Here is a 51,645-nt window from a genome sequence, read left to right as displayed (position 1 = left end):
TTGTGATCTCCGATGAGGATATAATTTTTCTAGCCATCAATGGTCAATGGATGACGTACTGAATGTTGAGAATATATACATTCTGTTTGGACCCAAAATGAGCATTTTGGTCTGACAAGGCACGTCTTGGAGAAATTGAGCCAATGTCAGTGGCTCAAGCTATATATTGTCGACAAGTTCGAAATATATATTTAGAGGCTAAATAAAGCCTACTATGGAAGCATGGAAGCATGGAAACATGAAAAGTCAACTTTAGCACATTTTCCTACTTCAGCTAGGAGAAACCGAGCTAAACAAGGAAAGAGGGGCGGCAGACTAACCAAATGAAATCGAAATGAGCTAAAACTGTCCAGATCAAATCTAGACATCCCAAGGATCATTTCTTATGAAGAGTGCCAGAGATATTTTTGAGTGGAAGGCCTTCAAACAATCAGTCCAATCTTTTGCAGAAGCAAAACTGGACCTGTAAGAGGTCCAGCAGCGTTTTCGGCCCAACCACTATATGAAAAGCTCTGAAATTTGACCAGGATGATCTACACTCATAATGGAACATTTCTTATGAAGAGGTCACGGTCAAAATCGGAATGCTTGATGGAGATAAAATTGAAGGAATAAAGGAGCCGAAAGTGCTTCCTTAGCTCCAAAATTCATCATTCCTTATCTCCAATTATGCCTCCTTATCTCCGAAATTCATCATTCTTTATCTCCAATTATGCTTCCTTATCTCCAAAATTCATCATTTCTGATCTCCAATTAATGCTCCACTATCATTTGTTTAATGCTAAACACTTTGGCATGGTAGCCTATAAATAGAGGTTACAATGAAATACAAGGAAAACAACATCATTCACAACAACAATCTCTAAGATTATCAAAGTCTCTCTAGAGCAAACCTCTCTAAGAGCAGCTCCTCTCCTTCTCTTTCTCTTACCGGTGATCACACTCCTAGTCCTAGTCTTCTCAGAAGCCGACTTTCAGTGCCACCAAACCCTCTGTCAACGTACTTCGGTCCTAGTCTCCTCGGGAGCCGATTGTAGTACCACGACCACAACGGTTACGGAACCAGCCAAGCAAGGGTAACGCCCTCGCAAACCAGCCAAGCTAAAGTCACGCTTTAGCAAGTACTTCTCTCTACTTCCCGGTGATTTCGCTCTGCTTAACCTACAACGTTAAGTATCGACTTGGTGACACAAGACAAAGTCCTCCAGCACGAGGCACAAAGAATCCTGCGACGAGGTTGGTGCTCTCCTCGTCTACAGTCGCTCAAAAGAAGTCAGGTCAAGGGACACCCCCAACGACCGCACCCGAACGGTGCTGGCACGCCCGCGCAGAAAAGAGACTGTTGACCAGCTGCAACAAAATTGGAGCCAAACACATTCCACATGGGAAAAATGGGACCTTGCCTATGAGTTTATAAGGGTTTGAGCCACTCCATCCATTGTAATTGGTTTTGGATGTGAACCCCAGATTACTTTATCACTGAACACAGCAATATTAAGAATTTAAGACATACAATCGTTTGTGTTAAATTAGAAGAAGCTAAGGGCTCACCTATTTCTCTACAAAAACTTTGACTACTATATGAAGAGTTTAGTATTGATCAAAGCTACAAACAAATCACAAATTTCTCATATCTCTGGCTCTCTGCTGTGGTCAGAAATGATCATTCTAAGCTCCATGCTGGCAACTCTAGTTGCAGACACTACAAAGGATATGACTCTTATAATGGTTGAGAAAAAATTATCCTAATAGAGGTCAATCTATAATGTAGGTAGTACTGGATATATTGCACCTAATTGCATTCAAAGGAATCAACGAAGTCCTCGGACATCCTCAAGTGAAGTTGAATGACAGATTTGCACCAACAAAACTTAAGACCGTCTCTGCTTGGGAACAGTTGTCACCGTAGAAGAGAAACTTCACTCTGCTCTTTCTGTTGTTCACTCAGTTAATACCTCATTTCAACATCTTTCTCAACCTAAGTCAGAGGCAGCTTCCACTTCCCTGAGAACTTTTCCTCCAAAATCAGTTCAATCTTAAATACATTGCTCTGAGTTAGAATGACAACAAGTTATGCTGAAGGAATTCATCGCATCACTAGCAAAAGACACGTTGAAGCTAGTTTATATTCCTTCGGCTGTCAAATTGTTGGATACTTGGATTCTGTCAAATTGTTGGATTGTGAGAAGGTGTCTCATCTGTCACCCTAGAAACCTAACGAGCTATGGTGATTGAAGCCGTTGGTATGCTCTGGATAAAACGACTATTGGTATTCAGTATTCACCTGTTCGTGGATCTCAAACATTATTTTGTCAGAATCAAACTAGGAAAGTAGGAAACCCTAGTTGAGTAGTTGAGTTTGAGGGGGATCTTAAGTCAATGGTCGTCACTAGATAGTTAACTATCTATAATGTTGTTAGAAGATGAACAGGTGACACATCTGAATATCTGATGGTGTTGTTGAGTGTTTCTGTATAAATAGGGCCTTGCTTACATTAGAGAGCTATTTAAAAAAAAATTACGGTGTTCTCCTTAATTGTCTTCTCTCCAAGTTGCTTTGATGTTAATTCTTGTGAGAGATTTTGCTGCAACTGAAATCAAAGATACAGCAGCGATCTGAGGGAGAGGCGATCCGGTCTGGAAGTTCAACGTCAGGGTCTGCTTGCCGTGGACTGTGGGCGGCGGTGGTGTCGGATGCGGCCGGGACGGACGCTGGTGAAGGAGCCAAAGTGGTGCCCAGATCATTTTGTAGGCCCAAAGCTTGTTGGGTGCCAAAATCAGTTTGGGTGTCCAAACTAGTTTTAGGGCACAATTTTGTTGGACCGCCTAGGCTGTTTTGGATGCCCAAGTATGGAATTGGATTTTGATCCAAGGGTGGACCAGGCTGATGGGGTCAAGCTCTCTTAAAGTTTCGTATTTGAGATCCAGGAGGATTGATCCAGCCATTCACACTTATATTCTTTATGTAGTGAATCTATGTCATATGTTTATGTTTCATAGGTTACTAGGTTTACTAGATTAAGTGAGCGATTAGTTCGAATATAGATGGTCTATCTCTATGTATCAGAGCAGTTCTCTTACCCCAATTTCTTGATCTGTCTAGTTTGAAAGCAGCAAAAATATATATTTGTAATGGCTGTCTTTGCATGCGTATTATGAAATATTTCAATATGATTGTTGAAAAATCTTCTATACACCGGCAATATAAGTGAGGTAGCACCTATTAGTTGATCTCAGTCATTGATATTGGTTATCAACATTTTTTTAATAACAAATAAATACTCTTGATATTATCTGACCGTTCATTTCTATTAGAATATTAGTACAAATGCACGTTGGTGCTATGAATTTCTTCATGGTCGGCCAAAAAAACCAAAAGACAATAACTTACCAAATGAAGTTCGTCACCATGGAAGACTGCCGGACACGTGGAACTCCAGCAACAGGTGTCCCAATCTTACCTTAACGAGTAAGGTTCGCGTCGGTGTCCCGACTCCCGCGTTTCAAAACTCGTCTCCCTTTATTCCGTTTAACCCTTTAACCGCTCCTTGCTGCTTTCCAGGAATCAAATCTCCTTTCCCAGAAGAATTAATTCATATCTATCTTGCTTTTCTGAGAAAGGAGAAGAAACAACACCAATATGGGGCTGCTCTCCAACAGGTATCATCATCAATCCTTCTTTTTTCCTTTTCAATCAAAGATTGGTTATATTTTGATTCTGGGTTTGATTGAATGAGGGTGATATTGTTGTGATCGGTAAAGTAAATTGATAAAAATGGAAATGGGTGTTGCAGGGTGGCTAAGGGAAGCCTCAAACCAGGGGATCACATCTACTCTTGGAGGACTGCTTATATCTATGCCCATCATGGTTTGCTCTCTTTCCTTACCTTCCCATTTTTCAATTTGGGGAAATGATTATATGGTTTTGGTGTTTTAGCTTTTAATGCAATCTTTGTATGTGTGCTGGATGATCTAAGGCTTCTCTGTAATTGAATTTAGATCTGATAGGGATAGGATGTAGGTAATGATTATATGCTGGAATTGAAGCACTGGATTAAGTTAGAGCATGGGAAAAGTTGGAACTTTGAGCTCTATAATATTTGCCAAGATTTCGTGGAAAATACAATGATGTTGAATTGTTGATTGATAATGTGATGTTTAAACCGCATCGTTATTGTTAATTTTGCCCAAGCAATCTCCTGCTTCTATGATTTTGAGCCATGCTACATCTTTGTTTTAGCGGTTTTTTAGCTAAAGAGTTTGGGGATGGTTAGCATAACAAAATGGGCATAAAGGATCACCCTAAACATCTCAGGCTATATCTTTGTTTTAGTGGTTTATTTGGTTAGCAATTGCTCTACAACGAGAGATTAGTCACTCAGAAGTTAAGTCATGCCCAATGGTGTAGAAGATGGGTGGAGATTGAGGGTTGGGGTTCTTTTGAGGGTGAGGTGACCCAGTTCTTGTGTTGTTTCCCCCGGGGAAAACACATCTTCTCTAAAGTTTAGAGCTGACCTGATTGCTAGTAATATTACCTACAATGTATCGTAAACTTTGAAAAACAATTATGAATAGAAGATCTTGCTAGAGGTTAGTGCTGCAGCACCTTACAGATGTCCTAGTAAGCTACCACCCTCAGATTCATTACTAGTCATGTTATCTCCACGTCTTATACAAGGACTGCTCTTTGTTTATTTTGTCTATATAGTATATAGATAATATGAGCATTAAAAGAAATAATAAAATGAAGAGGAGATGACTAGGACTTTCACCTGATCTAACAAGAATGATACTGCAACTGTGTTGCAGTCTGAGTGGTGCTTATACTACTCATACACTCCTCAATCACACAAGTGTGGCATTTGCCATGTCTGAATGCCATCCTCACTGGAGTTTTAGGAAGTACTCCTTAGGTGCATAAAGAGATGAACACTGATCCCCACTGGTGACTCAATAAGTTTCCTGTAAGTGTGTGCTTTGACCGGTGCTTTAGTAGTTTGTATGCATGATGGTTATGCATATGGACCTCTTAGTATATATTAGAAGAAGCTTTTGTAGAATTAGTGTGGTTGATAGAAATCATTGTTTCAAAGGATCGTTGTTGATGATTTGTTTATCATTCAGATATGGGGTTAAATAAGAACAAGAAGAAATGGTGTATATGGGAAAGCAGTCTTCCTCTCGGGTTAGAAAATTAGAAGGAATTCATCTACTTTAGACAGGTAGAACCTAAACGCCAGACATTGATAGTAGAGTAGCCATTCCCAAGCATGCTTTGACTACCATAAATGGGGCTTCTAAGGTTGAAGTTGTACAGCAAAGTTTCGGGTACAAGAGTCCTTTGTATAAACAAAAACCCATGAAATTTATTAATCCCACGTTGTATATTTATATATCAGAGTTATGGTCGAAGCACACACTTGAGTAATTGAGTTACTTGCAACGACAAGTGTTGATCCCATTAATCGTCATTTATTTTATGTTTCAATTTACCGTTATTTAGTAAAAAATAAAAATGATTAAATGGTTTGGATGTCATAACTTCTCAAGCATTTTCTGTGGTTTTGTGATTAAGATGATCTTAGGCACTTGTATAACTAATGGTATTGATATATCCGAGGAAGTACATGAGCTATAGGTTAAATCCTGGAATGGAGGATGGGGTGTCAATATAGTATTTTCAGTTTTGACCAACCCGGAGTAGTCACCTTCTTCTTTAGATTGAAGGTCCCTAAGAGCTCTGTCATATCTTGTATGTATTTGATTGCTCAACAGCCAGATAATGGGGCAATTCAGCAATGCCTCATTAAGTAGTTTAGTTATTGAGAATTATTTGCAAGGGAGCTTTGGATTTGTTAGTGTCCAAGTTGAAGGTGAGTCGGGTACTATCAAAGCCAATATGTGGTGTGGCCCTAATGGCACCTCTCTACACTTAACAAGAAGGGCGCAGTGTGACTTCCAGATCTTTTCCTGACGAACGACTGAATGCATTTGAAATTATATATTCATTACATATGTATGTCTGTATTTGCAAATATTTAATTGACCATCTGTCATCCTTGTGTTATTACCAATCGTAAAACTGCTCACCTGATCCACTTGTTTGTCCAAAAGAAGTTCCACCCATTTTATTCCACCCACCCATCAATAGATGTTGTCGGTAGCATTGCCATGTCATTGCCCCAATTAAAGGCAGCACCTAAGCTCCTGTGGAGATGACAGCTGGTTACAACACTATCAGGGATGCAGCAATTTGTGTGGTGACTAACCCCAATTTCTCCTGGTCGGACTGTATATGACATCAGTGATTCCTTATAACATTGACTTGGTGGGACTGAAAGTCAGCACTTCATCATGAAAACTGTCATTGATTGATTTGTACGCTGACGGGTACTCACCCATGTTTTCTGTTCTCAACAATGATATACTTGTTGCTCGTCTTCTTTGTGCTTGCTATAGAGATAGTAAAGTCTTATAGATGGATCTATTCTTTTTTTATGGTAGCCAAAACTCTCTCTTGGAGCTAGATGGCTCTAGTTTATTATCACCTCTATCTCAGCTGCATTTTGCACTTAGAATTGGGTTAAAAAATTTCTTAATTACTTGGTTCTTCATATCTATTTGTTGATTAATATACTTCCTGTGCTACAGGCATCTATATTGGGGATGACAAAGTCATTCATTTCACCAGACGTGGCCAAGAAGTAGGAACTGGGACAGTGTTGGATGTTCTCTTGGTTAGCTCAGGACCAGTCCGACCTCAACAGCCCTGCGAAGTGTGCACTCCACGGGAAGAGGACAGTGGGGTTCTCTGCTCATGCTTGAGCTGCTTTCTTGCAGGGGGTGTCTTGTACCGTTTTGAATATTCTGTCAACCCTGCCCTATTTCTGGCAAAAGCCCGGGGAGGAACGTGCACCCTTGCAGTGTCGGACTCAGATGATATTGTGGTCCATCGAGCAAAATACCTGCTTGAAAATGGCTTTGGTTGCTATTGCATATTTAAGAGCAATTGTGAGGACTTCGCTATTTATTGCAAAACCGGGCTGCTTGTTATTGATCAAAGAACATTAGGGCAAAGTGGTCAAGCAGCATCTATAATAGGGGGACCTCTTGCAGCCGTTTTAGCAACACCGCTGCGTCTTGTCACCACCAACCTTTATGGGATGGTAGCTGTAGGCATTGGAGTATACTGCGCTAGTAGGTACAGTACTGACATTGGCAAGAGGATGGATGTCGTGAAGGTGTCTGTGGAGGATATGACAAGGAGACTTGCAGCTGGCTCGCTCCAGGTGGTGGAGGCCCAAATCTCGGCTCCCTTGCTCCAAGCACCCGAGTCCCAAATCTCAGCTCCCTTGCTCCAGGCTCCCGAGTCCCAAATCCCAGCTCCCTTGCTCCAGGCGCCCGAGTCCCAAATCTCTGCGCCCCCTACAAGAGGTTCTTCCAACCTTTTCTTCTGGTCAAGAAGCCCTTCCAACCTTGTCACTCGGTAGTTGGTTTATTCAAGTGTTTATTTATGGTGTTGGATTGAGTACTTTCTTTGCAATGTCATCTACTTAATGGACTTGTTTGTTGTGTGTTAATTGTAATATGGACTGATTTACTAATTTGCTATCTATGTGTGTGAGACAGTGAGAGACTCTGAAAGCTAAAAGAATTTGTTGATTTATCTTATGAGCATTCTCATTCATCTGTATATGTATGTTTAAGTAGTAATTGTCTCAAGGAGTTAAGGGCCTTAGCTGGGTGCAGGGCAAACTCAGAATTTTTTCTTTCCGAGTAATCAAATCAATCATCTGACGAACAGATAAACTCACTTATCGTAGCTTGTAGAATGCCAGGATGATATAATTTTTAAAGCTTTGACATTTCACAGCGACTCGGGAACTATCCTCTGCTGAAGGTTGCGTAGCGGGTACGCAGTAGCAATATTTGTTTCCAATAAATAATGGTGCCAGCAGTAGACAATTGTGATAGTAGCTAGTATTGTGCTGTGGTGGTCCTAGAAAAATGGTGGTACTGGATATTTGCGGTGGTGTTGGTGACGCCTAGTGATGGTTGCCAATAAGCTAGGATGGCTATGCATGTAGTTGTCTGACTTGCTGTTCACCACATTTAGTTGTTCATGGATTTCAACCAAGATGATGGTATCAATATTAACGTATATTGAATGCTCTTGAAACTGATTGATAATAACAATACGGATCACTCGATTATACGTTAATCGATTTAGGAGTCGAATTCTTAGTCTGGTCCCGGGTTGATCTTCTTTAACCGAGACTTCTCGGAGAGTTAGAGGGAAAGATAAGTATGATATACCACCTCTACATATTCGTATGAGAAACTTGCTGTACTAACTTGAGATATGTCTCATATCTATACGGCTATACGTTGCTCCAGAATATTTGGTATTGGGCATCTAGAATAGTCTCCAAGATTAGAGGATAGGATATATGTGATCTTAGAGCTAGAGACAGATGACTAGAGATTATCCAGAGCTTATGTTCAGGCATGTGACTGAGAGACCCATTCTTAGAGTCAAATTATCAATTCAAGTGGATATAGTATATTACAATTTGAAGGTTCCCATGTTCAAACCCTGGGAAAGTGCCAAAAATTAAATTATATGAAAATGTTCCTTGACAGCAATACAGGCAATCTTTGATGACCATATATCGGGGTGTATCTTCTTCACAACGATGTTATCTCTTATCTGGATGAGACTAATCACTTAAATTATAACCCAGTATGGTGGTCTCTATCGGTTCTCCCAAGAATCAGCTTGGCATGAACTGAGGAAAAAAGTAAAAGAATCTAGCTGTAGTGAGGAGATCATTTTAGTTTTGGCTGTATAAACTACTTGCTGCACAGTGATAAGATGGTATGGGAATTATTCTCTAGGTCTGTTCTAATTCCACACTTTCCAAAATTCCAAAACCTCTGGTTTATCCGATCCATTGGGAACCTAAAGGTTCAAGTGGGATTTGGGAATGGAAATATGGTCCAGTCCAACTTGTTGGAGCTTCCTATCTTTTCTCCTACAACATAAATTAATTATGTTGGATACAATATCTCAGAACATAGGACAATAACCACTCTCTTCTTCATTAGTAATTTACATATAGACATGTACAGGGGTGTTATGTAAAACAAAATGTGTCAATTTCACCCTTCTTAATTTTCACCAATGATTTTCAACTTCGCCTTACATTTGGGGCGATAAGACATGTGGACACAATATTTGCAATCTCATATGCAAGGTTGAAGAAAATCTTGTTTCTAAATAGTATGGTAGACAGTTATTAAAGTTTAAACAATTTTAGATTTAGTTTACGTTAGTGAAACAACAAAATTTAGTTAATAAAAATGGGAAATGATCATTTACCCAATTTCAGCTTAAAATTTGCCCACTTGCTCCACTAACAGTTTTTTAACCCCATTTACCCAAAACACTCTAAGAGATTATTTCCCCTTTACCCAATTAATTCTTTTTTTATTATTTTTATTTATTTTTGGGACTTTTTTGCCCTCTCCTTCTTTCTCACTTAGAGAGAAAAGTCATCCTCCACCTTACTGTGCTCCGGTGACCAGTGGCCGGCCGCGGACTCCGGCGACCGGTGACCGGAATCCGGCAACCGATGACCGGAATCAGGAATCCGGCCACCGGACTGTTGACCGGATTCCGGCGTCTGAATTTATTGCCCCTAATAATACCCAGTAACCATATTATTACCCCCCAGTAATCATATTATTGCCCCCCAATAATCATATTATTGCTCTCCAGTGAATTGCATAAACTCCCAAAACCAAAATGAATACACTACAAGCACAATTGATAAATTTATATGCATATTATTGCCCCCCAATAACCATATTATTGCCCCCCAAAAATCATATTATTGCCCCCCAATAAACATATTATTGCCTCCTAAAAATCATATTATTGCCCCAATAAACATTTTATTGTCCCCCAATAATCTTTTTATTGCTCCCATGAAAAACAATAAAGACGGATTTGCTTTGAATTATATGAAAAGGAACTATAGGTCTCCAAGTACTGATAATACAATTACATGTATGCCCACTGTTGAATTATATGAAAAGGAACTGTAGGTCTCCAAGTACTGATAATACATGGTTTTCTTTGTCCTAAATGTAATGATGGGATGTATTTGTTTCAGGACAAATAATTTTGCCTCACTACACTAAGGTTCTTTCTGGGAAACCTCGAACCTTGGTAGCTACAGCAGCATATGTAGTTCTCACTGGCAGAAGGTGAGATGAGATGTGTATGTACTCCAGGTGCTCCAGTCCCACGTCGGATAACCCCTCGGAGTGGATATCCACGACTTGACCCGCCACCAATCCCTCCTACCCGATTGACCGGGCAAGCTCTTCCACGGCTCGGACCATTCTAGAAGGCTCGACGCCGACGGTGGACAAGGCTAGGTGCTCGAACGTGAAGGAGAGAAGCGCGTCGCCGGCCAAAACGGCAACGTCTTCGCCGAAAACCTTGTGGTTGGTGGGCTTCCCACAGCGGAGGTCGTCGTTATCCATGCACGGCAAGTCGTCGTGGATCAACGACATGGTGTGGATCATCTCGACGGCGCAGGCCGCCGGCATGGCGACGGACTCAGACCCTCTGATAAGCTCGCACGCCGCGACACACAGAACGGGTCGGACCCTCTAGCCTCCGGCGAGCAAAGAGTACCGCATCACTTTGTGGATCGTAATCGGGTCTTTCAGCGAAACGGCGGCGTCTAAGGCCCGGTTGACGGCCTCGGCCTTCTCCACCATGTCGGTCTTGAAATTGAAACTGGGCTTCCCGGATTCCTCTTCCTTCTGCTCCTTCACAGTCTCCAGCTTGGTCAGGATTGCCGTGACGGAACTGGGTCGGCGTCCTTTCAGAGAAGCGAAGGAAACGAGTCGGGTCTTTGAACTGAGAGAGAGAGATATGAGTTTAGGGAGAGAGTCTGAGAGCAGTGTAGTTTGTTAATTAAAATGAGGGTATAACTGTCATTGACGTTTAAATTGGGTAAATGGAGTTAAAAAACTCTTAGTGGAGCAAGTAGGCAATTTTTAAGCTGAAATTGGGTAAGTGGTCACGGCCCCTAATAAAAATTAATTACAAGAGTGTAAATGCAGTATGATGCATGACCAACATAAAAAATAATATAAAGAAAACAGATAAGGTGACATATATGATTATACGGAGCAGTTAAAACCATACAAAATCATCCACACACGAGAGAAGTAATGCTTCCACCTAAAAAAATTTCCTTGACTAAAGTTGAGATACAAGTGCTATAAACCCCCGTTCATGATCCAAATGAGAGACCAAGTGACCAACAAAACTCTTGCATCTAGGCTGGAAAAAAAATGTGGGCATATAGTCCGGATTTGAAAATTGATTCGTTCCGAATCTGGATTCTGGAAGCAACTTGGTTTCCAAAATTCGGAGTTATGGGATGAAATCAGCTGTCCCCAATTACACTATCCTCATGCATTCATTGGTCCACAAAGAATAAAAAATGGAACAAAAGATTAAGAAAATATTTTCTTAATTTTTGTGGACCACTAGGGATAGTGGGGTGGTAGAAGGTTCCAGTCTGGAACCCCCAGGTCTGGCTTTCGAATCCCCATGAGGCCTTGGTGGCCAGCTAATGGGTGCTTAATGCCCCGTAGCGTTCGGAATGAATTAGTCCGGCTTTGCTGGGATACCCCGAAGGGTGTGTGTGCTGCTAGCTATCTAACGCTAACCTCCCCCAATTAAAAAAAAACCATGAGGCCTTGGTGGCCAGCTAATGGGTGCTTAATGCCCCGTAGCGTTCGGAAGGAATTAGTCCGGCTCTGCTAGGATACCCTGAAGGGTGTGTGTGCTGCTAATTATCTAACGCTAACCTCCCCCAATTAAAAAATAATAATAATACATGAGGACAGAATAGGAATAGTGTATTGGAGACAGCTGATTTCATTCCCGGAGTTATACTCATCCTAAATTCCAAAATTAGAACATACTCATTTTTCGACCAAAAAAAAAAAAGAACATACTCGTTTCAAAAAAAAAAATCTGAACATACTTGGGTCTAACTAAACTCTAGTCTTAGCGAAAAATCAACACCCTATCAGCAGAGAAATTAGTCTTCCCACAAGACTTTACTAGTGTCTTTAGAAACACAATCGCAATCCCACGACCTAAACGATACCAACCGAAAGCAACACCTCTGGGCTCTAGAGTCTAGACCAAGAGAAACCCGACCAAAAGTCACCCTAGCACGCCCCCCCCCCCCCCCCCCCCCCCCAATAATCAAAAAATCATATCTTGAATAAGCGTCCAGACCACTGGGCATTGGAACCAAATTAACCGCTCTAACTCACAAAACTAACAAGGTCATCTCTGAAAAAAGAATTGATATAATCGAAAATATTGTTGACTTCTCGCAAGACCCTAACCATGCACGGCACATGCCTCCACCGTAGGCCGAAGTGCCCGACGTTGAAAGTAGTGTTGAAACCCGAAGGTTAACATTCGCGTCAGTGATCGAAAGAGAATCCTCTCATAATTACTTACAAGATTGGATTTGGATTAGGGCAAAATTCTAGCAGACCAACTCACTCATGACAATTTTGTTCCGGTTTTGATACATACATACATACATATATATATATGTGTGTGTGTATATATATGTGTGTGTGTATATACATATATATAATCCAAAGCGAAGGTTCGCTTTGAAATTAAAATGCGCATTTAGAGTTTATGGTCATTTTTCGGTCGCATATCCACATCTCGACCGTTCAGTTTTTAGGTACTAATGTATAGATCATCTCTGCAAATTTTCAGCAAAATTGATGATTGTTAAGGCATTGATAACTACCTTAAAGCTAGTACGGTTCAGGTTGGACAAATTCAGTTCGTTCATTGGTTTAAGGGAGTTAGATACTTTAACAATCATCAATTTGGCTGAAAATTTGCAGAGATGATCTATACATTAGTACCTAAAAACTGAACGGTTGAGATGTGGATATTCTACCGAAAATGCGCACTTTAATGTCAAAGCGAAACTTCGTTCTTGATCAAATATATATATATATATATATATGGATTATGCTTCAGTTCTTGAGGCAAAATCACAAGCGTGAAAATGGGGTTAATTTTTTTTTTTTTTTGAAACGAGAAAATGGGGTTAATTAATTTGGATAAAATGTTAGCATCTAATTTCTTTGCAGGTTGAGGGTGACTCTAGAGTTTTAATCAACATTTTAAAGAAGTGTCAAGTTCCTTGGAGAATCTCGACTTTAATTCCAGTTATTAATCAGCTGTCCTCCTATATCAATAGTATTTCTTTTCATCATGCCTTTAGCAAATAGAATATGTGAGCCAATAAATTTGCAAGCCTAGGGTTTCAATATGTTCCATCTTGCATTTGGTTTTGTAACTTTTCAAGTGCTGTTTCAGATCTCACTAGGATCTACTATTTAATGCCTTTTGAGTTAAAAAAAAAAAAAAAAGTGTGTGTGTGTGTGTGTAGGATTATATATGATGATTATTTGCATAATCCATTTGGGCTCTATTAGAACATGGGTGAGCCAACCAAATTACCATCAGAGATCTAAGAGCAAACATATCTTATGATGATGCTAATTAATCAATAAACTTTGAAGAACGCGGATAATGAAAGTGACGGCCTTTATCTTTTTGACTCTTTGGACAAAAAGTCCCTCCTCTCACTGTATCTTGGTCTGTGGTCTGTACACAATCAAAAAGTTATCTTTGCACCGTCGAGCCTCACCAATTTACAGAATCACTCCTGGCCACACATGTAAATTTACAGAATCATTGAGCAAGAGTATTTCAACACAAAAAATATTTAAAACTGCATTAGAAAATTCGAAAAACGAAAAGGGTGGCTCGATCGAATAGAGACGAGGGGGGTGATAGGTCGTACCTTTTGTGACCGAAGGTTTGTTGGTATGTTTATGGAAGGATAATCATTAGTCCATTAAGGTTAGATGCATAGTATTTTATACACAAGGCTTCCAATATGTGTCTGCTAAAGTTGTTGGATCAACCACCATTATACAACATGATCTAAAGATAATGATTCCTCGTTACAAATGAAAAAAAATGGAAAAGGAACAAAATATATATAAGAACCGTCATGGAATGAGTTGTATTTATAATAACGTAATTTCGACTAATATCTTGATAACGTAAGATGTCAAGATATCGATTAGAAGAGTATCACATAACTCGGGAATGATCTCTCTTATTCTCTTATTGTGGTTTTTACTGTAGTCAATTCTTCAGCTATCCTAGCCTTACATGCATTTCCTTGTTACACGGTTGTATAATAAGTTCGATGTCAAAAGGTGGTGAATTTTATTTCAATGCTGACATTCACATTGATTTGTCTTTGACTACGTACTATATTTCAATCTCCATTAGTCAAATCCGAATTGTAAATTGAAAGCAACTAATTTGATCAACCGACGCAAAACACTTAAATTATTGGGAAGTTTATCGCTCTCAAAATTGTTTGGTGCAATTGGTCCCTTCTCTAATTAAGTACCCCTTCTCTAATTAAGTACCATTTGAAACTAAGCACATTCATCGATCTTTCAGTGCAAAACATTTCTGGATTCTACACTTCAACATCATACAACTGGAATGCAATTTCTTTTAAGAAATATCAATCTCGTATATATATTTGGCATATATATATAGGAATTCTTTGTCAGTGGATGGGTATCTTCAGTGCAGACTCTTATGATGTGACTCGATATGTTAAATATGGTTAGGCTTGAATGCACGATGTGACTCTCTACGTTGATTACGATTAGGCTTGGCTTGTGTTTTGTGTTGCTGGAACCCATTTGTCAAGCATTGCCCAGAAATTTAACACCGACGTTTTGCCTTTCTTAATGATATTGACAACTTTTTCCGTTCCCACTTTTGGATTAAGCAACAAGTTTAATATAGGCCAAGTGACAAACTGGTCCTTGTAATTTGCTAGGGTTTCAACTTGGTCATCAATATAGTTTTAATTTTAGCTATAGTACGTACCTTGTAATTTACTGATGTTATCTGCTTTAAAGAACAATTTTGTTAAATATTTCCTTTTGCAAGTGTATAATGAGTTAATCACACTATATCAAACTAACAATTACTTAAATCACCCAAAATGACATCACCCAAAATGACATGTCGATCAAGAAACCTATAAAAAGTTGTTCATAAAATAACGAAATAGTAATCCAACCTAAAATTATTCTCCAAGTTTTTTTTTGACTTTGTCAAGGGGAACCCAAAGGCTTCCTAGGCCCAAGATAAACCTCTTCGGCGCATGTGAAATTAGAAAACTATTATTGATGACCTAAATTAGAATTAAATGTAGTAAATTAAGTTGAGAGAGAGAGAGAGAGAGGGAGAGAGAGAGAGCTGCCTGTATTAGGGTTTGGTAAAACGAAAGGCAGGCGAGAAAAGAATACGTGTATGCACATGCATGCATTATTGCAGAAGCTAAACCAAATCAGGCAAAACCGTTTCCTGTCTGAACAAATGCTTTGGCTTTTTTATACGTAGAGTCGCTCTCGGTTCTCAAAATTAATTCAGTCTCAGTTACTTGGGTATTACAGTAACCATTGCTTCTTTTGCCTTGTAGAAGCTTCACCTGATTCAAGAAAAGGAATCAGAAGCTTTGAGATCATCAGCTCGATCACGGTTACGCACGGCAAAGTCAAAGTGAAAAGTCAAAGATTGAGGTTGTAAGGTAAAGTAGAGCGGTGGGCGAAAGGTTGAACAACATGGTTTCGCCGGCGGCAACCAAAGAGGGGACAAAACGTGCATAACAGTAAGGAATGATGGCAACGTGCCACCCAAGCCCGAATCGACGATCGAGATCTCTCCGTAATTGTCGCTACCACGTGGCCCCATCTCTCTTATTAGTCGGCATTTTGCCGCCACAATTATTGGCTTTTTAAAAAAAATTTCTTTTCTTTTCTTAATACTTGTTTATATCTTCCTTGTTTTCCAATTCTCCTCCTCTGCTGTTCTTCGTTTCTGGTACGGACGCGTGGTTAGTGACTCGATAGTCTGTGGGTCAACATTTTCCTTGGAATAACAAGCTTTGCCCAAACTTCTAGCTAGGTTTGGCTTTTTCTCGTTTCATGGAGACATGAATCTAGTTTTGATGGTGGTGGCTCTAGGTCTTGTTTTGTGTGATTTACAGAAATAGTAAAAGCAACTGTATGGGTATACCGTATACAGACCAAGAATCAAAGGGGTTTTGTTGCCTTTACTTGAGCACCTCTAATTTTTTGCCTTTACTTGTGTGGTTTTTACAAATATTTTATTTTTAATTGGGTAAATTCCTCCTATGGTATCTGAGGTATTGCTACTTGGACAGTTTGATACCCGACGTATTAAAGCGGACAGTTTGGTACCTGAAGTTAGACTCTGTTTGACACTTTGGTACTTCTGTTAATTTTTCTGTTAAATATAAGGATAAAATTGACATTTAGAATATATGTATAAAAACATAATAAAAAAACATGAGTTTGTGGGTTGATTGCCGTTCTTCATAATTTTATAGGTATGAATTAATGTTTATGAGTTATGTTGAAGGTGAAATATTCGAATTTTATGTTAAAGAAATATAATAATCAGATATTTTTTTTGTACTATTCTCTATGAATCCACTGATTTTTCCTCCAAAACTTGGATTTTTCCTCCTCTTCATAAACACAATGCGATGATATTATTTGGTATTATTTTAGGTCTTCATCATTTTTTGGGTCATTTAGGAGAAAATGAAAATGAATTAATGCTTTTGGGTTATGTTAAAGTTGACATAATTGAATTTTATGTTTAAAAAAATTTAGTTGTACGAGACTAGTTTCAATGGAGTACTCTCATGGGTGTTCACTATATATATATATATATTTTTTTTTTTGATCCAAAGAAATTTCATTCATAGAATGGGGTTTATCCCAATTGTTTACAATCATGCTTCAGTAGCTCCATAATTAGAGCTGGAGGTTGGGTCTGCCAAACACAGGCATTTCCCACGTCATAGACCGAGTTTGCTAGACAGTGAGCAACTCTATTACAAACTCTGGAGGTATGCTGCACTACAATGTCGCTCCTCAGATGAAGCTCTTGCCTGATGTCATCCAGCAGACCTTCCTCATGCATATACGTGGACTGCATGTCTGCAATGCTGGATACCGCGTCCAAACAATCAGTTTCGATGACAACGTTGCCAATTTGTACAGTTGCCACCAAGTTGAGACCCTCTTTGATAGCCCTAAGTTCCACCTGTTTTGCAGAGGCCACATTAGAGAGAGGTTTCGCAAAAGCAGCCCTAAAGTTACCTCTGTCATCTCGTAAAACACCTCCCACACCACCCAGAGTGGTATTTGGAATGAAGCTACCATCAACATTAAGTTTCCAAGTTCCCACTTCCGCCAGCCTCCAGGTCTTTTTCAGTTTTGAATGAGCCAAATGTGCAACTCGTTTCGCTTTGGTAAACTCATCCAACCATGCAAGCGAACTGAGGACTAGTGCATCCGCTGACTGCTTTGTATTATTCCACAACATGTTGTTTCTATTTTTCCAGATTGCCCACATAACCATCAAGAGTTGATCAAACACCTCATTCTTCAAGTGCAACGCCTGTTCAAGCATCCATTCCTTGAGGTCCATACGAGGCAGTATAGTGCTTTTAAACTGGAAGGGTGTTCACTATATGATTACTATATTTCTTAAACATAAAATTCGAATATTTCACCTTCAACATAACCCATAAGCATTAATCCATACCTATAAAATTATGAAGAAAATCAAGTTAATCAACCCACAAACTCATGTTTTTTTATTATATTTTTATACATATATTCTAAATGTCAATTTTATCTTTACATTTAACAGAAAAATTAACAGAAGTACCAAAGTGTCAAACAGAGTCTAACTTCAACTACCAAACTGTCCCCTTTAATACATCAGGTATCAAACTGTCCAAGTAGCAATACCTCAGGTACCATAGGAGGAATTTACCCTTTTTAATTTCACACGAGATAATCTAAAAATTGTACATATTTCTTTTTTTGATAGAGTTGTGTATGATTTTTTTTTTTGAGATCATGTGAGGCTTTATCGAACACTTACTACAAAAATGACAAAGATACAGTATTGTACACGATTAGTACATCTTTTTAAATACAAACAGCATTACACTTGTCAATTTAGAGAAAACTGTAGCCATAATAATGATTATCCAGGATGGATTAAAGCTAGACTTGCGAAAGAAACGAAGATTACGGCTAAGATGGCTACTCAATAAGACATAACAGTAACTCACTTGCACACCTCGTATAGTTCAACTCACACATATTTGAATTTTAAGAAATGAAGATTACGGCTAAGATGGTTACTCAATCACTAAAATTTTCTTGCAACATTTGCAGACAATACGCAGGTCAGTTCTTATCCATTTACCGTTTTCATGCTCCTTACTTCTAAACTTGACCGTCACACTACAATGACAATAACAATAACAGCATCCACAAAAATGAAATTATAATAATATGGAAATTATATGAAAGAAAACCAAAATTGAAAAACAAAAAGGTAGCTTCTATCGGACAGAAATTTAAAGAGTACGTAGCTTTTGATCGATTTCAAGCATCCTATCAGACAAAAATCCAGGTCACAGAATTCAGAAGCAACCAAGGATCCGTCCAGTCCAATATTTATGAGTATTTAGTTTGATAGGTTAGATTATTAATTCATATACTAAAGTGTCATGATGCTCCGCCGGTCTCAACCATCCCCTTCCCCTAGTGTTGGTTACTATTTATTAGTCATCATATCCACCGGCACCAAAATCTTAGAATTATAAGAATAAAAAACAATTAATTGCGACTTTTTCCCTATTTATGGTAGAAAAATATATATTGTTATTAAGTTCTCAATTCGAGATTAATTGATTGAGTTTCTAATTTCAACAATATATTCATGTTTGTGTTGTATCGTGTCAAACTAGGAGTTGTTATGCTAAGATGAGCATCTAGACGTTGCCATCATACACTCTCCAATTAGATCGATTAGAAGCAAATCTCGTACAAAAAACATTTCTAATTAGAGGATTTGGAAAAGAATTGATGTGTTAATTTGGTTGTTCCACATTTCTGGTTTCGTTATAATAGGTTTACAAAATATTGTTTCTTTTCTTGTCACACAATTGCGCATACTATTTCTCCTTAATGTTTTCATTAGTATGATTTCTTGTGTCATTTACGTTGTGTTCAAATAAGTGAGCTTTAGTTTTCTGATGGTTGTATTACAAGCTATTTTAGATGCAATTATTTTACCTATCACAACAAAGTTAAGTTTTTTCGCGTGATAGAGTTGTCGATTGGTCTATGTAATTAATGCTTCTTTTCTGGATGAAATTTGTCAGTTTCTTAGAAGAAAAGAGTACTATATTATTATTTTGTATATTTTTTAATTAATGCTTCTTTTCTGGATGAAATTTGTCAGTTTCTTAGAAGAAAAGAGTACTATATTATTATTTTGTATATTTTTTTTCCCGAAATTATTCTTATAAGAATCTTTGTCATACTATTTGCGAAAGAAGAAGTATAGAATGGAGATGAGTTGGCCATTTTTTGGTGTGTCTCAAGCCCTCTAAGTTTCAAAATAACTTTAGACATTTGTCCTTTTATTAGTGGTTTGTACGTCAGTGAAGAGCTGAAAACTAGTTGATAAGTTGCACTAAATAGACGTAAATTAATATATCATTTGTTTGTTGGGATCGTCTACAGTACATTAATGTACCGATACATCAAGTAGACTAGTTCAATACAGAGGTAGACTAGCTCAGTACATGGGTAGACATATTGCATGGAGTTAGTCTACCCTTGTACCGAGCTAGTCTACCTCTGTATTGAACCTAGTCTACTTGATGTATCGGTATATTAATGTACTGAAGTATTTTCCTTGTTTTTTTTTTATAGGAAGATTCAAATTCCATTAATACTTAGAAAAGTTACATATAATGATCTAACTTTAGGGCACGACAACAAAGCCGTTACTTTAGTAATTTCTTCCATTTCTTGCTCATTAAGTTTCTTCAGAAAAAATCACCTACAAAATACAAACTCAAACTAAAACATCAGAAAACTCAAAGCTCGGATATTAGTATGCAAAAAACTGACACAGAGAAAGTGGTCATAGGCTCAAGGCTTTGTCATTACGACCACTTGCTTCTTATGGGTTACGAGCGTAATGCCACAACCCTATGAGGTTTATTTTGAAAAGAAAAACATTTTATTTGCGAGTATACCAGAATAGATTGTTATTAAATGAAATAAGTTATATGCTTGTTTTGTCAAATTAACAAAACATCATATTCGAATAAAAAATTACTTTGAATATGAATTCAGAACCAATCCATTCACATATCAACAGCTCTTTGAACATTAAGAAAACGAAAGTGGTCATAGGCTCAATGCTTTGTCATTACGACCACTTGCTTCTTCTGGGTTACAAGAACATCAGATTCGAATCTTTAATTACTTTGAATTTAAATTAAGAATCAATCCATTCACATATCAACAACTCTTTGAACATTAAGAAAACGAAAGTGGTCATAGGTTCAATGCTTTGTCATTACGACCACTTGCTTATTCTGGGTTACAAGAACATCAGATTCGAATCATTAATTACTTTGAATTTAAATTAAGAATCAATCCATTCACATATCAACAGCTCTTTGAACATTAAGAAAACGAAAGTGGTCATAGGCTCAATGCTTTATCATTACGACCACTTGTTTCTTCTGGATTACCAGAACATCAGATTCAAGTCATTTAATTACTTTGAATTTAAATTAAGAATCAATCCATTCACATATCATCAGCTCTTTGAACGAAAACGAAAACGTCCCATGTCAAACGAGTTTTCAAGCAAACACTATTTTCCAATTAGGGTTTCACACTAATTTGGTCGAAGACGATGTGCATTCCACATTTTCGTTTCTATATTTTTTTTGCTGCGTGTTGAAAAATTCTCATAATAAAGATGCCTAGCTTGCAGGCCAGCCTGGCTTGAAACTTGGTCTTAAAGCTAGTTTTGTTTTCGTTCGAGATCACAAAAGAAAAGAAAAAGAAAAAAAAAGCTGAAAAATTTTCAATGCCTTTTATCACTACTCAATCCTCATAACTACTCATCACACTGCACTGCAACACACTCTGCCCTTCACTTCTCTCCAACATTTTCAAAAAGGGTACTCCAAGAAACCGCCATTGATGGCCGCATGAAGCTTCTCTGCCACCGTTTTTGGCTTTTCAATGCTTCACAGATCCGCCATGGAACACCCTAACCTTGTTATACCCTTCCTTCTTCTCCTTTCCCTCCTTTCAGCGGCTTTCAGCGCCACAGACCCTAATGACCTGGCCATTCTCAACCAGTTCAAGAAGAACATGGAGAATTCCGAGCTCCTGAACTGGCCTGAAAATGGCGACGACCCTTGTGGCCCTCCAAAGTGGGACCATGTGTTCTGTTCTGCTGATAGGGTTTCCCAGATTCAGGTTCAGGAGCTGGGCTTGAAGGGTCCTCTGCCCCAGAACCTGAACCAGCTCTCTGAGCTCTCCAACATAGGCCTCCAGAGGAACCAGTTCAGTGGGCCTTTGCCTACTCTCAAAGGCTTGTCCAAATTGAAGTATGCTTTTCTTGATTACAACGATTTCAGTTCTATTCCCGGTGATTTTTTCGAAGGCCTTGATTCTCTGGAGGTTCTGGCATTGGATGGCTTGGATTTGAATGCCACTACAGGGTGGACATTCCCTCCACAGTTACTGAATTCGGCGCAGCTGCAGAATCTGACCTGTGGGAGTTGCAATCTGGCTGGTCCGTTGCCGGATTTTCTCGGCAACCTTTCGTCGCTAACTGTGTTAGAGCTTTCAGGGAATGGTTTGACTGGCGAAATTCCCAAGAGTTTTACTGGCCTTAACTTGCAGAGTCTCCAGTTGAACAATCCGAAAGGCCGGGGAATGAGTGGTCCTATTGATGTGATCACAACAATGGCGCAGCTCAACTTGGCTTGGCTTCATGGGAATCAGTTCACAGGTACTATCCCCGACAGCATTGGTAATTTGGTTTCTTTGAAGGATCTTAATCTGAATCAAAACCAACTTGGTGGTCTGATTCCTGATAGTTTGGCTAATCTGGAACTTGATGCATTGAATTTGAACAATAACCATTTCATGGGTCCAGTACCAGAGTTTAAGGCAAAGAATGTGAGTTATGATTCAAATGCATTCTGTTTACCAACTCCGGGGCTTCCTTGTGCGCCGGAGGTTATGGCGCTTATAGGGTTTCTTCAGGGGTTGGATTTCCCTACAACACTTGCTTCTAAGTGGTCTGGTAATGATCCTTGCAAAGAGTCATGGTTGGGAGTGAGTTGCGGCAACAATGGGAAGGTGTCTGTTATAAATCTGCCCAATTATAATCTCAATGGTACGTTGAGTCCTTCAGTTGCTAAGTTAGCTTCTCTTGTTCAGATTAAGCTTCAGAATAACCATTTGACGGGTCCAATTCCTGCCAAGTGGACTAGCTTGAAAGCCCTGACAATGCTGGATCTAACTGGGAATGATATTAGCCCTCCATTGCCAAAATTTGTCAACACTGTTAAAGTGGTCATTGATGGGAATCCTTTGTTTCATGGTAATCCATCTGAGCAAGGCCCAGCACCAAAGAATAATTCTTCATCAACGACCAACCCATCTTCCCCAACAGACACAAGTTCGAATGGGAATGGTACTTCTCAATCAAAAGGATCAAAAGGGACCAACATAGTTTCAATTGTTGCTCCTGTTACAAGTGTTGCTGTTGTTGCTTTGCTTGTAATTCCTTTATCCATCTACTATTGTAAGAAGAGAAGAACTCGCTTCCAGGCTCCAAGTTCCCTTGTAGTTCATCCAAGAGATCCATCTGATTCAGATAACAGGGTTAAGATTGTCGTTGCCGCTAATACCACTGGAAGCACTTCTACCCTTACGGGGAGCGGTTCTGCAAGCAGAAACAGCAGTGGGATAGGTGAGTCTCATGTCATTGAAGCTGGAAATCTCGTCATATCAGTTCAAGTTCTTCGGAATGTGACAAAGAATTTTGCCGCTGAAAATGAGCTTGGTCGTGGTGGTTTTGGGGTTGTTTATAAGGGAGAATTGGATGATGGGACAAAAATAGCAGTGAAAAGAATGGAGGCAGGTGTGATTAGCAACAAAGCCTTGGATGAATTCCAGTCCGAAATTGCAGTTCTTTCAAAGGTCCGACACCGTCATTTGGTATCACTGTTGGGTTATTCTGTTGCAGGAAATGAGAGAATGCTTGTGTATGAATATATGCCTCAAGGGGCTCTGAGCAGGCATCTTTTTCATTGGAAAACCTTTAAACTAGAACCTCTCTCTTGGATGAGGAGGCTAAATATTGCCTTGGACGTCGCTAGGGGGCTGGAGTATCTTCATAATCTTGCACACCAAAGCTTCATACACAGAGACCTCAAGTCATCAAACATCTTACTTGGTGATGATTTTAAAGCAAAAATATCAGATTTTGGATTGGTGAAACTGGCTCCTGATGGTGAAAAATCTGTTGTGACCAGGCTTGCTGGAACGTTTGGTTACTTAGCACCAGAGTATGCTGGTAAGCCTTCTAAGACATTTCGTTTTAGCAATGTAGTACTGATTATTAAAATTGCATGCACATAGTATATGTCCATCTTTCAGAATGAAAATATAAGGTCACACAGCATCCAGTTAACCTGCATTTTTTAAGGAAAAAAAGAAGAAGAAATACTCTGTAGTAGCTAATGGGGTTTAAAGTTGAACTACCAACTTGCATAAGGATAGCGTGAACTACCAATCAAGTTGTGATTAATTTTTGTTTAGCAGCATACATAAGTATGCAACAGGAATTAATGTGACCTACTAGTGGATTAATATTGGTCCATTTTATCAAGTGCAAAACAATTTGATAAATTGATAATTTCAGGGAGGGTTTTGAAAGGTCTTTAGTTTTGTTTTAACCCCAAGATAAGAAGTTGCCTACTTGATCAGAAAGATGGCAATATGAATATAGTTTTCTATATACACATCTTTGATTTATGTTATGTTCCTTTGGAGGTTGTGTATAGTCCCACTAACTCTCAAGTTTCTCACCTGTGATTCAGTGACAGGAAAAATTACAACCAAAGTAGATGTATTCAGTTTTGGGGTTGTGCTAATGGAGCTATTAACTGGAATGATGGCGCTGGATGATGATAGGCCTGAAGAAAGCCAGTACTTGGCTGCATGGTTCTGGCACATCAAATCAAATAAGGAGAAACTGTTGGCAGCCATTGACCCAACCCTTGATATAAAAGACATGAAAGAAGAAACATTTGAGAGCATTGCCACAATTGCGGAACTAGCTGGGCACTGCACTGCAAGGGAACCCAGCCAAAGACCAGATATGGGTCATGCTGTGAATGTATTGTCCCCACTGGTTGAAAAATGGAAACCATTTAATGATGAGGATGATGAATATTCTGGCATAGACTACAGCCTCCCGCTTAACCAGATGGTGAAAGGTTGGCAGGAAGCAGAAGGAAAGGATTCCAGTTACATGGACCTAGAAGACAGCAAGAGCAGTATACCAGCACGGCCAACTGGGTTTGCAGACTCTTTTACTTCGGCTGATGGTCGGTAAATGAGGTACTTTGTTGCTTTCCTTCCCAGAGGTTGATTTCCTACTTTTGGTAGGTGTAGATAGTATGTGTTTTCTTTCTGTCTGGGAATTAAATGTCAATATTTTTTCTGGTGTTGGTGTGTTGTGGTTGAGTTGCAGATTTCAGTAGAGATCTCAAGTGTAAGCCATGAAATTTATGCTTTAAGATGTTCTAGTAGTGATGTAGATATAGAGGAATTATGATGAGAATTCCTACTTATTTCTTACTTTGTGCTTTCAAGTCCCATATCTGAATTTCGTCAGATTTTTTTCTTTATTCTGGTCATGATAAAGTAAATCATGGGTCGACTAGTATTCATCCGTGTTTCTGTTTCTACCTAACATGCCCAGAATTAGCAAAATCATCAAGGTCTAGAGAAACACTCTTAGGCTTGAGGAATTTATTCATTGACTATACCAGAAGCTTCAACCATACACCTACTTGAGGCTACTCATACCGAACGTAACATTTTATTTGGACCTGTGCTGGCACTTGGCTGAGGATGACACATGTGATTTCAAGTGATATATGATGGCACATGTTGATCCCAGATTATGAGTTTGAATCAAGATGTAAGGTAGTACCTGGGGAAGCGCACATATAAACCAGGCAATCTAGGACAATATCAACAAGGCACTATAGTCTGATTAGTCTCCTCAAGTCTAGTTTAGGACATGAAATAAATAATACCAAGAGAAACCCAACTGCTATCTCGTTAAGTTTTAAAACAAAATTGATTACACTTGAACCATTTATGGTTGATGAAAAAGGGTATTCTTGGACCAATTAACTCACCTAAATCTACTTGGTTCAGGAGGTATTCTTATGATATAAGTTCAGTCATACAAAAGCAACTTTGGAATATTCAGATTTCAGTAGGTAAGGTTAGGTAGAAGCAATGAGGACACCCAGTTGGCTAATTAAGTTTAGAAGGTAAAACCAAGTAATTAAGGTCCACCTAGCTGAGTTGGGTTTCAAGAATCAATTCAATTGAATTGAGGGTCTGTAGTCAGATAATCCGTACATATAGGGGTACCCTAGCTTAAACAAAATTAATCTTTTGAGTTTGGTTTGTGGAATCTGCTTTGTAATAGAGTAATGGACACTCAACAGCTACTTATTTGATTAATGATAATAACACAAACAAATTGAACACCGCACCAACCTAGATGACAAGTGATATCGTAGTCTTCGATTTTGTTTATATCTGAACCTATCCTCTACTGTTGAACCCCGTTTATCTACCACATTATTTGGCAAGTAAATATTTTCTTTTTCTTCTTTTGTGCGAGTTGAGGATTGTTAACGTTTACTTGAACTATTGAGAAGATGATAAATCTAGATCCTACAGTCTCAGCTTTGGAGATATGTGGTGGTTTCTTGAAATATGGGGATGCAGTCTTGGCCACTCCACTCTCTGTTCTGTTGTGAACGTGAGTCTGACTTTCTATGTCACTCATTTACCGTGTGATCAAATAGCTTCTTCCCAGGAACAGCCTCATCTATCTTAGTTTTAACTCTTTCTACCTTGCATAGACAGAACAGAAGGACCCCCTTAAGCTGTTCTTCATGTTTGTGGGCTCCTGTGTGTGCTAATTATAGATTGCTCATATCAGGTGTATTATGAGGCCACATTCAATACATTTGCATATGCAATTATGCTGCACTCTGTTTTTGTTGGATCAATCAGTTTTAAAAGCTTAGGGGTTAATCAGTCCCTAACATTTGAGGAAGATGACATGTTTGAGGGTCCCTCGACTTTAACGTGCAGGCCACTGAGCCAAAGGGTGGTGAGCATTATTAGTGCATATGAGTGATATGACAATCAAATGTCAATGCAGGTGTGTGGAGGACTGGAGGTATTATGTGATATGATTTTTGCTGCGCTCACGGATGGGCAAGTGTGTCTTATTTTGTTTTGGTCTTATTCTGAAACTTGAGACTGCCTTTATGTGCAATCAGATCATTGCCGGTTGATGCTAAATAATTTGAGAAGATGTTAAACAGAACACACTAACAAGAGAAGTACAAGATATCTATCTGTAATTAGTTCTTCTTTTAGTTGCCTGTTTGATTGGTGAAATGGATAGGAATGAAAATGATACTTGGAATGGGACTGAATGGAATTGAGGATATGCTTTTGTTTGGTTGAAATTGAGTGTGGGGAATGAAATTGTTGGAATCTCTATCTCATTCCAGAACCAAATCTCAATTTCAAGAACGGATGATTGATTTATAATTTGGTAATATTACAAAGGCACAGACTTGTCACCTCAATAAAAATAATAGAAAATTACATAGTAGCACATGACTAAAGATATAAACACAAAAAACCTACCTTCAAATAGATTTATACAAATAAGGACAGGAGCCCAGACCCAAAAGCCAAATTATGTAAGACTCAAAAGCCAAATTATGCAAGCCTGACTCCCAAATTTAATGCAAAATTACCAAAATGCTCAAGTTTCATTAGAATTTACAGACATTGCCACTGACTCCTATTTACGGGCTTTTTCTTCTTCCTCTGCAACTCAGAATCAGCCATATCCCAAGAAGAAGACTTTGACCTAGACCCAGAAGCACCCTTCTCCTTCTTCAAATCCCTGTTGTTGTAAAATCATAATTTCCCTCCTTGGCGTTTTTGGACCACTCACATTAGGTTCCTCCAGGAGCTTCGTGCTCATCGAATTCAGAGGCCAACATCGACGTGCGTCGTGGTCTTTGAAGAAGAGCTTCTTCAGTGGCTGCCTTAGAGACGAAGAAGAAAAGGCCTATTTTTGGCTGGAAGAATCACCGTCATAGGCGTTGGGTGAAGAGGAGTCTCGGTTGAAAATCGGATATACCGGTAGGATCTGGCCAGATCTGGCTGTCGTGGAACAAGTCGTCAACGGAAATCTGCTATCCGTCGGGGAGGGAGGGAGGGAGTGGTCTGGCTCTACTCCTCCACCGCCTTATCTTGATTTCATTTTATTTTATTCTGGATTTATTTGCTTGTTAGGTTTTGATTGATTTTCTAGTTTTGTTAGCATTGCTAAATTTGTAGAGGTCTTGATGGTTGTTGGGTTCTCTGATGTTGATGATTAGGTAGGTGATTTTAGCAGTTTTTTTTTTTTGGGTCTAATATTTTGTGATTTTAGCAGTTAGTGATTTGGCTTTGTGCTTGTTTGAGATTTTCAATTCGTGATTTCGTAGCAGTAATTTGTCCTAGTATTAGTAACTATGGTGGATTTATTTCCGTTGCGAAAATCGTAGCTGGATATTACATAAGATCAATGACGAGCTATTGTTTGGTGAACCGAGTTTTATATGTTTTTATGTATCATTGTGCGTGTCTGCTCCCATTGCTACTTCATTTGGCAAACTAAAAACTATTATTAAGCTCTTGGATACCACATGCAAAATTGTTATTAAGAAAAAGAAAATGTAGCAGAACATGAGTACAAGTGCAGTAGCAGAACTAGATGAGTAGGAGTGCAGTAGCAGGTGTAGACACAAGAAATTTAATGAAAATAAAATTCATTAAATAAATCGGTCAATTTTTGAAATTTTGACTAAACAAGCTTAGTTGGCACATGGGTCCTACAAAAGACACACGTGGCTCATATGTCACCAAAATTATGTGAGTTTCGAGGATGACACATGTCAAAACACAAGTGATCCATTGATTGAATGACGTGGAAGCATCAATTGTGGAAGCTTCAAATTATCGCTGATTGATTGTTGCTCGAGTAAAGCATTTAAAGCGGATTAATCGTATTAAACTGATTGATCTTGACGAAAATCAAGTATTAAATACAAATATCGATCAGATTAAATTATTTAATTCTGATTGAAATCAAGTATTAAATTCAAATATCAATCAGATTAGATTATTTAAATTCTGATTGAAATCGGGCATTAAATCAAATCGAAATTGATTGACATATTCCTTAAATAAAAGATAATTAAATCAATCAATTAAAACTGATTGATTTAATTACACAATTACGGAATGTGATTAATGCTATGTCATCGAGACGCCGATACTATAAATACCCCCTCTCAAATCAAGAGAAGGACTTCGGCCAGAAAAGAGAAGGAAATACTCTCAAAATTCCTGAAGCCTCCCAAGCTCGTGTGAAGAACCCTCAAGCTGCCAAATAGCCGGTTCATCACCAACCTCAAGCCAAAGCACTCGTCACGTGTCGACTCTCGTGACCATCTTCCAACTCAAGATCAAGTGTCAAGCCCTTGAGTGAAATTCATCGTCGGAGATCGAATCAGAGGATTACCAAAGATTGTAACCCGCACTTAAATTAATAAAATTATTATTTGTTGTACACGTGTCTGCATCTTGTTTGCTTTCAGATTTTCGTGTTTATAGCAGGATTAGGCGATGACAAGTGCAGTAGCAGGATTAGGCGATGACGAGTGCAGTAGCAACACGAGTACAAATGCATTAGCAGAACTGGACGAGTATAACTGTAGCGAGTGCAGTAGCAGGATTGGATGAGTGCAGTTGCAGGATTAGGCGATGACGAGTGCAGTAGCAGAACTGGACGAGTATGAGTGCAGCGAGTGCAGTAGTAGGATTGGACAAGTGCAGTAGCAGAACACGAGTAGCAAAACTGGACGAGTATGAGTGCAGTAGCAGGATTGGATGAGTGTAGTAGCAGGATTAGGCGATCACGAGTGCAGTAGCAGAACTGGACGAGTATGAGTGCAGTGAGTGCAATAGCAGGATTAGGCGATCACGAGTGCAGTAGCAGAACACGAGTCCAAGTGCAGTAGCAGAACTAGACGAGTATGAGTGCAGTGAGTGCAGTAGCAGGATTAGGCGATCACGAGTGCAGTAGCAGAACACGAGTACAAGTGCAGTAGCAGAACTTGACGAGTATGAGTGCAGTAGCAGGATTGGACGAGTGCAGTAGCAGGATTAGACGATGAGATGAGAGTAGTAGGAGAGTGAGGTTTTGTGAAGTAACATAAAGGGATTATTCTCAAGAAAAAAAGAGTAACATAAACCGATTGTTCTCAGAAAAAAAAAAAAAAAAAAAAGGATAAAAAAGAGATTAGAAGTCAAAAGAAGTAGTTAAGGATAAAAAAGTAAATGAACTCATGACATGTGGCAAGTGAAGAGCACATTGTCCTTATTTGTAAGATTTAGTCCTTATATGTTTAATAACAAATTACATATAAGTTATTGACAAATTACACGGAGGTAGGCATGGCGTCAACGCCAAAGAGAGTGACACTCTGGCGTTACAGGCCATGGCCCCAGCTAGGATGTGTGGGAGGCCTGTTAGTTCGAAGGATACTTTGGCACATTTCAATCCTTTGATCATCAAGACTCAAAATCCGTCTTATGAGAATCTTCCGGGTTATGGTTATCGTTGGGGGACGCCTCAACGTCAGAACCTATTCCTGAGAATATAGAGCTCTATGAAAATTACACTAGTGTACATGAGACGTGGGATAGAAACTCCATCATAATTGATGATGTAGTTGCGTATTTCGTTGCGCATGAGTTTGTTGAGTCAGATGATATCGAACCACGCTCCGTTGATGAATGAATGTCAACGTAGAGAGATTTGGCCTAACTGGAAAGATGTGATCCAGGTTAAGATGGATTCTCTAACGAAGAGGAAGGTTTTCGAGCTAGTGATGCCAACACCTCCTAACATAAAACCTATTGAATAATGGGTCTTCGTTAGAAAGCGTGATGAGAAAAAGCGATGGCAATCTCGCCTTATGGCGCAAGGCTTCTCACAAAACGCCCTGGAATCGACTACGGTGAGACATATTCTTGTAATGGATGTCATTGCACTCCACTACCGTGTCAGTTTGGTAGTTTTCTGAACAACTGAACATGCAGCTTACAAATGTGGTCACTACGTATCTCTATGGGGATCTAGATACGGAATATACATGAAGGTTCATGGTGAACTTCATTTACCCAAGTCAAGTGGCTCTAGACCACGGAGCACGTTTACAATAAGATTGAAACGCTCACTAAAGTGACTACTTGATTGGGAAGGATTATGCCCACGCGTTTCTATGACAAGTTTCGGATTCTATCGCGGTTCATGTTGGACATGATCTTCATTAGAAGCTCTTAAAGAGTTAAGGGAAACCGCTGAACACTTGAAATCCGAGTTTGAGATGAAGGATTTTGGGAGAACACGATTATGTCTCGGTTTGGAACTTGAGCATCGTGTTGATAGATGCTTAGACATTTGACAAGGTCAAACCTTCAAGCACCCCCTTGATCGTTCGTAGTCTTGATCTTGAAAAAATCCTCTTCATTCGAAGGGTGATAATGAAGATGTGTTAGAGGCAGGAGTGTCTTACTTGAGTACAATAGGCGCATTATTGTACTTAGCTAAATGCACAAGACCGGACATCTCGTTTACAATGAACTTGTTAGCTAGATATAGCTCTGCGCCAACGCGACGCCATTGGATTGGTGTAAAAGATATCTTTCAGTACTTGAGATGTACGATTGATATGGGCTTGTTCTATCCCTACAGAGAGATGATGGATTCGGATCCATCACACACCAGAAACGCCGCCAACGCTGGCCTGCGCTCTCTATCCCCATCCCAAAACGATATAAGTGTTTTGGAAGGTTTTGCTGATGCTGGGTACCTCTCTAACCCACACAAAGGTCGCTCCCAAACTGGTTAAGTGTTCACCATGGGAAAAGACCATGATATCTTGGAGGTCTATAGAACAGACCGTCGTTATATCTTCGAACCATGCAGAGATTATTGCTCTTCACAAAGTGGTTCGTGAATGTTTATGGATTGGATCCATAATCACGCATGTTCGAACAATTGTGGTTTGAAGTCTACCACAAGATGAGCCTATGAGCATTTAGGATAATGCTGTTCGTTTTGAACAAATGAAGCTAGGCTACATCAAAAGCGACAACACCAAGTATAATCAGCAACAACAAACTTTCCTCAAGATCAAAGTGAATTAGGTTCAATCTGAGGAAAATATGGCAGACTTGTTTACTAAGTCATTGCCCAAATCCACGTTCGAGAAACATGTGGCAAGAATTGGCTTGCGGAAATTATCTGAACTCCATGATCGTAGTCATCAGGGGGAGGCACAGACATCAGGGGGAGATGTCTACATGTTCGTCTCGAATCGTGAAGGGTGTGTTGTGCTCTTTTTCCCCTTCGACCGAGGTTATTTTTGTCCCATTGGGTTTTTGTTACTCGGCAAGGTTTTTAACGAGGCAACGAGAGAAGCACCGCGTTTGGACAACACAAGGGGGAGTGTTTAAGGATATCTCTATTTGTGTTTGGCCCAAACTCTAGGTTACTTGACCTAGTGGTAATAGGGTTTAATTAGAAGAATCTAGAGATTATCTTTCCTTGTATGATTCTAACTCTATGCATTGTAATCCTCTATATAAAGAGGCCCCTATTATCAATGAGAACAGTCATGATCACCTGGTCACCTACTGACCAAATATTATTTGGTCAGTCACCGTTCGATTGACATCGGACGGTTGACAGCTAAGTGATGAAATCTGAGATGAGAGCTGTCAACCGTCTGATCTCAATCGAACGGTGACTGACCAAATGATATTTGGTCAGTAGGTGACCATGTGAACGGGGCCGTCAATGAGAATACACAGCGATTATCTCTCAATTTCTGATTCCCTAAAACAACTTCAACATTTTGGGTTTCAAAAAGAATTTTTGAGTGAAAATCATGTGTTATATTTTGAGTGAAAATTGTGAAGTCAGAGTTATTTTATCTAGAAAAAATTCTAAAGTTGGTACCCACAAGTTTAATGAATTCCTCAATTTCCTTCTGTAATGGTCTTAATTTCCTAGAAGCATTCAAGGAAAACTCCACACTACCCAATTCCTTCCTAGACAGGAATATAGGCCGAATAAAAATTTCCGCCATCTTCAAACTCCAATATTCCAACCAAAACTCTCCTTATAATCACATGTACAAAATTCAAAACCCACTTGAAAGAGCAATAACGCCTTTTCAATTGAGCCAAATCTTGCCAGTAGGAACAAAGCCCATCTAGCTCGGTTGGCAGAGCTCAAAGGCTCTTAATCTTGTGATCGTGGGTCCAGTCCCATGGCAGGGGTCTTAATTTTAATTTTTTTGTTGTTTTTCTTTTTTCATTTTTAAAAAGCCAGACCAAGAAGGCATTGATTTTTTTATTTTCTTCTTTTTCCTCTGAAAAAAGATAAGAAGAAGAATAAGAATAAAAATATTTTCTACATCGCAGGTGTGAATAAAGATTGGTATAAACAATGTATTGTTACTACTTGGTTGATTAGAAAAAACTAGTCTGTAATCACATGTTCTGTATGTGTAAGAAAAATTTAATTGTAAAAAAAAAAAAAGTTATCTCTAGAAGAAATAGATTCAGTGGGTGGTTATTGCAGAGAGAAAATAGTGGGAGAGAAAAGTGGGGATTGTGGAATCATTTCTTTTTAATTTTCTGAATAAAAATATATTTTATAATTGTCCTATTTACCCTTGTGATTTAATTTATTCTCAAAGTTTTTTAATATTTCAGGATTAAATCTGTCAAAAATTTCAGTTTTGGCTAACAAAGCCTCCTCTTAATAATAGATCTTTTTTTTTGTAATTTCTTCAATTCAATTTGCTATAATATTTACTATTTTAGCCTTCATGTGTTAAATTATAAATTTTTAGACTATTATCAAAGAAGGGTAAATTGTGGGTTTTTGAAAATTTAACCATAAGCCTTATTGGCTTAATTAATACTGATGATAGATAATTGGGTGGGTTGGGGTGGTGGGGATTTAAAAAAAAAAATTAGACCCGTTGCTTTAAAACCCCCCGCTTCTGAGCTGAAGCCCAGCCCAACTAAAAGAAGGGCTAGCGATGGGAGACAGAGAACGAGATAAAGGTACCGGCGAACCCTAGACCTCTGAAGCTTTTTCCTCAGAGACGCAAAGATGGGAGGGACGGATCTTATGAGTAAGATTGTAGGGACAATCGGACTTGGAGTTTTCGGAACTACTTGGTTTTTCATTTACGAAGATGCCCGTCGTCTCATTGAGACAAGAGCACAAGAGAGAAAAAATAGAAAAAAAATCGAAGAAGGGAGAATTCATGTAAGAATTTCTGTTTTTTCGTTTCCCTGTTAAGATTTGCAGATGTTTAGATACATACATGTTAATTTTAGATCTACAAATACAAATTTGTTTGCTGATCCATCTTTTAGTTTGGTTTTATGATCCTTCAGTATTCATATATTTGCAAGATTCTTTGATATGTTTTTTGATCCATGTAAGAATACTCTCTTTTTTTGTATCCTTGTTAAGATTTACAGATGTTTAGATACATACATGTTGTTAATTTTAGATCTACAAATACAAATTTGTTTGCTTTATCTTTTAGTTCCGTGTTATAATCCTACAGTATTCATATATTAATTCCAAAAAAAAAAAAATATCCCCTATTTCAAATCGTTCGATCTTACCTTGTTGTATGTTGTATGATGGAATGGTTGGCTATTATGGTTATCTTAGAATTGTAAATTAGGTATTAGGTGCATCTTATTTCATCTGTTTGTAGGTTGCTTATTAGGCTGTTGCAGTTTCCTCCTTGTTTTGGTTCCACGTTTTCTTTTTCACTCTTTTTACCGTTGTTTGCATCGACTCAAGGTCTCATCTCTATTTCAAAATTCTGGCTCCTGAATTTAACACAATGGTCTTTCACTTTTCACTTTTATCCTTGAACACAGCAAGACGAAAATTGTTGTCTATTTTAACATTATCACAATGAGATTTTGCTGCTTGTTTATTACTATTCATGTTTTTTTTTTTCCTGGTTCATTTTTGAAATCTGATTCAAATTAATGAGAAGCTAGTGAATTTCTAATTAGCTAGCTGCGGTATGCTGTTCATCTTCTACTTCTTCTTCCTCATTATCCAAATGATATAGCATATTATTGTTTTAACATTTCTAGCCTCATGCTGACAGGAATGATGCTCCATAACAAGGAAACAACAAGTCTCGTGTGCAGAGATGATTAGTCGCTGATGTCTTTTGGTTCTTGAATCAAAACTATGTTTGTATTTATTATGGTTGTATGAACTCAAAAATATGAGGCTTGATTCTTGATTCTGACATTGTTATATTAATGACGATTAGTATTTATGCTTAGTAACCATCTTTCGTTAACCAAGTTACTATTGATACAATCCAAAGCCTAAGCATCTTTTGTTTGCAACAAGTCGGGCCAAATATGGTGTCAGATTTTTAGGTGTAAGAATCTAGACTAAGTTTTGTTTTAGTTTCTGAGAAAAGCTTCACATCTACCTCATCACTTGTGTTTCATCTGTAGAATCATTTTTGTCATGCTTTTCACTGTTGTTTACCTCTTCAACTCTTCATATAGGAGAAACAGAATTTGATGTCCAACTGGCCTAATAGCTGGACCAGCTCTATTTCCAGGAACTTCAGTTCTGCATTATGAACCTTGTTTGATACCGCCCTCAACTGCCCAGTTTTTAAAATTCTTAATTTAAATGTAAATCTACAGCTATCAACCTGATAATGGATTGGTACAAATGCTAGTTTTTTGCTTCATTGCTTACGAGCATCACATGTTTATCACTGTTGAATGAAGGCTATCTATGGCTACACTAATTTCTAGATATTCACTTCCCCTACCATAAGAGTGTCCATCGATCATCCAGTTTTCCGTTTTGGGTGAACAAGCAAGTATACCGAACAAACAAACTAACACACGAATTTCAAAACAGTATCAATTCACAACTAAAGAAACACAATCAGACTAATTGAGCACTCCTGTCAATTTAATATAGTCTAGATATTTATCCATCAATTATCTTTTTTGAGGGGAATGAAAGACTAATTCATTGATGGGGAATCATTACAATAGCCTCCACCCTTGGGAGGAAAATTGGTAAAGAAATCCACACAAAACTGACCATCTTTGGCCTCTTGCGCTAGAATGTGCGCCACCAAATTTGCCTTATGGTTACTGTAACTTACTCTTGCATCTAAAGCAGCATGCAACAGTGCTCTCAAGTCACTTAACAAGAAACCCAGGTCCGAGTGGTCCAGGGAAGACCCGGAAACTGCTTGCGCTAAATCCATGCAGTCGGTCTCTACCACCAAAGGGGTAAGCTGGTGATCAAGTGCTAGCTGCATTCCTTGAATTAAAGCTAGCAACTCCGCATGCCTAGGTGAATTAGCCACCTCCAGAGTGTGTCGAAATCCCCCAACAGCAGACCCTTCATGATCACGAAAGATCCCTCCTAACCCCGCCAGACCGGTATCTAAGTTGAACAGCGCATCCACATTAAGTTTGATAAAACCGACTGAAGGTTTACACCACTTATGCAAAAGCCCGTTGCCTACTATCACGAACAGGAGGAGAATGCGCAGCTTTATAGTCGTTGCCTACACACAAGCAGAGGAAAAAGATCTTACATGTAGATTCCAATTACTTAGCTTTATTACGAAGTAAATGCAATTTTTTAAAGAAGAGTTGGAGGAAGCAAATTCTGGTTCATGAAAACACACAATGTACAGCGCGAAGGAAATAACTACATTAAAGCTAACCTGTAAACTTTGATCTCAAAGTCTCCGATGCTCGTTGCACCAGCTCAATGCACGGGGAAAAGGAGCATACAATCGCATCTTGTTTCAACATTTTCTCAACTGAAGGGATGGCTAGCCAGGGTTGGGGAAGGTCCAGGAAGACAGAATCTGCCCTCCCAGATAACTCTTCTGGAAAACCTTCACCCTGAATATCTCTAACTCCTACTGTGACCGTGTTGCTTATCCCCGTCTTTTCAAAGTCCTCCCTATAAAATTAAAGATCATTTCAGCATTTCAAGACATCTAATAGGTAATGAAAATCTTCTTCAAACAGAGGTAATTAACAAATCCTTTGATGTTATGGTTCCCATCTATGTGAGAAGTCTATAAACAAATTAGTGAATTACTCAATTTACTATGTCAATCTCAAATATGTGTTAAAAGAAAAAAAAAAAATATTGATCTAATTTGTACATGAAAGGGGACATCTCAAGCAAATAGAAACTAGCTAGTACCAAAATCATGAATATTAATAAGCAACAAGCCTATAGCCAAAAAAGTGGAGATCTTCATATCTTACCTAGCCGAGGCCGCCCTTTGTTCATGGAAATCAAATGTATAGACATGTCCCTTAGGCGCTACAGCCCTTGCAAGTGATGTAGTCAAAGACCCACTTCCAGTCCCCGACTCAAGAACCACACAGCCAGGAACTATCTCCAAGAACACGATCACAAAGCTAATATCAGCAATGTAGAGAATCTGAGTCCTGTGACTCAGAACCAAAGTCCAAAGCTCAGGAGTGGGAGCCAACAAGTAAACAAATCCACCTTTGCTGCTGAAAACTTTGGACCCAAATTGCTTCCCTATCCAATCCGAATGCTTAGACACACCAAACCGATTCTCAAGCACAGAACCGTCACACACTTTAACAGCCTTCATGTTATCATATCTCTCATACACAATAACCAAATCCCCATCTTGAATACATATTGTGAAAGATAGCTTCTTCTTTGCAGATTCAACAGGCAACATCCTCAAAATCTTGAAAAAAAAAAAAAATTGAACTAAATTTCAACCATCATCATAACACCTACTCAGAACTATTATAACCTCAAATTTAGCATTGTACAAAAAGCAAATAGCTTTATACTGATTCTGATTATTTATCAATAACCCAGTTTACAATTAACAAAGAAAAGCTGGGAATTACCAGTTAAACCTTAAACCCTAAGAACTACAATCACAGAGCTAAAAGAACAGACCTTTATCAAACCAATTATCAAATTTTCCAAAATAATGTTAAAAATTTTAAATAAATTGAACTAAAACTGCAATAGACTAACCTCTTCAGTTGCCCTAAAATCTAAAAACGCAGAAGAAGACCAAAAGAAGCTGCAAAGAATACTGAAGAAAAGGAAGAAGAAGCAAAACCTTTTGCAAAAGTTTGGGTCTTTAAATTGGGCCGATGGGGGAACATATTTTCTGGAGGCCAAAATTTTGATGTGCTTTCTTTTTTGGTGGGCAATCTGATTTACCCGTTGTCAACGGTGAGAGAAGTGACCAGTAGAAACCGCTAAAATTTTCGGTCATGAATTCCGATGGAACCCAAAACATGAAGCTTAGAAGAAGATAGAGGGAGCTGAGGAATTATTCCTATCAGTCTTTCCCTGGGTAGTTTTCAGGTTTACACTAACACTACCCTGCTTAATATTTACTGTTTCATTGCAGTGTGTGAAGCTTGATATTCATAGTGGCATTATGGTTATGATTGTGTCTGGTTTTGGGTCTATATTTTTGTTCCAATACATGTTCTTTTTGTGCAAATACAATCTCATGGTATTTGTTTTTTTTGTTTTCTGGATTTTTCTGTATTTTCTGCTAATGCAGTGATGCTATTTTGTGTTAAGGGTGTAAGTATCAGTCTCATTGCAAATTTGATAAGCCGTTATTGAAGATTCCATGAGAGAAAGCTATAATTAGAAGCTAGGTTGATATCGATACATTGGTTATTGGTATTTTTAAGTAGCATAACAGTGTGAAGTATATAGCTTTGGCATTCTGATGCTAAAATTTTGGTACTCAACTTTAGCTCTTTGTTGGGAATTGTTGCTTTTCCGTATACCAATTCGAATTTGAGGACGCGGGGTAGTTTACTCGACTTTCTCAAATAGTTGTGGATGATTGAGTAACAGTATATGTTGATTTCTATAGCACGATGGAACTAGAGATTACTGCTGATACTACTGCCCTGAGCTATTGGTTGAACTGGAGAGTCTTGTTGTGTTCAATTTGGGTTTTCACACCTATGGTTGGAGCGTTGCTAATGATATGTAAATATGAAGATTTGGAATATTTGAAATCTCGCCGAGGAGAAACTCAGCGCGACGTAGATAAGGATTTCTGTGGTGATGAAGCATGGAGACCATGCTTGAAAGTAATTCACCCTTTATGGTTGTTGGCTTACCGAGTGACTGCATTCTTTCTGCTTTTGGCAATACTGGTTGCTAAAGTTGTCGTCAGTGGTGGTGGCATATATTACTACTATACTCAGTAAGACTTGTCTCAGCTCATCTGGTACCATTCAATTTCTAGGGTTATCTATACATTATGCAATGAAGTTACACATGAAAACTGAAACTGGTTTACTATTCAGTTCTTGTCTAACTTTGACCAGCGGCCACTATATTCAATTTGTCACGAGGTTCATTTGTTCAATCCGAATTTCTATTCTATGGCTATGGTCTGGAAGGATTTTTAAAATGGATTTTCATTTAAGACATTTCTTGTATGTCATCAACACCAGCTTCCAAGTTAGTCATGACGTGTTTTTGTATGTCATATTTTTTATGATACTTCCAACTTCAGGTTGTGATGTTTTCTGGATTTGGACAGGTGGACTTTTACCTTGCTTTACCATTTATTTTGGGGTACGCTTTCTGATCTTCTTCTACCTTAGATCTTAATAATCTAGTATTCGATTATTAAGATGCTACCATTAGCAGACTAAACAAAAGCCTTTGTAAATTCCCAGTTGAACTTTGTTCTCAGTTTTGCTGTGTGCTCTTTTTGTAGCTTGGATCTCTTCTATCCATTTATGGTAGTTTCTTGTATAACAAAACGAGAAGAATGGGTATGGGTGTTCAACATGTGGGGTCAGATGCAGAGAATGGAACATACGTGCTCCTTGAACATGAGGAAAACGGCTTAAATAACCAAGAGGAAAATTATGTTCTCCCACTAGCAGTCAAATGCAGTTATGTCTTTCAAGCTATATTCCAGGTCTTGTTTTCTTCTTTTTCCCCAATAATTAGTGAACACAATAGCTCTGATGCTAATAAGTTCATTCTAGCTCTCTTCTTGCAAGATTATCTTAGTTATGAGCCAGAGAAGCTATTGAGCATGTTAACATATTCTCACTGGTGATGTGGTTGCATACATCATTTTTAACTCCATCTTTCCACTCTATTTTGATGTATTATATTCAGATGAATGCTGGAGCAGTGATGCTTACCGATTGCATTTACTGGTTCATAATCTTTCCATTCCTCACCATCAACTACAATCTGAGTTTGGTATGTACTACAACTCTCGGTTCATCCTCTGCCTCCCTTTGCTTGATTGTTTTTCTTGCCATGGGCAATAACAGATGTGTGTCTTGGTCGTGTTTGTAAGAAACATAGTCATTTGAAAGCCAAGTGTAGCTTGATTATGTCAGACCTTCTCATATATACCAAAGAGACCAAAGGAATGATTTTAAATAGATCCAATGTAGTTTGTCAGTTTGGATGGTTTCTAGCAATGTCTTCATTTCCTATCTGGCTTATGGTTTATATTTTCTGTTGAGGTTCCTTTTTGTGTCAGTTGACGGTGACCATGCACTCGGTCAATGCTGTTTTACTCCTTGGGGATGCAATGTTAAATTGCTTGGTAATTTCTTTCAGACATTCTTTTCTCACTTTGAAAAGAGAGTTGTTTATCTAAACTTCTCACTTGGTTAACTTTTTCAACTTACACTTTCAGCAAGTTCCCTTTGTTCGGATATCTTTGTTTGTTTTATGGACTGGTGCTTTTGTCATTTTCCAGTGGATCATTCATGCTTGTGTATCAATATGGTAATGTTGGTTATCTTTTTGATATCTCGGAACATCCTAATTCCATCGAAGAAAAGTTAATAATTCTCTTTGTTGCAGGTGGCCATACCCATTCCTTGACTTGTCATCACCATATGCCCCAGTTTGGTAAGTTTTCTCAAATCTTTTTGTGACCTCTCCTCATTGTTGGTACATCAGATTTATGGTAAAATACCATTCTTTTACTGAAGAATATGATCTTCGATCTGAAAATGGTCAGGCGGATTTAAACTCGTTAAGGGTTAAAATGATATCAAGATAAAATTCTGCAAACTTCAAGAAACAATGGATTTTATGAAGAGTTATAAGTCGGTAATCACCTGAAGATATAAGTTATAATCTGTTATTGCGTACTGTTTAGCAGAATTATGTATATCTGATCCATTTCATTTTGTGGTACTGAATTGCAGGTACTTGATGATGGGATTGATGCATATCCCATGCTATGCTTTATTTGCACTAATCGTTGGGTCAAAACGTCACCTATTGTCAAAATGGTTTCCTCTGTCATGTCAATGTTAAGGAAGAGATGGTGTCCTTGGTACTACTGATGAATTCTCAAAGACACGTCAGTTGTTTCCTGGTGCAAGCGGAGAGAATGCTCTTTATTTCAGGCATCTCCTCTCCTATAGGATAAGCGAATGTAAAGCTCAGATGTATCAATTTTCTGTGCTAACCAACATTTCTGACAGAAATGGAAAAGGAAAAGGGAGCCGAATTGGATTATTCTCATTTCTCCATTTGTACTAAAATTGTAAGCTTTTTATAACCTGAAATTGTACTGATATATTTAGCATCAAGCTCATGATTCAATGTATAATCCTGTGATAGTTAACTGGTTTTTCAGTTTGATTAATGTTCATTTCTATTTCAATAACGACAATTCAATCAAGGTATTGTGAAAATGTTTGCTCTATTTAAGACCAGAAATCTGAGGCATGGAACCATGGCTAAAGAATTCCATTATCAGTAGGAACATCCATCCCAAACAACAAGATAAGTAATGCAGAAAATTCATTCATCCGCAAATTGAAATCAAAAATATCAAATCACAGACTGAAATATACAATTCAAGTTTAATGTGCTTTATGTTCTGGAAGAGAGAGTGGTGTACAGATCAAGTGGTGTACAGATCAAGCAGAAGCACATAAACGAAATTATTCTACTATGTCCAAACTCCCTTTTAAGCAGAGGATTTGGCAACAGCTCCGGCTTGAGTGAGCAGAGGGGCCAGCTTTCCTTCCTTGTGCAGGGCCGTAGTTGCTGCAGAGCCATATCAAATTACATTACATTAAGACAGAAGCTTATGTATGTGGAAGACACAATTTAAAACTTCAATCTAATCATAGGGTGGTTTAGGGATTGTAGTCATACCAAACATCCACCGATGAACACATTCGGCACAGTCCGCTGTCCTGTCAACTCAGCCAGCGCTGCTTGTAGCTGACTTCCATCACCTTCAAAATCAAAATACAAAACAGAACTACCATTTATCACTTCTCCTTTCTACCCTCAAACAAAGTTAAAAATCAACGATTCATGCATAACGTCAGGTCTACCGCTCTTGAAAACAGATTTAATCACCACATTTTCGTAATTTGCCCGATAAACTTGACAACTATACAACTGCGAATGCCTTGTGAAAAATATCGCAGAGCCATCACAACTCAAAAATGTATACTCATTTTCAAGTTGTCAATAACTAAAAGTAAACTAACCAATAGAAAAGATAATAAAAATTGAAACCACAACCAAACTTGAGCTAATCGAAACTCAATTGCTATGGATTTGAACTGCATCCGATAACAACCACCCAAACGATTTGGTCAAACCAAGCAGATACAAAATCAACTTTATCAACAACACGCCAAATATTTCAAGCAACCAATCAATCAAATCAGAAAGAGAGAGAGGTACTGACTCTCTTGGTCCAATTCAATGGCCTTGAAATTGGCTCCCATTTGAGAGAAGAGCTTCTTCACCGTCACGCAGTAGGGACAATACGACGCTGCAACCAAATTCACACAGATCCATCACCATTTTCACATTTTCTTTAGAGCAAGTGCACCGCATCAGAGCATATGCAGCAGTAGGCACTGCCTATAGGCTGAAATTGTACAAAGGCTGATACTCTTCACATAAATTGTCTTTGCCTTCATGTTTTTATGCGAGAAAAATTCAGTTACCGTCCCCAAACTATTCTGCCAAGGCCAATTTGATACCCGAACTCTCAAAAGTATCAATGTGATACCTAAAGACCTAAATTGGCATCAACGTGATACTTCCGTCCAAAATTTCTGACGGCGCCATTTGTTTGCTGACGTGGCAAGCACGTGGGTCCAAAAAAAAAGTGAAATGACCCATTTACCCTTTTTTTTTTGGAGAAAAATTCAGCTACCGTCTCCAAACTATTCTGCCAAGGCCAATTTGATACCCGAACTCTCAAAAGTATCAATGTGATACCCAAAGACCTAAATTGGCATCAACGTGATACTTCCGTTCAAAATTTCTGACAGCGCCGTTTGTTTGCTAATGTGGCAAGCACGTGGGTCCCAAAAAAAAGTGAAATGACCCATTTACCCAAATCGAGCAATTGACAGTGTGTGGGAGAAGCCAAAGGTACCAAGTACCAGCTGACAAGTCTTTTTCTTGATCTAATTGTGCTCAATTGCTATCTGGGTTGGTTTTGCTTTTTTGGTTTATGCTGGGTTTGTTTTTAGTTCTTATATACATGAATTCATGTTATATGTTGCTTTGCCCTTATGATTGTGATTTTGATCCAAGTATTTGGTATATGTTGTTACTGACATGACGGCGGCAGTGGAGGAGGAGGATGCTGAGGTTGTGGCGGTGGAGGAGGGGGTTTGATGAATGGAGGTTCTATTAGCGAATGGGTGACGGTCTCTGCGAAGAAAGAAGATGGTTGGTGGAGCTAAGGTTCACCAAAATTTGGTGTGCAGCGAACCAGTTTTCCAGTTGGTTGCCCCGGAAGAGGAAAGCTGCTGAGCGGAGAAGAAGGAAATCGGTTTTGGCGGAGAAGAAGACATGGGTGTCTCTGGGTGCCCAGAGCAGTTTTCTGGGTGCAGAAAGATTTGATTTTTTTTTTTTGTTAATCGTGTCACCCAACTTTCGTTTTGGGTCCGTCTGCTGGGAGTTGAATGCGAAGAACATGGATTTGTAGCAGGAATTGGAGAGGATGATGGCAGCATTGGTGATGGTTTGGGCGGAGGGAAGGAGATGAGAAAGAGGAGGAGGAGAGAGAAGAAGAAGAGGAATGAGTTTGAAGAAGAAGCAGAAGCCATTTTTCTTTGATTCTTGGGTGGAGGAGAAGGAGCGGAGCTTGCGGTGGTTTGGCTAGAACAAAATCCCAGAAGAACAAGAACAAGAACAAGAACAAGAAGAAGAAGAAGAAGAAGAAAAATGAAAAGAAAAAAAATGCTCCTATCATTTAATAGGATTGATCTAGGTGCTTTCACTTAGGTTAATTAGTAAAGGAAAGTAAAATATGGGAAATCATTTGCTTCAAATGTTTCACATGATCGACTTCTTTCTCATGACTTAGATGATCAATTATAGGATTTGAATTGAGTTTAATCATATGGAATTGGTTTTGATCTTTGTTTCTTACATTTCATCCTTGTATATATGTTTTTATATTTTCTTTATTTCATTTAATTTTAATTTTCAATTTTATAAATCTTAAAACCCCCTTATTTGTGTTTACTTGTATATATTTATATTCTTTATTTTATTTTTGTAAATAATACTTTATTATTTTAATTCTTTATTTGTTTACACAATTGTATATATTTATATTCTTTATTTTATTTTTGTAAATAATACTTTTCTTTATTTGTTTACACAATTACAGGTGTACTCTCAATCCTCGGTTAGAACGATCCCTACTTATTCTATACTAACGATGACATTTTACAGGGTTAAATTACGCGCTCATTTTGTGCGTGTCAATTTTTGGCGCCGTTGCCGGGGATTGACACTCATTTCGAGCTTGTCAATTTTTGGGGCCGTTGCCGGGGATTGACGCTCATTTTATGCGTGTCAGCAAACAGACGACGCCGTTAGAGATTTTTGACCGAAGTATCACTTCGATGTCAAAATACGTCTTTAGGTATCACATTGATACTTTTGAGAGTTCGGGTATCAAATTGGCCTTGGCAGCATAGTTTGGGGATGGTAGCTGAATTTTTTTTTTTTGAGGAATTAACAAAAAAAAGGGTAAAAAGTCGATTTTGCCCTTTTTTTTGGACCCACGTGCTTGCCACGTCAGCAAACAAACGGCGCCGTCAGAAATTTTGGACGGAAGTATTACGTTGATGCCAATTTAGGTCTTTAGTTATCACATTGATACTTTTGAGAGTTCGGGTATCAAATTGGACTTGGCAGAATAGTTTGGGAACGGTAACTGAATTTTTCTCTTTTTATGCAGCAGTTCAAGGCAATACTAAGAGGCAAAGTATAATTTTAAATATAATTTTTTTTTTTTTTGATGACTATATAAAATCTATTTTGATAAGTGGTGATAGCATTATTTAACTGAAATGAAGGTGGTAATAGCATTATTTAACAATTATCTATACTATTATTAAGAGAATAGGTTTTGTTAGCTAAAATTGAAAATTTTGACATATTTAACCCTGAAAGATTAAATAACTTTCAGGATAAATTAAATTATAAGGGTAAATATGACAATTACAAAATATATTTTTATTAAGAAAATCAAAAAGAAATAATTACATATCCCCCAAGTTTTTCTCCCACTGTTCTCTCTGCAATAACTGTTTTACTTTTTTTTTTTTCCTTATAAAAAAAAAAAAAAAACTATTACACATGCAAAGCATGCATGAAGGAGGCTAGTTTATACTAATGTGGGATGTGGTCTCCTTTTTTATGTCGGGCAATTGAGAATGCAAAGTGGAGACTTCAAGTTGGGCGGGAAGGTAGGAGAGCTGAATCTTAATGATGCACGTGGAGAGTAGGTGGCTGTTGCGGATGGTAAAGACAAAGGTCAGGAAATTGCTGACTGGACAGCTGGACTAGTAGGAAAGCCAAACTTGTCCAGGCCCAATTAGCTAATTCATGTGGTGGCCCAAAGTTTAGACCCGAGTCTTCTTCTGTTGGGGGAAACACGAAAATCCCTAATTATAATTATGAGTTTGAGGTTTCTGGGAAAGGCAATGGCGAGTTCAAGGAGAGAGAGTGTTCACAGGCGCCAATCCTTTCGGGTGAGGAGGTTAATGAGAAGGAAGGGAAGACTAAAACAAAGAGCAGCAGTGGCAGTAAAGGCCGCGGTATGCGAGGGGGAAGCAGGATGGGTTGTCCGCGAAGGGTCACTAGGGACGATCTGCAGCAGGTGCGCAACCCATGGGCGAGGGTCACTGGGGAGGATCTGCAGCAGGTACGCAGCCCATCGTCGCCCATGGGCTCGGCGGCGTCGGATAAGGTGTCAGAGGTAGCTGTAGGGAGTCAGAAGGGGAAAAGTTGGCGTGGTTTCCCAGTTGGTGGTTGAGGACGCAGAAATGGCCAATTGTAGGGCTCCCCTCGAAAAGCAGTTTCTCCCATGGTGTCAGGTAACAAAACTGTGATGGGCTCCGGTTCTTGGGCCCATCACGAGAACTGATAGGCGTAAGTTGGAATGTGCGGGGATTGGGGAACCCGCACACGTTCCGGGCCTTGAAGAAGTTTCTTCAGGCAAGAGACCCCGATTTGGTTTTCTTAATGGAGACCCAAAAAAAGAAAGAAGAAATGGCGGATATCTGTTTTAATTTGGGTTTTGGAGGGTGCAATGTTGTGGGGAAGGTTGGCCGGAGTAGTGGTGGATTTGCAATGTGTTGGAAAAATCATTTGGTGGTGAGACCGTTGGGTTCTTCACAGGGGCACATTGACATTGAGGTGGAGCATGGTGGAAGTGTTATCAGAGTTACCGGTTTCTATGGGAATCCTGACTCTCAACTCAGGCATTTCTCCTGGGAGCTTCTGCGTCGGATTGCCCTTTCAGTGCACGGGCCCTGGATTATATTTGGCGATTTTAATGAACTTCTTAGCATCACCGAAAAGGTAGGTGGGGGTGAGAGGCCAGAGAGATAGATTCAAAGATTTCAGGAGACTATTGATGATTGTGGTTTGCAGGAGGTAGAGTGTTTGGGGCCATTCTTTACTTGGAAGCGAGGCTCTATCTTAGAAAGACTTGATAGGTGCTTCATTAATCAAGATGCGGCGGATCTATTTCCACTTTTTCATGAGGTTCATGTGGATGTAGGGGCCTCTGATCATATTTCACTACTTTTGTTGACAGAAGGTTTACAGGGGGGAGGTGTAGAGGAGGAAGGAGTAGAAGAAGGTTTCAATTCGAGGCTTTTTGGACAAAGGAACAGGGATGTGGAAATGTGGTGAAGGAGAGTTGGTCAGGCATTGAGGACCTAATAGATGTGAAAGCTTGTCAAATGTCTCACGGGCATTGCAGCGATGGAATGCGGATACAATTGGGCATATTCCAAAGAAAATTAAGCAGTTGAATAATGAGTTGTCTAAGTGGCCGTTTGATAGTCGAGATGAAGGGGTGCAGGTTAAGAGGAAACAAGTGGTGAGTGAGTTGAACAAGTATATGGAGTTGGAAGAGTAGTTGTGGAAGCAGAGATCCCGCATATCTTGGTTACGGGAAGGTGATCAGAACACAAAGTTCTTTCACAATTTCGGTAAAACTAGAGGGCGGAAGAACCGGGTAGTCGGGTACAGGGTATTACCAATACTGAAGGGCAGTGGCAGGCAACTGAGGAGGGTATCCAGACTGCTTTTGTGGACTACTTTTCGCAGTTGTTCACTTCTGAGGGTCACAACCACATGGAGTTGGTTTTGGATGCAGTTCCATGGAAAGTCACTGATGAGATGAATCAGAAGCTTACCAAGCCATTCACAAGACTTGATATTGAACTAGCACTGAAGCAGATGAGCCCAGATAAGTCTCCAGGTGAGGATGGGTTTTCAGCAAGATTCTATCAAACTTATTGGGAGGTGATTGGGGATGATGTTAGCACAACCTGTTTGCAAGTGCTGAATGATGGAGCAAGTGTTTCTGGGATCAATCATACTTTGTTGGCTCTGATTCCAAAAGTGGATAACCCCCAGGTAGTGACTGATTTCTGCCCTATCAGTTTGTGTAACGTTTTCTACAAGCTGATATCGAAAACGTTGGTGAATGGAATGTAGAACTTATTGCCAGAGGTGATTTCTAGCTATCAAAGTGCCTTTGTCCCAGGCAGAAGCATTCACGATAATGTGATTACGGCTTTTGAGGTAGTCCATTCCATTAGAAATAGACTCACTGGAGATGATCCTTTCTGTGTGTTGAAGCTTGATATTAGCAAGGCATATGACAGGGTTGAGTGGGTTTTCCTCCAAAATGTTATGCTACGGCTGGGGTTTAGTGAGAATTGGGTAACTCTAATCATGAACTGTGTACAGTCTGTGCCGTTTAGCATTTTGTGGAATGGTGCAGCAGTGGGAAGGATTACCCCGACAAGGGGGTTACGGCAAGGAGATCCGCTTTCGCCTTATTTGTTTCTGTTGTGTACGGAAGGGCTGACAGGATTATTCCAAAAAGCGGATTGGGAGGGTTTTATTCATGGAGCTAGAGTGAAAGAAGGAGCGCCGGCTATCTCTCATCTATTATTTGCCGATGACAGCCTGTTATTTGGGAAAGCTGATATCCAAGAAGTGACGCAGCTTAAACAGTGTTTATTGTTATATGAGAGTGCAGCTGGGCAGAAGATCAATTTCCAGAAATCGGCCATCTCATTTGGACCAGGTATATCACAGTCCCAGGAGCTCCCCATAATTCAAATGTTGGGGGTCCCAATGGTTCCGTTTCATGAACGGTACCTGGGTTTACCAACAGTCGCCGGACGAAATCGTAAGGAAATGTTTAAGAAAATACATGAGCGCCTTGATTATCATCTGCAGGGTTGGCAGTCTAAGTTGTTGTCAAAGGCAGGCAAAACAGTGCTAATCAAAGCTGTAGCACAGGCTATACCTTCTTATACTATGTCAGTGTTCAGGTTGTCAAAGGGTATTTGTCGCACGTATCAGTCCTACTGGTGGGGAAACAGTGGGAAGAAGAAGGGGATACATTGGTGCAAGTCTGAAGTGTTATGTAAAAACAAGAAGGCGGGAGGATTGGGTTTTCGAGACATCGAGTGTTTTAATCAGGCCTTACTTGCGAAGACGGTTTGGAGGATTGTGCTCCATCCAAATTCTTTAGTGAATCGCATTCTTCAACAGAAATATGCAGTTAACTGTAATTGGGCAGCAGCGCAGATTGGAGACAAGGCGTCTTTTATCTGGAAGAGCCTAATGTGGGGCAAGGAACTACTCTGTGCGGGTATCCGGTGGAGAGTTGGCAATGGGGAAACAACACAGATTTGGGGTGATAAGTGGTTGCCATCACCTTGGTCGTTTCGGGTTATTACTCCTCAATTTTTGGATTTGGGTGCAACTGTGAATCAGCTAATGGAGAGACCAGGTATGTGGAATGTTAACTTCATAAAGGAAAAGTTTCTTGCTATGGATGTGGAGAAAATTCTTTCTATTCCTATTTGTGAAAGTAGTGGGGGAGATGTGGCTATTTGGCATTATACGAAGGACGGGTATTATACGGTGAAATCCGGATATTGGTTGGGAATGGAGTTGAAACAGGTTGGCATGGAAGCAGGTTATAGTGGGGAGAATGATGATCCAAACTCCAAAAATGTCTGGAGTATTATTTGGGGGCTTGGTGTCCCTAACAAAGTCAAGCTTTCTTGTGGAGGGCTTGCCATGCATTCTTACCTTGTGCTGAGCGCCTGTTTAGGCGCAAAGTGTGCTTTCATGATAGGTGTGGTAGATGTGGTAGTTCGGGTGAAACCGTATTACATAGTTTGTGGGAGTGTCCAAAGGTCCAGAAGATTTGGAACTTGGAAGGGTACATGGTTGAGTGGTTTTGTTAAACATTGGAGGGAGGCATCTTTCGCTGATCTGGTGATTCATGTGGCTGCTGTTGGATCCCGTAGTGAGCTGGAGTTGTTTGGCCTCATAAGTTGGTGGATCTGGAAAAGCAGGAATGATCTGTTACATGGTAAAATTGAACTCGAACCTAATAACAAGAAAATCCTAAACACTAGACTCGAATCTAAATTATTAATACAACTGAAATTTGGCAATCAGAGCATTCTAGGCCATTGACTGAAATAAAGTACATGCAGGTTAAATGAAGGTGGTGGACACAATGCCTCAACTCCCACGTATGCTCGACCTCAACTAATCTGCAATCTGGGCAACGTAAAACTGAAAGGCCCAGGGTAAAGCATTTAGAAAAATTATTAGAGTGAGTGAACGGAAAATAGATAATCAAGAAAAAGTAAACAAGGAAATTTAATGTTTCCAAACTTTGCTTTCATATAAAAACCAAGCATGCAATACGAGTTCAAGAAAAATATTTTTAACTGTTAACTGATACGAGCATCTCAAAAATCATTTCAAATCCTTACATGATAAGTAGGTGATGACTAAAGGGTACTGTCGACTAGTCATCTCATGCCATCTAGAGGATACTGACGACCAGATGATGCATCGTACGGTATTGCAGGTTAACCATCTCATGCCATCTAGATAGTATTGTCGAACAGATGACGCATCAGATGGTACTTCTGATTGGAATACTATGAGGCAATAGCTAGAAGGTACTTTGTCTAACCATCTCATGCCATCTGGAGGGTACTACCGACCAGATGAAGCATCTGAGGGTATTGCCGACCACATATATATTCTAGATGATACTGCTCACCAGAATACTGTCTGAAGGATACTTCCGACTATTGCCTGGAGGATACTGTAACCAGGTAATGCATGAATGTGATATTATACTTACCTCCTCTAATTCATAAATTCAAACTTTTTAACTCTCATAAGATTTAAATCATCATCTTTCCGAAAGAAAATCTCAATAGCTCGAAATTCAAGTAACTCGATGAATAAATAGAAACTTTAGGAAAGAAAGAGAAAATTAGAAAAAAACCCAGAAAAATGAAGCTCCTATTAAGAAAAACTCATTCCTATATTTTCTTTTAATCTACATCATTCACATAATTAAACCTTCTTTATAGGTTTTAAGTCTATAATTAAGTTTTTTCACGTTTTTTTAGTTTGACTATTTTACTCTTCTGATTGAATAAGGAAAATATTCCTCAAATATAGTTTTTTTTTTTTTTTAATTTAAATTTGGCATCAGTTATAAACACAAATTAGAATTTAGGGACAATGATAAAAGAGGTCATTTTAAAGTACCTTATTATAATCCAAGCAACACAAATATCCTCATGATAATTAAGGTCACCATTTAACAATCTGACATTAAAAATAACAAAAATGACAACTCATGCCATCACCTCTCTCTTCCCCAATCTATTTCACAATATAATTAACCCCGCTCTCTCTCTCTCAACTGACTTCACCGTCTTCTTAAAAAAAAAAAAAAAAAAAAACTGACTTCACCGCCATGGCTTCTTCAACACCGCCGACGGTGTCTATGCCGTCGCCTGGTCCGATTCTCCGTCAAGCTCTACAACCTTGCCCTCCCGCCTACCTGCAACCTCCTTCGCGAGCACAATGCGCGAGGTCAGCTCTGCTGACTACAACCCCACGCGCCGCGACTCGTTTCTCACCGTCTCGTGGGACGACACTGTGAAGCTCTGGACCGTTGACCTTCCCGCCTCCGTCAGCACCTTCAAGGAGCACTCCTACTGCGTCTACTCCGCCGTCTTTGGTGTGAAAGCTCGGAAGCTCGTTCCAGTCGTCAATGGAGGCCTCTAAGACCTCCAGCAGTACAACCTTGAGGAATGCTTTCGGTAATGTTCTCTCCTTCTTCATCCTCATCCTGATCGGCGTTCTCGCTTTTTCGATCCGTCTTTTCTCTGTATGCCTCCATGATCTTCAATTTTTTCTAGACCTTATCGTTTGTTACTGTTTATATTCAATGTTACTGGTATCGCTGCCTCAAAAATGCATTTATACTACAATCTCTATTCGCTCGTGTTCATGTAATTGTAGATTACTCAATGTTTGAATCATGGTGTCTACGTTTACCAAATCAATTGTGATTCGTTTTGGCTTAGTTTTGTAAAATGGAGATTTAG

The 51,645-nt window shown here is 39.0% G+C and overlaps 4 protein-coding genes, 1 long non-coding RNA gene and 1 pseudogene across 6 annotated transcripts; 4 read left to right on the top strand and 2 right to left on the bottom strand.

Annotated features, from left to right (window-relative positions):
* Nucleotides 1-3,455: 3,455 nt before the first annotated feature.
* On the top strand, nt 3,456-7,671 carry LOC133720705 (protein LEAD-SENSITIVE 1). Of its 2 annotated transcripts, none has more exons than XM_062147135.1 (4): nt 3,456-3,474; nt 3,563-3,660; nt 3,795-3,868; nt 6,652-7,671. In XM_062147135.1, exons 2-4 carry the CDS (start codon nt 3,641-3,643, stop codon nt 7,488-7,490), a joined length of 933 nt encoding a protein of 310 aa, XP_062003119.1. In that variant the 5' UTR covers nt 3,456-3,474; nt 3,563-3,640; the 3' UTR covers nt 7,491-7,671. The 2 variants fall into 2 exon arrangements, with proteins under 2 accessions (XP_062003119.1, XP_062003121.1); XM_062147137.1 differs by lacking the exon at nt 3,456-3,474 and having other exon boundaries at nt 3,502-3,660; nt 6,652-7,361; nt 7,398-7,671.
* A 2,526-nt stretch (nt 7,672-10,197) lies between these two features.
* Nucleotides 10,198-17,704, bottom strand: LOC133722965 (geranylgeranyl pyrophosphate synthase, chloroplastic-like; annotated as a pseudogene).
* Nucleotides 17,705-21,148: 3,444 nt separating this feature from the next.
* Nucleotides 21,149-25,043, top strand: LOC133720278 (receptor-like kinase TMK3). Its single transcript, XM_062146508.1, has 2 exons — nt 21,149-23,704; nt 24,231-25,043. Exons 1-2 carry the CDS (start codon nt 21,352-21,354, stop codon nt 24,746-24,748), a joined length of 2,871 nt encoding a protein of 956 aa, XP_062002492.1. The 5' UTR covers nt 21,149-21,351; the 3' UTR covers nt 24,749-25,043.
* An 8,575-nt stretch (nt 25,044-33,618) lies between these two features.
* Nucleotides 33,619-34,925, top strand: LOC133723710 (uncharacterized). Its single transcript, XR_009853207.1, has 2 exons — nt 33,619-33,871; nt 34,743-34,925. It is a non-coding gene; the product is annotated as an uncharacterized LOC133723710 (long non-coding RNA).
* Nucleotides 34,926-35,636: 711 nt separating this feature from the next.
* LOC133722964 (uncharacterized) lies at nt 35,637-37,708 on the bottom strand. The gene is made up of 5 exons (XM_062149806.1): nt 37,676-37,708; nt 36,913-37,373; nt 36,354-36,598; nt 36,150-36,191; nt 35,637-36,067 (listed from the first exon to the last, which is right to left on the bottom strand). The coding sequence occupies exons 2-5, from the start codon at nt 37,362-37,364 to the stop codon at nt 35,637-35,639; spliced, it is 1,170 nt and encodes a 389-aa protein (XP_062005790.1). The 5' UTR covers nt 37,365-37,373; nt 37,676-37,708.
* An 813-nt stretch (nt 37,709-38,521) lies between these two features.
* LOC133723670 (uncharacterized) lies at nt 38,522-40,748 on the top strand. Its single transcript, XM_062150552.1, has 7 exons — nt 38,522-38,882; nt 39,225-39,259; nt 39,405-39,611; nt 39,818-39,904; nt 40,194-40,259; nt 40,353-40,444; nt 40,523-40,748. The coding sequence occupies exons 3-7, from the start codon at nt 39,459-39,461 to the stop codon at nt 40,572-40,574; spliced, it is 450 nt and encodes a 149-aa protein (XP_062006536.1). The 5' UTR covers nt 38,522-38,882; nt 39,225-39,259; nt 39,405-39,458; the 3' UTR covers nt 40,575-40,748.
* The last annotated feature ends 10,897 nt before the right edge of the window (nt 40,749-51,645 follow it).

The sequence above is a fragment of the Rosa rugosa genome, chromosome 7 (genome assembly GCF_958449725.1).
Source record: "Rosa rugosa chromosome 7, drRosRugo1.1, whole genome shotgun sequence".
In the NCBI taxonomy this organism is placed as follows: domain Eukaryota; kingdom Viridiplantae; phylum Streptophyta; class Magnoliopsida; order Rosales; family Rosaceae; genus Rosa; species Rosa rugosa.
The sequence above is the reverse complement of the archived record's forward strand: the minus strand, read 5'-3'. Positions and strand labels throughout refer to the sequence as shown.

Excerpts from the sequence above, each read along its gene's own strand:
- LOC133723670 (XM_062150552.1), top strand. The coding sequence starts at position 39,459 with ATGGGTATGGGTGTTCAACATGTGGGGTCAGATGCAGAGAATGGAACA. Across the intron at positions 39,905-40,193 it reads TCAACTACAATCTGAGTTTG|TTGACGGTGACCATGCACTC; the intron begins GTATGTACTACA and ends TTTTTGTGTCAG. Across the intron at positions 40,445-40,522 it reads CATGCTTGTGTATCAATATG|GTGGCCATACCCATTCCTTG; the intron begins GTAATGTTGGTT and ends TCTTTGTTGCAG.
- LOC133720278 (XM_062146508.1), top strand. The coding sequence starts at position 21,352 with ATGCTTCACAGATCCGCCATGGAACACCCTAACCTTGTTATACCCTTC. Across the intron at positions 23,705-24,230 it reads CTTAGCACCAGAGTATGCTG|TGACAGGAAAAATTACAACC; the intron begins GTAAGCCTTCTA and ends CCTGTGATTCAG.
- LOC133722964 (XM_062149806.1), bottom strand. The coding sequence starts at position 37,364 with ATGTTGCCTGTTGAATCTGCAAAGAAGAAGCTATCTTTCACAATATGT. Across the intron at positions 36,192-36,353 it reads TTTGAGATCAAAGTTTACAG|GCAACGACTATAAAGCTGCG; the intron begins GTTAGCTTTAAT and ends GCTTGTGTGTAG. Across the intron at positions 36,068-36,149 it reads TTCTCCTCCTGTTCGTGATA|ATACCGGTCTGGCGGGGTTA; the intron begins GTAGGCAACGGG and ends TGTTCAACTTAG.
- LOC133720705 (XM_062147135.1), top strand. The coding sequence starts at position 3,641 with ATGGGGCTGCTCTCCAACAG. Across the intron at positions 3,661-3,794 it reads ATGGGGCTGCTCTCCAACAG|GGTGGCTAAGGGAAGCCTCA; the intron begins GTATCATCATCA and ends TGGGTGTTGCAG. Across the intron at positions 3,869-6,651 it reads TTATATCTATGCCCATCATG|GCATCTATATTGGGGATGAC; the intron begins GTTTGCTCTCTT and ends CCTGTGCTACAG.